Genomic DNA, 72089 nt, shown 5'->3' on the forward strand with positions numbered 1-72089 from the left:
GGGGGAGATTGGTGGGGTTGTGGTGAAGGGTGAGGTGGTTGAACCTCACCTTGACCATTAAGCTCAAAAGTATAAAAAGGTTTCCCCTTCTCAAATTTGGTCAAGGCAGGGTTGGGTAAAGTGAAGGCTTGGTCCCTCCTACCCGATTACCGGTGGACTATCCACCAAGTGTCACCCCCCACAGGTTGCACCTAGTTCAAACTCTCTAAATAGGCTAGGTCCATAAGGTTTGATCCTACAACTTTCCTATGCCCATCCGGGTTCCAACCTAAGTGTTTTTTGGCAATGTGGGTCACTAACCCCCCAAAATAAATAGGTGCCCTAGACCTACTAGCCTCGGCCGCATTGGCTGCCCTTTGGAAGTGATTGGCTATCCTATGAGGTATGTTCAATTTTTTGGCGTTAGGAATTACATAGGATGCCAAAAGTTCCAATTCATCTCTCCTAACATTTTCCGGTTCATGCCTCCCAAAAATAGTGAGGCCGGCAAATCTTTGCCAAAATTTTGGGACGGGATGTTGAATCCACGTCCCTTTGGCATGTTGGAGGTTAACCAAATCCTCCCCAGTTAGCCTCTTATAGACCACGTCGGTGTGGTCTTGAGAGGGTTCAATCGGTTTATCCGATTTCAAATCAAACAACTTTCCGAATTCTTTGAGAGTTAGTCTCACATTGTTGTTTAATAATCGGAATTGTACATGAGTAATTAGTGCATTCATTTTAATAACATTAAAACTTGAAATAAATCCTAATGTTAAATAGTAATACGTATCATGGCACATTTGAAAAAAAACCACTCATGCCTATACCTTTGAACAATTTTTCCATATATTTATCTAAGCCTAACCTAGCTAGTGTGGGATGATGAATAAAACGGGTAGAGATTACCTGGCGATCGATGAGGTTCAACTTCCAAGCTCGTTGCTCTTCCGAGGTGATGACAACCTCCTCCCATCCCGGAATTTGAAGGTCCGGGTTGACCGTTGGTTGTGGTGCCCTCGAACTCTCACCCCTTTGTGTCCTTGACCGTTTTGAGGCCATTATATGTGGAAAAATTTGATGTTTGGAGCTTTCTCTCTCTAAGGGTTTGAAGGATGTATGAGAGAAAGTGGGAGAAAATAGGTGGGAAATGTGGAGGAAGATGTGAGGATAAAGAATATGTAAGAATTTTGAGGTTTTGAAGGATGAATTTGAGGAGATCTTGGATTAAAAGTGTATTTGAAGGTGTGAAAATGGAGGTTTTAGAGAGAGAACGTGTGAAGAAGAAGGAGGAAGTGAGAAAGAAAAATAAAAGAGAAAGGGAGAAAGGGGTTACCCCAGATAAAAAAGGCGCGCCCAATCGGGCGAACCTCGCCCAATCGGGCGAAGGTGTTTAATGACAATTTGCAAAGTGCGCGCCCGATCGGGCGCAAACTCGAACCTGGAAATCGCCCTTTTCTCGCCCAATCGGGCGAGCTTCGCCTGATATATCTTTTTGCTGCACTAGATTTCTCCAAAATTTCGCCCGATCGGGCGAAAATTCCCTCGATTTCTTCCCTCATTTACGCGCCCGATCGGGACTCCTTGCCCGATGGGGCAAAATTAAGCTCCGATAAAATCGATATTGGGCGCTCGATCGGGCTTCTTTGCCCGGTCGGGCGAAATTAACTCGATCTCTGACCCTTAGATGCGCGCCCGATCGGGCGAGGCTTGCCCGATCGGGCCCGTACCCAGGCCTGGAGCTTCTCTTTCTTCGCCTAACTTTTCTTCTCTTGAAACCTCTTTGCTGTGGGATCTTAATCTGTACAAAAAACACTCATGAAAGGTAAAATTCACTCTCCTCGCCTCTCTAAAATAAAAGTAAAAAAAAGAGAAAAAGGAAACTAGTTTAGAAAGCGAGAAATATGGGTTGCCTCCTGCAAAGCGCTGGTTTATCAAGGTCCCGCACGACCTTCTTACCAAGTACAATAACTAGGACCCTTGGCCTAACGCTTGATCGCGTGGTTTCTCACCCGGTCTAGCGATGTTTAGGCTGCGATGCGGCTTCCTGACATACCCTGTGGGACGCTAGATCACCTTATCTGGTGGATCCTCCTTAACTTGGACTGGGGGATCTTCAATGGTACGCATCAATTCAAAGATCCTTATTTGATCGAGGATTGCTTCAAATTTTCATTGCATTCAACACTAGTAACTCGATCTGGCGGGATACCTACCGTAGGCTCGATTTGCACAACTTGCTCGATCGGTTCCACCTTTTCATCTTCGAAACCAAGACCAACAGTGTAAAGCGCTCTTTCTATTGCATCGACTTCCTTCTGTCATTTGTCTATCTCATCTGAAATGGATGAAACACAAGATACCGCCTCCAAGGGATCTTTTTCAAGAGCTTGGGGCTTGTTAGAATAATTTTCAACCACATTAACACTAAAACATTTTTCCTCAGTCATGGAGCTTTTAGGGGTATTATTAAGATTAAAAATAACTTTATCATCCCCTACTGATAGTGTTAACTTACCACTTCTTACATCTATGACTGCTCCTGCAGTATAAGGAATGGTCTACCCAAAATAATTGGGGTTTGCACATCCTCAACCATATCAAGAACAACAAAATCAACAGGTATATAAAATTTACCTACTCTGATGGGGACATCCTCTAAAACACCTAAGGGGTATTTGAAAGAACGGTCGGCCATTTGTAGAGTTATATTGGTAGCTTTTAATTTACCCATATTCAACTTAGAACACACAGATAATGGCATGACGCTAACACTTGCATCCAAATCACATAATGCATTATCAATCAAGAGATTGCCAATATGACAAGGGATAGAAAAACTACCCGGACCTTTTAATTTAGGTGGAGACTTATTTTGAAGTACGACACTACATTCTGCAGTGAAAGCTACTGTCTCTACCTCACTAATAGACCTTTTCCTTGTCAATATTTCTTTCATAAATTTTTCATACGAGGGGATTTGTGTGATTAATTCAGTGAAGGGAACTGTTACCTTCAAATCTTTTACCACCTCCAGGAACTTACCAAACTGCTTATCCAAGTTTGTCTTCAATTGACGATTGGGGAATGGAAGTTTGATAATTGGCTTAGGGGCATTGTTTCCCTTATCTGGAGTAGCCACCTTCTCTGGACTCGTGCCCTGCAATGTAGAATTAGATATGTTAGTACTATCCTTTAGCCCTGCAGGGCTATCAACTACATTGTTTGGTTTAACGGAATCAAGATTAGCATTATTTAATAAAACAGGTTCATTAACTCTGGGCATAGAGGGCCCTTCATAGTTTGAACCACTCCTTAGAGTAATTGCAAATGCTTGATCCGTAGGCCTGGTCGGTTGTGCCGGCAGAGCTCCCTGTTGGCGGGCTTGTAGAGTAGCAGAGAGTTGCACAATTTGATTATCTACAATTTTATTATGCGCTAGAATTTGATCAATTGTCGCATCTCTACTCTCCATGTGCTTTTGCATATTAACCAACATTGCTCTAATTTCCACCAGAGAAGGGTCAGAAGATGAGGAGGGTTGTTGTGGTTGGTTCTTCTAGCCAGCATTGGGATGATAATATTTCTGCTGCTGTTGCTGTGGTGCCTGTGGTTCTTGTGGTGGTGGATTTTGAACATTAGTGCTCCGGTAGGAAAGATACGGATGATTCCGATACCCAGGATTGTAGGTGTTGGAGTATGGGTTATTCTGCCTATAAGCTTGAAAGGCTTTAACTTACTCCACGGAACTCCTGCAATCTTGCTCCCAATGACCTACAATATCACAATTTTCATAGAAAGCCTCATTAGAATTATTATTAATCGCAGAAACATTAGCTACATTAGCAGTGCTCAGATTATCTAATTTTTGGCAAATAGAGGTCAGTTGAGCTTGCAAAAAGGATACAGAGTCGACACTATGCTTCCCCTTGTTAGCAAATCCTCTAGGGTTCCCGTATTGGGAATTGTGTATCGCCATGTCTTCAATAACCTGACCTGCATCTTCAACATCAAGATTCATAAATATCCCACTAGCTACAGAATCTAAAATTATTCGAGAAGAATTTCCAAGGCCATTATAAAAGGCTTGGATTAACTGCCATTGCGCTAAATAAATTATGGTGAGGGCAATCTCTTTGTAAATCCTTGAACCTCTCCCAAGCCTCATATAAAGATTCATCAGCTTCTTGGGCAAAGTTTTGGATCGCACTCCGTAGTATGGTTGTTCTCTCTGTAGGATAATACTTGTTATAGAAATTCAAAACAAGAGTTTCCCAGTCAGTTATACCAAGTGTAGTTCTATTTAAGCCATTAAACCACAATTTAGTTTTTCCAGTTAAAGAGAAGGGAAAGAAAATCTCCCTGATTTGGACTTGAGTGACCCCGGCTTGCCTGATGGTGTTACAATATTGACAATAGTCGGCAATGTGAAGATTCGGGTCTTCACCCTTAGCTCCACTGAATTTCTTCCTCTCTATCATCGTTATAAATTGAGGTTTAATTTCAAATTGAACGCCATCAAGAGCCGGAGTGGGGGTGAGATGTGGAAAATCCGTAAGCTTTGGTTGTGAATAATCACTAAGCTTCTTTGGAGCCGTCATCTCTGACTCTAGATCTGATAGTTGGAGGGTCTTGGTGATTATTGTTATTATCACCAGAATCCGCCAGGATTTGCTTGTAGAGATTTTTCTGTCTATGGAAGGAACGTTCGATCTCAGGATCGAATGGGATGTAACCTGATCTGGAACACCTGGGCATAAACAAAAACTAGAAGAAATATGAGATTTGCCTCAGAGAACTAATGTTCTCTGAGACAAAAAGAAAATAATCTAGACTACAAAAACAATCAGAAATAAAAATAAAACCGTTTCCCCGGCAACGGCGCCAAATTTTGACAGGGTAAAGTCGTATCCCCAAATCAAAAGTAAATACCTAAGTCCTCTAACTAAAGTAGATAAGAAAGTAGGGTCGATCTCCACAGGGAAACAAGTCTCTATATTCCTAATTAACTAAAATAATCTAGATTATGAAGTAACCAATATTTATATTTGAATAAGAAACTAAACTACAAAGAATGAGAATAGGGAGAAAACAATATATAAAAGGATCTAGGGTATAGGTTCACCAATAAATAATACTCCAGGGTAAAACATAATAATCAATCATTGGCATTGCATAAATAACATGATTAACAGGCTCTCGCAATTTATTAATCAACATAGATCTACCAGGCTCTCGCAATTTACTAGATCTAAGCTCTTATTGAAAATAACCTTTAATATCAAATTAACATCTGCTCGATTCATCAATTCAATTTTGCTATACTTTTACAAGCCGCAATTGTAAGGCGTTAAAACAATTCAATAAGAAATTATCGTTCAATATCAAGAATCAATAATAGTCAATCATCAATGCATCAATTAACCAGATTGTAAAGGGCTTTCACTACGTATTACAATCACACAATTAATTTACCGGTATTAAATCTCATCTCTCGAATCTCGACTTAACCATTTATAAATTAAACTGCCTATTGAAACTAGACCTAAACATCAATTCTCATCTCTCGAATCTCGAATCAATGTTGTCAAACTCATGCATAAAAGATCAGGCTTAATCTAGTCACAGAGCATTAAATCAATCAATAGGGAATTAGTCTAGCATTAATAATTAACAACAATAAATTACCCCTTCATATTATTTATGGATCCCCATAAACCCTAGAATTAAAACTACTCACACATATTATAAACTAAACTAATCAAAGCAATAAAACAAGTCATGATGAAAGGAGTAAAATAAACAACTAAGATTAAGAGAAGAGAAATCGTTACCAAACTAATCTGTATTAATGGAAATAATTAAGAACAAGAGTTGAGAGAGAGTTAAGAGAGAGAAAAATCCTAAGTAGAGAGAGAAAGTCTAAGAAAAGAATATAATCAAAATTCCGTACAAAACTCGTATATAAACGTTTCCTAAAACAAAAAATTAAAACTAACTAATCAGGTTCTATAGAAACACGCGCCCGATCGTGCGAAGGGCCGCCCGATCGGGCCCGCCTTTTTCTTCGCGTTCCTTCTCCGCAGCATCGCCCGATCGTGCTAGACACTCGCACGATCGAGCGCGCTATAAGCACGCACAACACCAGCAACGCCGCGCCGCGCCCGATCGTGCAACCTCTTGCCCGATCGGGCCCTTGCTCCACTTTGAGGCTCGGACTTTGATTGGGCTTGATTTCTCGGCCCAATCCGAATTTCCTCTTCGGGTCTTGAATACTCGGTCCAAATACCTCGGGATCTCATATCAAGCCCTTAATCATCGGCTCTCACCGATCCTGGGCTTCAGAAGCGGTCGTGTCCTTCTAGCTTCCGTAGTTGATCCATAAGACCCGGGAAAATGCTCTAAGAATGCAATTTCCTGTAAAATACAACTAAAACTACGAAAACACTCGAAAACACAAATTAGTAATAAAAGTGGCTCGAAAGAGCCAAAAACACTACTAATTATGACCAAGGGACGGGGGTATATTACTATATAAAATGGACATATCACTGCCTAGAGGTAGAAGCTCGGTTACTCTCAAACTCCTTTTGAAGTTTATTGAGCGCGGTCTGTAAGGAAGCAGCAGTAATAGGAGGTTCATCAGCTTCTTGAAATGAGGCGGTCAATAGATTGCAGGAATGAATTATAGGGACTATGTCCTCTATATGATCGTCCTCGCCTGACCAGGGCCACATTAGGTGTTTGAACATCTATTTCCATAACTATCAAGTATCCCCACAGATGGTGCCAATTGTTTCGGGTATTTTTTGGATTTCCTCGGATACTGGTCGCGCTCTCCAAGCAATGAGACTTGGACACCTGCAAAATAAATGAATATTCCTTTACCCCGGAATATTCGCCTTCGACGATCAAGTTAGAGATCTGAACGGAAAAGGCTAGAGAGAGAAAGTAGAGAGAAGTTGGAGCTATTTAATGCTCTTTTTTGTAATTTTGTAATCCACCACTCCCATTATAAATGATTGGGGTATTTATAGGGGTGGGAGTCTGTGCCCCTCTAGGGTTTGTACCCTAAATATCCGTGACATGATTGGCTGCGCAATTAGGAGGAGCCACGTGTAATACGGGGGCGCCGTTTTGCTGTTTTCATGATTATCTCTCGAGATTTGGGCCATGATGTAAGAAGGCCCTATTTAATGCTGATTTCAGGTGCTCTTTTAAGCCTTAGACACGCGTCATCTTCCCATAGTGACACGCGCCGCCCTTTAACTGGGCTATGTGTCGCTATGGGATTGGACTTGATTTACGCTTGATGGATGTAGTCACAGCTTACTTATATGGCCCACTGGATAATGACATTTACATGAAACTCCCAGAAGGATTAAAACTGCTAGAAGCAGCAAATTTAGGTTCTCGAGAACAATACTCAATAAAATTGAATAGATCTCTATATGGATTGAAACAATCAGGGCGCATGTGGTATAATCGACTAAGTAAGTACTTGTTGAAAGAAGGGTATAAGAATGACCCTATATGCCCATGTATTTTTATAAAGAGATTTGTTTCAGGATATGTTATAATTGCAGTATATGTTGATGATTTGAATATTATTGGAACTCCTGAAGAGATTTCAATAACAGTGGAGTGCTTAAAGAAAGAATTTGAAATGAAAGATCTTGGAAAAACTAAGTTTTACCTAGGGTTACAAATTGAACACCTTAAGAATGGAATCCTTGTGCACCAGCCAACATATACATAGAAAAGGGTTTTAAAAGATTTTCTGTGGATACATCATATCCATTGAGTAGCCCTATGGTTGTTAGAGCACTTGATGTAGAAAAAGATCCATTTCGTCCTCGGGAGAATGACGAAGAAACTCTTGGTCCTAAAGTACCATATTTAAGTGCAATAGGGGCATTAATGTATCTTGCTAGTCATACACGACTTGACATATCATTTTCAGTAAATTTCTTAGCAAGATTTGGCTCATGCCCCACCCGAAGGCATTGGAATGGGGTTAAGCATGTACTTTGTTACCTTCAAGGTACGAAAGATATGGGTTTTTTTTTCTCTAATCTATCCAAAGAAGGTTTTATTAGTTTTGCAGATGCAGGGTACATGTCTGATCCTCATAATGCTAGATCACAAACTGGATATGTGTTTATGTGTGGAGGTACTTCTATTTCTTGGCGTTCTATAAAACAAACAATTGCAGCTACTTCTTCTAACCATGTAGAAATTTTGGCAATCCATGAGGCTAGTCGTGAATGTGTATGGTTAAGGTCTGTAATTTAACATATACAGACAAATTAAGGCATAAACTCCGAGAAAGACGTTCCAACAACCTTATATCAGGATAATGCAACATGCATTGCCCAGCTTAAGGAAGGGTATATCAAAGGTGATAGAACAAAGCACATTTTACCAAAATTCTTCTACACTCATGATCTCCAGAAAAATGGCGATATAAAAGTCCTTAAGATCCACTCGAGTGAAAACTTGGCAGATTTGTTTACTAAGGCGCTCCCAACAGCCACATTCAAAAAGTTAGCTTACGGCATTGGATTGCGTCGTCTTAAAGATCTCAAGTGATGTAGTCATGAGGGAGAGTTAATGCGGCTGCACTCTTTTTCCCTTAACCATGGTTTTTTCCCACTGGGTTTTCCTGGTAAGGTTTTTAACGAGGCAACATCTTATGCGCATTATAGTGTATTATTTTGTACGGGTTTTTCTAGTATATTTTAGTTATTGTTTTATTTAATATATAGTCATCCAATAAGGAGTGTTATGAAATACTTAAATATGGATGACTATTATCCAATGTATAATCTAAAACATTCTAGAGTTGGGTATTTGATCTTATCCGATGATGGAATCATAGATAATATACATGTATATATACCCCATACTAGATGGAATAATAGAGAACGCAACGTAATAATTTCCCCTCATCTCTCTATATTTTCTCTTCCATATTTAACAAAATACACATTATTACGAATCTAATAAGACCCCAATTGATACATTTTTTCCGTATAGTTTAGCGTATATTTAAGGTCAAAGTTTGATCAAATTTGACATTAAAGGTATGTTCTCATATATTGAAATTTAGTTCAGTTCAGTTCAGCTCTTAATTTCCTTCTCTTATAAAATATTCATTTCAATTCAGTTAAGTTAAGTTAAGTTCAGCTCAGTTCAGTTCAGTTCAGCTGAGTTCAGTCAATGAGAACAGGCCCTAAGGGCCTGTTCATATTTACTGAACTAAGCTGAACTGAACTGAATTGATTGGAGCTGAGCTGAACTGAACTAAAATGAACTGAACTGATTGGAGCTGAACTGAACTGAAAAATTAAAATGCATAAAAATATATGAAAATGTTTATGAAAATTAATGATAATATAGATAGTGGATTGTGAAAAATATAAAAGTGTTTTCAAAATAACTCTGTATTTTAAATTATTATATTTTAAATTATTAAATTTTTGTGTATTATATTTTAAATATATATATAAAAATAAAAAGTATTCTTCAATATTTTGTGGTTCTGAAAAATAGGTGGAAGGTTCTACAACCTAATTCGATGCCGCAAATGGACTTTTGCTATCAGTTGCAAATAATCGTTGCTTGTTGTACTCTACACAATTTTGTTCGTTTACATGAACTAGGGATTCCATTCACGCACCAAGTTGAAGTCATGGGACCAACAGAAGATCATACTATGTACGATGATAACAGAAAAGCAGCTATGGATATTGTACGAAACCAAATAACTGATCAGATATGGGAGTCAATTCAGAGGAATGCCGAGGTAATGGAGCAACTTAATGAAGAAGAAGAAGACGAACAACTAACCGATTATGAAAGCTAGTAATTGTTGTGTAGTACTCTCATTTTGTCAATGAGTTCAACTATAAAAAAACATTTGACCATTTTGAACGACGAATATAATTTAAAATAATAATAATAATTATTATTATTATTTTTATTATTATTATTGTTGTTGTTGTTGTTGTTGTTGTTGTTGTTGTTATTATTATTGTTAATATTATTATTGTTATTATTATTATTGTTATTATTATTATTGTTATTATTATTATTATTATTATTATTATTATTATTGTCGTTGTTGTAATATGCTAAAACATCTAAAACAAAAAAATTAACAACTGAGCTGAACTGAACTGAATTGAACTAATTAGAGCTGAACTGAACTGAACTAATTGGAGCTAAACTGAACTGAACTGAACTAAAAATAAGTAAATATGAACAGGCCCTAAGTAAGTTTATATTAGCAAAATTAAGGGCCTGTTCTAATTGACTGAATTCAGCTGAACTGAACTAAACTGAACTGAACTAAACTAAACTGAACTGAACTGAACTGAACTGAACTAAACTGAACTGAACTAAACTGAACTGAACTGAACTTATTAATTAGTGATTTTTAACTACGGATTAGTGATCTTTTATTATTTATTGATTATTTATTACTATACATATGTATATATACAAATGTACATATTAAAATATTTACGAAAAATATACTATATAATTATAAAATTTATGGAAAATATATTAAAAACTTGAAACCTCTAAACATTTTAAACACATATACTATTTAATTTAAAAATAAAATAGTATTATGACAAAAGAACACAAAACACTTACATGTATCTAACCCATTTAAACAAATTCAAAAAAAAAAATTTAAAAAAAAGAAAAAAAAAAACGAAAAGCTAACAGAGGCAACGACCCAACAGTCCAACACCCTAACCCACTCTCTTTAATGTTTTAATTAATACATGTATCTAACTAGTATCTAACCCAAAATTATTATTATTATTGTTATTATTATTGTTATTATTATTTATTATTATTATTATTATTATTTATTGACGACTACTACTATTATTATTTATTACTTATTGATTATTATTATTGTTGTTGTTGTTGTTGTTGTTGTCGTCGTTGTCGTTGTAATAAGAGTTTAAAAGAATGAAATTTGGCTTTATATCATTAGCAATATCATTAGACATAAATTAAGAGTTGAACTGAATTTCAACGGAAGAGAACATGCCGAAGGTGAACAAAAAAAAACCTTAATATAAAAATGAATTTTGATCATCGATATTAGTTGACATTTTATACGTGTCATATCATCCTCATATGTTTTGATTTCAATTATTTCTTTTTTTTTTCCCCTTTTGAAGCATTTTCACTTTTACGCTGCACCTCTCCCTCTTCCATCGAACCGTACTCTGAGTTCTCCATTGAAGCGGCTTCCGAGCTTTTTCTCCGCCATTGAAGCGCCTTCGGAGGTAAGGTATTGTCTTTAATTGTCGAATATCAATTTTGCAATCTGGGGTTTAGTTTCACACTTTCGTTAATTTAAATGTCGGTATTGTTAATTTAGGGTTCTTCTAAGTTGGATTGTTGAGCTTTTGGTTATGATTACTGAAGTTATCAACTATTAGAACGAGCGATTATGTTGCTAGAATTTTTGCTATGTGCAGTTTACGTTGATTATCTTAAGCTAGATGAAGTTTATGTGATTTTTCGAGCTTATTTTGATAGTTGAATCAATTTTGGTTGCTAATGCGTTGCAATTTTCGAGCCTAATTGAGTCCGTGACGTTGATTATCTTAAGCTAAATGAATTTTATGTGATTTTTCCCGTCAATTTTGGTTGCTAATGCGTTGCAATTTTTGAGCCCAATTGAGTCCATGAACCTAGCCTAAAATTTTTAAGGCTGTTGGAGCTTGAGCGTGCTTGGGTTTTGAGCTCATCGTGCTTTAAGAGCCTTCTTATATTCTATTGAGCTCGAGCCAAACCCGAGTATGTTGGCCCTAGTTGGGTCTGGGTGTTTCTATTGCCCGTGCTGCACGACTGTGGCTTCTGGGATCACTATTGCGCGTCTATTTTAGTAGCGTTCTTTCTGTTGATCCGTGATCTCTGTTACAATTTAGTTAGGTTTATGTTAGTTTTAGTTTCAAATGCACTTATCAGAGATGTTCAGTGCGTTATTTTATATTAGGTTGATTTAATTTTCGCTTGTTAAAACAGCTTCAGCCCCCATCTGATTGCTCCTATGGGCACTGCACAAAACTATGGCCCTCCTATGTCTACACAGGTAGATTGTTGTCGTATTTGAGGTTTATTATTATGGTTGGAATTGCTTGGATTTTGCTCATATGCAATTGCTATTGCAGTATCGTCCCGCAGTCCCGGGGCAGCAAGGGCAGCCATATTTACCGGGGTCTTCGCAACAGTTTCTAGCACCTGGACAGAATATGCCTTCTGGTCCAAATCAACCCATGCAGTTTTCTCAACCCATGCAGTACTCTCAACCAATGCAGCAGTTACCACATAGACCTGGAATGCCTGGTGGTCCTATGTCGTCACAAGGTATGAATATGCCATATGGTCAACCAAACAGGCCTATGAATTTGGGTGCGCAGCAGAATCAGCATTCTGCACCGCCTTTTGGCAATCATGCCTCTGGTGTAGGTGGCATGGGAGCTCCTTTTTCGTCGTCATATACAGTAAGATAGTTTTTTTTTGAACAGTCTTATGTTATGCTATATATGTCATATTATTTACTGTTTAAAAGCACTGGCTAAAATAGTTGATCACCTCTTCACAGTTTCAACCAGTATCCCATTTGTCAGCACCTGCAGCACCAGCACCAGTTGGCAGTCAACCATGGTTATCATCTGGAAGTCAAAGCTCTGTGCCTTTTGTACCGGTTCCACAAACCGCAGACCAGTCTTCAGTTTCTGCTCCTGCTGTTCCTGTGAGTTTATACAATTAGAAGTGAAGTCTTGCTTTCTTACTGATGCTTTTCCAAATATTAAAACTTATCCAAAGTTTTTTTTTTTTTTTTTTTTATTTATTTTATTTCTAAAATTTTGTTATAGAAGGGTTCAAAATAATAAGAGCAAATTAAGAAAAGGAGAGAAGGGATCACTTTCTTTCACTGTAATATATTAAAGTCTGATATTCAAAATGAGTCGTTTTAAGATGGGGTAAAGGCCATGAAATATGGGATTTGAGGCTTAGATGTTTTGGGGTAGTCAAGGAACCTAGTCAAGAATTTGAGGCTTACATGGTTTGAGGTATTTCAAGCTTGAATGAGCATTGAAAAACCTTGTTAAAAGAATTTGGCTTGTTCAAGCTTTGTTCACGAATTTGTTTGATTGCATTTCGAGTTTAAGCTTGATCTTGAACAAGCTTAAATCAAGATTGATTAAATAATCGAACCCTTTTTATCATTAAAAATGATTTCTTTCAAGATTTAATATATCTACTTAATTTAATACAAGATGCTTTCTTTCTTTTTCTATAAAAGATAATGGTTGAGTTTTCATGCCTACATACTATGAAATAATTTGTTATATTTACAATATATACGATTAAAGGTTTATAAATATACTAAAGTAGTTTTACGATACTCCATCTATTTTGTAATAATCACAACACTTTTCTTTTACATTAGTTTCTTAAAATTTTTAGCACTTCCTAATTTAGTTAGGGTCCACTACTATTTTATTATTTCTCTCTCCCACTAACGCCACTTGCATAAATGTTTTATTATTTCTCTCTCCTATTAACTCCACATATACTACTTTTCAAATTATTTTACCCATTTTTATCTTCAAATTTTCAATTACTCAATTAATTTACACAAATCCTTTATCTCCCAAATTAATTTCACTCTTATCAATTCTAATTTTTAATAGAAAAGTATTCAATTTTAAGATGGAATTGATTAAATTGTGTTTATCTCCCAAAATATTCTGATACATGCAATTTACCAACTTTTCCATATCTACAAAATAATTTTATTTTTTTTAACATAATCAAAATTCAAATATACAATTTGTTTTGCAAGTATTGTGACCATAATAATTGGAAAACCCTCAAAAAATGGAAGGCCTCATTTTAAGAAGTTGCACAGGGCCCCTTACGCGTTGCGTCATTGTAGGCCTGGCACTGCGAGTAGTTTGTTATGTTTCAGCTCATTTACACCTTTACTTTTTTCCACCTTCTAAACCACCTTCCTAAAGCACCACCTCCCATCACTCTTCTTCATCTTCCAAATTGTTGCATCCATTCCCTCTTTATCCGTCATACTCCTTCCGATCCTATTTGTTCTTCTCGTTTTCGATTAGGAAGTTTCAAAAAGCTCTTCTCGTTTTATGAGTGCCAAAATTTAATACCAATTTCTCTTTTTCATGAAATTTTAGAAACAAGTTTTAATCATCATTCTTTTTCCCCAATTGCCACACGGCCCACACTAATTACCTTGACCCTCCACTCCCACCCCCCTTTAGTTTCTCCCTCATTAAGATTCACTTGTTTTGATTTGCTCCCCGATTTCAATTGGAACAAATTGGATCAGAAGGAGTATATGCCCATTAATCACCGTACCTCACAAAGACCGAGGATATCCTCAAGTCATCAGTCATCACTTCCTTGATAAATCCAATCTTTTAAAAAAGCATCCCCATTCTCGTAACTGTACATGCAAAACTTTTTTTTTTTTATTAAAAAAAGAGGATTAGCTTCGTTTTGTTTTGGATTGATGAGGCTGAAATTGTTGAATTGGGTTCCCAATTAACTGCAGCGTTTGATTATGTTGTTTGTTGATGATGTTTGAGGTTGTTGGAGCTTTACATTTTGAATTAGTTAATTATATGGGGGAAATGGGATGAGGATCACCTCCATCTCTGGCTTAATCTATTAATATTAAATCTTAACACCATCCATCTCCTAAATCTAACGAATATTATATGTTCTTGTATACCAGAGTATGTGCGCGTGAATGCTACCCGAGCCCTTTCCCAATTACTTTAAAGCAGATCATTATCTTAGGACTGTTTACGATAGAAAATGAGACAATGTTACAACATAAGAAGATAGCTCTAATGATCCTGCTCTTACTTTTTGTTGTCATTGTATATTTTGCTATAAGTTTGCATATGATTAACCTTTTTAATAATCATTGATGTAAGGCTGTCAACCCTTCGGATACAAGTCAACAGTCTTCTTCCGATTGGCAAGAGCACAACACTTCTGATGGAAGAAGGTATGTATTTGTTCTGCCTTATCATCATCAATTTTATTGTCTATTTTTGGTGTATCTATTTGTATGATTCTGCTGAGTACAAAATACATCTATATAGATTGTGTTAGTCAGCATTGGTTGATATGCAAGGCTGTTGCCTGTGTTTTCTTCTTTCCTTTTATATTCAGGGTTTAAAAGAAAGACTAAATCTTTGTGTATGGTTTCCTCATTAATGATTTCCATTTCGTTGATTGCAATTTATCCTAATCTCTTGAGCAGGTATTATTATAACAAGAAAACTAAGCAGTCTAGCTGGGAGAAGCCATTAGAGTTGATGACTCCAACAGAGGTTAGTCATTTTCATCCTAGCAGATTTGTGTTTTAGTTGCTTTGTCTTAAGTTAATCAGCGGGAATTATGCATTCTTTTTGCTTATTATTGTCTGAGCATGTTCCTGTTCATGATTGTTGGCAAACTATATCTTCAATGAAAGAAATACTTAAGATGGACAAAAAAATTTTATTCCAATTTTCCTTTTGTTTGCATGTTGCACTGGTTTGTAGATATCATGGCAAGTCAGGAGACTACTCTAAATGCTCATCTTGACGGCGGATTCACTTTTGCAAGGCAGGCAATGATTTGCTATCTACACTTATTTTCTTAGATAGGAATAGCTTTTCTTTTCTGCTCATTTTCACATTGAATTTTTTTTCTTCTTCTTATGTTGTTTGAAAATTGATTCTTTTTCTGCCCACAATTGACCTTCCCATTATAAATAAAAGTTTATTATCCCTTCAAACAACAGCTGAGCTTCTTATAAAATTTTATATTTTACCAAGTGGCTACATCACCTTTTAATTAAAATCAAGTATCTTGATTATTTTGTTGTGCAAAGCTGTTTTGGGTTATGTTAGTTCCTAAAAGCTGATTGATTATGTATGTGTATGGCCTTTTGTTTCCTTAAAAAGGTTTTAATTTGGACATTTGGCAAGCTCCTTATAGTTGTAGTGTGTACTTGTGTTTGCACATCATCTGTCTTGACCCATGGTGGTTTTGCTGAACCACCGCATCACTATATCAATGATGACACTGTTTTTCATATATGAGAAGCAACAAGCTCTTTCCACTTGCTTTAATTTTTTATTAAATCATAAAGTGTCACTGTCAATAATTTCTTCAATTTGGTTCTTGTTTCTAGTATTGTTTCAGATTTTACTCCCTTTTTTTATCTCTTTGTGTTTGTGTGTGTGTGCGCAACTGCGCATATGAATTAGAGTATGTTGGTATTTTCGTTCAGATTTTGACTTTCTGAAGCGGTTCTAATGTTGTATTTTTTCTTCTAATGTTGTATTTTTTTCTTGAATCTAATAACTTTCATTTTTCCTCAGAGAGCTGATGCGTCAACTGTGTGGAAGGAGTTCACTACACCAGAAGGGAAGAAGTATGGTCAATATTCAATTTGATATTATTTATGAGTTGTTAGTTGGTTTAATTAACCTGCTGCTGCATTGTAAATTTGTTGCTGTGTTGGCTCACAATTTGTATGCACTGCTTACTAGGTATTACTATAACAAGGTTACAAAGGAATCAAAATGGACTATACCAGAAGATTTGAAGGTATATTAAATGTCTTGGGAGAATTGATATAGTACTTGCTGACCTCTGGTTTATATTCTTATTATTTAGGTTTTGGGTTTTGCAGTTGGCTCGTGAGCAAGCTGAAAAAGAATTTAGTCAGGGAGATGCTGGGCTGATATCTCAACCCGCGGCAACTGTAAGTCTGACTTCTGAGGAAGCATCTCCAGCTGCCCCAGTTTTGGCCAGCTCCAATGGCTTATTATCTGCTTCTGGTGTAAGTTCGAATCCATTAAGTTTTCCACCAGCTGTCAACCCATTACCTGTAGTTAATGTTGCGTCATCAGAACCCTCCGTGGAGCATTCCATTGCTCCGACCAGCTTGGCAGTAACAAATCCTCCTGCAGTGACTCCTCTATCTGCTTCTATTTCTGGAGATGCTGTTCTTCCTGCTGCCTTAAATGCATCATCTGTAACAGTGTATGCACTTATACTCATGACCTTGTTTTAGTCTTGCTTTTCTTGGTCTCATTTATGCCATTTATTTCTATTTATGGGGTCAGATCTAAATCTGTTTTTTGGTGTGATAGTAGTATGAATGAGAAAGTCAATAAAAAATTTGTATTGTTTGTTTCTGTGTTTATATTATTAAGATATTTAAAAAATGGGTTGCTATATTATCCATCTTAGAAGAGAGAGAGAGCTGCTGAAATCTTAACACAGAAGGAATGCGCAGATACTAATCTAGCTTTCTTTCTTGGAAAAATTCACATGATTAATCCCAACTATTGGTGGTCTTCCCATATCAATCCCTCTGTGGGGAATGGGGACTGGGGTTGCCTTTCAAAAATGACCCAGATGACTTGAAACCAGTTAAGCAGGTAATTTTTTTTTATCAACAAATAACTCTCTCCTCTCCTTGCCCGGCTCCTCTACCACTGCTACCATCTAGCAACCACCAACCACCTGCATCCACCAATAAGGCTTTAGGATCTATCTTTCTGATCCAACTACTAAACATTTTTCGGCGCCCATAAAATCATAGCTGGCTTGTGTTCAAGGCAATGAAACATGTTTTGCATTATTACTAGAGAGTCCCTTTTCTCATGAACTGACAGAAAACTCCAAATGCCTTGCGAAACAATTTGGGGCAACAATTGGACTAAAAAAAAAATACTGCCAAAAGGAAAATTCAATTTGCTATCAAGGATACTGCAATTCCAATCAAATGCTTAGGATGATATAAATCCCAAACTTTAATAGAAGTTGAAGATTTTTAAATCTCCTTAACCACTATATTGCACTGTCATTCTGTCCTACTTAAATCACCCCTGATTATTCTCTCTTCTCTTCATTCAAAATCAATGAATAAGCAACAATCAACAACTATCATCAACCATCTAAGTTGAGCACCTCTGTAAGCAACCATCGTGGCACCACCACCCTCTACTTTGCTACTTGCGACCAAAGCCAGCCCCCGGCTACCCCCACTTGGCTGGTTTGTTCTCTTTACTTTTTTTTTTGAAAAGACTAAGGCTGATTTTTTAAAAGAAAATAATAAAAAGCTTATATACCAACCACGATATGCCACCTAGCCCAAGTGACCCGCTAAAACGGTTAACACAGCTCACCGGATCAATTCTGGAAGGCACCTAGTTAGATTATTCTAAAATAATCCATAGTTGGGATTAATATGGGAAGATCACCGATAGTTGGGATTAATCATGTGAGTTTTTCCTTCTTTATTTTGTGAGCCTACTACTTAATTAATCACCTTGGGTCCATGTCCGACCATCATCTGGCCCAATGTTCTATAGTTAATATCTCCAATCTTGCCGAACCGAGGCTTAATCATTACTCAAGATAATGTTACCAAGAGAATAACTTCTGATCTGTCTATCCGAAGAAAGAGTCATGTCCATTCTATGTAACTTCAATCTGGAGAGCGAACTCTATGCTTAAAAGATAGCCTTTTATGTTTAAGTCGATTTCCACAATGCTAAAAAGATAGCCTTTTATGTTTTAAGTCGATTTCCACTGAAAAGACTAATTTTAAGCGTATGATGTACATGCTAGACCTGCAGCAGACTTGGTATTATTGAATGAGGCCTCATCGCTATCTTCACCCATTTTCCGCAGAAGGGAGCCTAGTGACACTGATGTAGATTTTGCGTATAGGTTTAAGAGTGATGATGGATAATTTTATAAAATCTAAAAAAAAGCACCCTATTATATTGGATAGTTTGGGGGTTAAAGCTCCATTGTGTAACACTGCTTTAATCCTTTTAAGCCAAAAATTTTAGTTGTAAATGAGATAGGATGAGCTTAGCCAAGTTGTTAAATGTTGGTTAATTGTTTTGGCTTATGAGGTTTTGTCGTGTTTTTTGAAATCCCAAGTGGAGAAGGTGTCCGAGATAGAAAGTTGTATACATACTTCAGTGTCCTTTGGGCTTTACCTAAAAATGAAGAAGGCTCTTAGTTTTATTGGGGATTCTAGGGATTTCCAAATGGAAGAAGACAACAAAAAGAAGAGAGAGAGAGAGAGGATGTGACAAGAAAAATTACCAACTATTGGCAGACAAAGGAGAGAAGAAGAAAAGTATAGTAGTATACTGCTAAAGATTTTGCTTGTACCACTAGACTATCCAGTGGTACTATACTAGTGGTGTCTTCATTTCATCGTAATCAACGAGGAAAAAAAAATTTTGTGAAATACTTACCACATGGAGAGTGGTGCTTCCTTGATGATCTTGTGGCTATGGTCAGGGACTCAGGGTTTTCATCCAGCTTGTCATACTTTGTCAAGGGGGCCAAGGGATTTCTTTAGCCCAATTTGATGATTTCATCTTGGAGAATTAGTGCACTGAGATTGGGAGAACATGCCTTTTTGGAGTCGAAATCACCTTTTTCTAATCAAAACCGTAGAAGGGGGTATCTAAAATTTTGCTCGGACTCTTGTACCCTTGTCTGACAAATGTATGCATTTCCATGATTTTGGTAAAATAAGGGGTTTAAGTGCCTTACCAAAGTCTGAGATTTGAGATGAAATTAATAGTCTGAGTGACATAGGGGTGTCCTAGTAGCCTACTAGTGAGGTGTAAGGCATACACTTTGGTCTTTTTTTATAACAATTTTAGGGGGATTGATGAATAAAGAAGAAGAGTTTGACATTTAGCTTTTCAAAATATTTGTAATGTCTAAAAAATATTCACTCTTTAATATCAGTTCGAACAAATGGTCAAATGAAGGGCTAGATCCAATCCAATCATCTCCTAATGTTACTAAACTTCTAATTATAACTCTCTTTACAGGAGTGCTTCAGACAGAGTATCATCTCAGGAAATTTCAACCTCGACAGATGGAGGTTCTGTGCATGATCTTCAGGTATGGGTAGGCCTGATATATGTTGTAATAGATGATGATATTTATCTGACTTGCATTGTGCTGTAGTAAATTCTTTATGCATTCATGCTGACCAAAATGATGTCGACAAATGTTTTTCTTAGTGTGATGCGTTATTGAATTTTTGCATAAATACCAGGAAGCACGGAAAGGGATGGCAGCTGCAGGCAAAGTTGATTTGAGTGAGAAACCAACAAATGATGAGCCATTGGTTTTTGCCAACAAGCAGGTATTCAGCATTCAGATGATATGGTCAAGCATGTTGTGTTGGTTTTTCTTTGTATTATTTTGAGTTTCACTCTTTATTTATGTTTGATTACGTGTTTACATTGACTTGTCCTCTCTCTTCTTAGGAAGCAAAAAATGCATTTAAGTCGCTTCTTGAGTCTGCAAATGTTCAGTCTGACTGGTCCTGGGATCAGGTATGGTACTTGGATCTTTCTTGAATAGAATGAAGTGGCTTAAAGTCTATCAAATTACCCTGCCAGTGGTTTATTTTTATTTAAATCTATTTTCAGGCTATGAGGGTGATAGTCAATGACAAGAGGTATGGTGCTTTGAAGACATTAGGAGAGCGGAAGCAAGCTTTTAACGAGGTAGTATTACATTGATGATGCTTTTCTAGTCCCTCCATATAATTTATTGTTATCTTTAGGCTATTGTTCTGCTAATTCATTGACTTTTGTACTTTAAAGACTATAAATAATATTAAAGTTACAAGTTTCTTTACAACTTCCTTTGTTCTAGTATCTGGGACAGCGGAAGAAACAGGAGGCTGAGGAGCGACGCTTGAGGCAAAAGAAAGCAAAGGAAGAGTTTACAAAAATGTTGGAAGTATGCTGTTTTCTTTCAATGCTTTTGCCTCTAATTCTATCATGTTTATTTATTTTATAATTTTGTTTGTTGTGGTGGGGGAATGGGCTGTGATTTTGATTATACCTTTTCATTTTTCTTTAAAGGAGTCAGAGGTACTGACATCATCTATGAAATGGAGGTATGTGTTTTATGGCATTACAACTTACAAGCTCGTTCTTCTTTGTCTTGGTTGATTGCTTCTTCTCTGTTCAATTTTTCTGATTAATATTGATGTTTTCAGTAAAGCTATTACCATGTTTGAAGACGATGAACGTTTCAAAGCTGTTGAAAAGCCCAAAGATCGGCAGGAACTTTTTGAAAATTATTTGGTGGAACTCCAAAAAAAAGTAAGTGTTGGCTTTTAATAGCATCTTGCGCAGGATAAAAGTGATTAAAAATTAACTATCACTAATTGTAATGGAGAATGCATAATATGTACCCCTAATACACTCAACATCTTGAAGTAGATAGTTAATGTTATGCATTGTGCAGCCTGCAAAAGTGTTTATTTGTTTTCCTTAATTTTGTTTCTGGTTGTAGCAGTCAGTTTCTATGTGAGTGATGTGGCACTTTATTAAGCTATAGGTGGAGGGAGTTGAGAACGTGTATATAGCTCCCCCCATCGACAATGTACTTCCTCTGTTTCCTTCAACTTCGTAACAATTTGACTAGCACATTTTGCCAATTCACAACTTTAACCATTAATATTTTCAATATGTTAGTAAAAATTATTAAGCTATCTTTCAATTCTTGTTTATCAGTAAAAATGTGGTCAGAGTTAGTATCTGAATAGTGCAAAATTACAAATGTATAATTATAAAGAATCAATGGAAGTATAATACAGTTAACTAAATATATGAGGGAGGAGATTCTTGTTAGCACTCAGGCTAGTAGAGCTAAGCGAGTGGACAAAGCTGAGAGTTCGCTGCCGTGACTTTTTAAATTTCTGCAAATTACAGTAGTAAAGAGGCCCTGTTAGGTATCAAAAGGCTTGGATTATTTAAATCAAGTCTTTCAAACAGCAAATTTGTTGTGGGTTTTTGATCCACTAAAAGACTGGTGTTTTGAACCATATTTTGCACTTTCTCTCATTGTGATTTAGATATTCAAGAACTGAGCACGTTAATGAGTCAATATCCTGAAAATCTTTCACTTTTATTCTACTCTATGATTTCAGCTATTCATTTTTTGTTTTAGTATGAATTATCAAGTATACCACCCCCTTGATTAGTTTATGCTTCTTGCGCTGATTTTTTTTCAGGAAAAGGAGAAGGCTGATGAAGAGTATAGGCGGAATAGAGAAGACTACTGGAAGTATCTGGAATCTTGTGACTTTATTGAGGTACATAATTATAGTTCTTGATTTGATAGTTTTGTTTTACAGAGCATATCAACTTGGTTTATGAGGTTATTTTGGATGGCAGGCAAACAGTCTATGGAGAAAAGTTCAGGACCGTTTGGAGGATGACGAGAGATGTTCACGCCTTGAAAAGATTGACCGCTTAGAAATATTCCAGGTTTATAGCATATCTTATTATCTGCTTATTTTTAATGGAACTTGTTTAATTGTGGTCTTTGGCAGGATTACATTCGTTACTTGGAGAAGGAAGAAGAGGAGCAGAAGAAGCTTCAGAAGGTTTGCCTACTTTCTTTTCTCACCCTTGTTTGTGAATTTAAATGTATATGCATCTTTGTTGTTTATCATCCCTCACATTCTTTTGGAGATCTTTTACTTCTTCTGCAGGTCCTTCAATATGTCTTGAATGGCATTGCACTCATATTATTAGTATGAAAATTTGAGTTATTCTATCTTGTTATTTATTTATTACAAATTTTCAGGAACAACTGAGGAGAACAGAACGAAAAAATCGTGATGAATTTCGCAAGATGTTGGAGGATGATGTTGCGGCTGGTGTTCTCACTGCAAAATCAATCTGGCGCGATTATTGTGCTAAAGTTAGTCTATTTCTTTTTTGATTTTAAATGAAGAAGGAATGGTAATTTGTTCAGTATATATGGTTATTGGAATTTATGTTCTTGAATTTCAGGTCAAAGAATCTCCTGCTTATCTTGCTGTGGCACGTAACATATCAGGGTCAACTCCAAAAGATTTGTTTGAGGACGTGGTTGATGAGCTGGAGAACCAGGTACAAATCTAGCACCCATACTTATCCTCTGTTAATGCACTTTTTGTTACACAAGTCTTAAAATAATGCATTAATTGCCTTTGGCAATGGCATTCAGCAGCCAACGAATTATTTTTGACAAGGAGATACTATAAATGTTTAAAGTTTGAATCACAGCAGGAGAACAAGGAGTCCTCATGGGACATTAGTAATTGTTTTCTGAAATTGGTCCAGTTGAATAGAATTGTTTTGAAAAGCGCTAGCGTCCTTATTCCAAAAGTTGCTATCAAAGTTGCCTTTTCCATAATCTATCACTGGAAGCAGCATTCCGTTGAAAATAAAGGCATTATGCTTAAGTCAAATAATCCGCAGCGTGTCTATCTCTGCATATCGCCTCTTTATCTTTGCCTTACCAAAATCCACAAAATTAATGTTGCAACCACCTATATGTCTTATGGGCAAACCTTTGAAACAAATTACCAGGAGACAGTTATGAATCATCTGTTCCTCCCAGTTTGACACCTATTATACTTGCTCTAGATGACATGTCAGGGAGACAGGCTCAAGTGGAATTTTCTACCACCACTTGCATAAGCCAATTAAAGACTTCATGAACTTGTTAGATTTTCTGTGCTAGAATCGTCTGGCTATTCATTTATTTTTTGTAAATCTATTAAAATAAAAAAATTCTCGTGTTATAAATTAGTTTTCCACCTTCATTTGTTGTTTGTGAGCATGTTATCATGTGAACTGGTTATTTGTTGTAATTTAGTGATTGATGCCTTCCACCCTTTTTTAGACCCCTGTCCTAACTGATATTTAAATTTCTGAAAAGTCTTCTTTCTTTTGCTCTCCTGACAGTATCATGACGACAAAAGTAGAATAAAAGATGCTATGAAGTTGAGCAAGGTAAGATGACATGAATTATTTTGCTTGCATTTGTATTTTAATTGTCTAGTAGTTGTATGCTCTGGAGGCAGGTGGTTGAAAATAGAAAATTATAAATATTAATTTTTTATCGCAGATTACTATGACTTCGACATGGACCTTTGAGGAATTTAAGTCATCTATTTCTCCAGAGCTTGGGTCTCCACTGATTTCAGATATCAATTTGAAGGTATATTTATGTACATATTTCTTGTGTTTTTTTTTAGATTTGTAGAATGGTCAATAGGGTTGTTGAAGATATCCACCTTGATCAACTTATTGCTTGCTCGATTTATGTCCTCTTAGCTTTTGCAATTGTTAGTGCTACTTATGTACGCTAAGGGCTCTTTGGTTCAAGGTTAGGGAAAGGAATCAAGTAAAGGTAATAAATCAAAACCCGTATAATACCTCTTTTGCCTGGTTTGAAGAATAGGGGTTTCAATTCCTGTTATTTCACTGGATAAATATATTTCCACCTCTAAAAACTAATTGCCCCCTCCTCCCACCATCATCACCGCCAATTTGCCACCATCTCAACTGCCTATATATTTTTGATAATTACTGGGTCTTTTGCCTTATAATACCTTTTCACCTTTTAATATTATTGAAATTCGACTTCTGTCCTATTATTTTCCACAGCCAATAGCCATCACCAGCTTACATGTGTAATATGGTGATATTTGTATATTGCGTTTTAATCTGCCCGGAGGTTTAAAATCTGAAACATTGGTAGCCAAATTTGGCCATGATAGTGTCAAATTATGACATACGCATGCGATTGCTATTCTCGTGCTGATAAATCGTTTGCCATTTCTAGGGGCCAGTACCCTCTCTCACTTTCTCATTTTTTTCATATCGATGGCTGTTTGCCCTTGATGGCCTAAATGAATTAATTGATGTTGGTAAGAGCACTATGTGGTGGTAGTTGGAGGATAGTGGTGAGGTCGTGAAGGGTGTTGTGTGGTTATTGGAGGTTCTATCATGGTTCTCAAAGTTTAGAGTAGTTAACGGGTGATCATCATTGTAACGTGCTCAAGTTTTTCCTTGTAGAAGTCTCTTTATGATATTATATGTGTGATCATCATTGTAACGTGCTTTATAACTTACATCCAATCTCTAGGTGCATATCTATCACAATCTACCTCTAGGAGTCTTTGAGAAATAATGCTTTGTTTTTGGTAATAATATGATTATCTACTCTTTTACAGCTGGTTTTTGAAGAGCAGCTTGAGAGGATAAAGGAAAAGGAAGAGAAAGAAGCTAAGAAGCGCCAGCGTCTTCTAGATGACTTTACTGATTTATTGCGTTCTCTTAAGGTACCTCTGAATTCATATAACTTGTGATTGGCTGCTTGATGTGACCTTGTACTCATTGGCGTGTTGTCATCATAGGAAGTAACTGTATCTTCTACTTGGGAAGATTCTAGACAACTCTTTGAAGAAAGTGAAGAGTACAGGTATACCTAAGTCACTGATGCTGGTAGGCTTTGTTTCATTTGAGGTTCTTAACATTATTTTTAACTTGCTTTTAAACCATGATATTATCTAGGGAAATTGGGAATGAAACATTGGTGAAGGAGACCTTTGAGGACTATATTGCTTACCTGCAAGAGAAGGCAAGAGAGAAAGAACGAAAGCGTGAGGAAGAAAAGGTATAATATCAACTAAATTAGGATCACTATTAGTCTATTTGTGTGTGTGCAATCTGTGAACAAATATTATATATTGGTGAAATTTCATTCAATTACATAACCTGCTATATATTCAATGAGAACTCACTGGCCTAGCAACCTATCTTAGTGAACTATTTGCTTGTTATAAGTACCCAATTTACATCTCCTTAACCACTACTATATAGGAAAAGGTATTGGGACTGGGAAGCACCTTATCTTGCTGCTGTTCACGATTCTTAAAAATGTGTAGATAATGGAGTGGTTTAGGTTGATATTGGTCTTGACTGTTGGTTCCTCTATGATAATTCAGCAGAGCTTGGCATTATGATGTATAGCCGATTAGCCATGCCAAATTGCCAATTAGCTGTTTGTAGCTGTATATCACCTTATATGAGGTTCTGAGTAATGAATAACCTATTTTATCACCTTGAAAGAGGAAGATAATTCGACTTCGGATCCACATTGTAATACAAATCTGACAAGATACCTCATTGGTTTTTTCAGTGTATTAAAGTTGGATGTACAAGACTACAAGGTGCTGCCTTTTTTTGGTTATTATATTTAATAAAGATCCAGAATATTTTAAGCCAATATAGTGAGGGCCTGAAATTGGGTACTCCATTTTTTTTTTTTCCTGAGTAAAGCCAGGGGGTGTTAGGTTCATCAAAGAGAAGGGAAAGGCATCGATTTTAAAGAAAGGGAAAGGAGAATGGAAAGTAAACTACCTTTGATATGTAGTATTGTTTGGTTACTCAAAATATAGTCCCTAGGCGATCGAACAACTTGTTTTATTTACTATGTATTTATTTTAATCATCTTTCAAAAATAATTATAGTTTTTATTAGCATATTGTAGTTTCATGTGTTATTTTATCATGGTGCTGAATGGATGGATACAGGTGAAAAAGGAGAAAGAAAGAGAGGAAAAGGAGAAAAGGAAAGAGAAGGAGAAGAAGGATAAAGATAAAGATCGTGACAGAGAAAAGCGAAAAGAGCGTTCTAAGAAAGAGGAGTCAGATGATGAAGCTGTGGATGCAACTGATAGCTATAGCAATAAGGATGAGAATAGGAAAGAGAAGGATAAAGACAGAGAGAGGAAGCATAGAAAACGGCACCATGATACTACTGATGATGTAAGTTCTGACAGAGAAGACGACAGGGAGAAACGTCACCGAAAGCGGCACCATGATACCACTGATGATGTCAGTTCTGACAGAGATGATAAAGAGGAGCACAAAAAATCCCGCCGACATGGCAGTGATCGAAAAAAATCTCGAAAGGTGTGGCAGTATAAAAATTACAATCAATCCAATAAAATTAAAATTTTCTGAAAATGGTGGTTATTTAATTTGAAAATGGTGGTTATTGATATAATGCTTCTGTGTAATTTTTTTACAGCATGAACACTCACCTGATTCAGATGGTGAAAGTAGACAGAAAAAGCACAAGAGGGATCATCGGGAAGGTTCTCGGAAAAATGGTGCCCATGATGATCTCGAAGACGGTGAACTTGGTGAAGATGGGGAAATCTCGTAGTCTTTATAGAGTAATCTATGGCTTCATCCCGCACTTTTGTGTTGGTAGAAAAGTTTTGATCTTTTCTCGTAGTTGTTCTATGATAACCTTGTTCAACAATAATTGTTTATTTTCTACTTCTGAGCCACACTATTTTGTGTTGCTGTATAAGTTGCATCGCGTTTCTTGAGACTGCTTACTATGCATGCATATGTTTAGAATTTAGATTATTAAGTGAAAGGGTAGTATGTAATTCAGTATTCAATTTTTGACAAAAGCTTCATAAACATTGATTTTTTTTTTTTAAGTCAAAGATAGAAGGAAACTACAAGAATAAAGAAACGGATTCACTTTTGCTACATCCTCGGTCCTCCCTTGCATGTTGCACATACAATTGATATTGTGCCGTTTAGAGCTGGCAAAAGTTGACATGATATGAATCGGGCACTGACTTATAATATACTTTCTCTGTTCTATTAATATTGCAATAGGGAGGAAATTACGCATCCTAAAGCACATTTTATATGCTAAATATCTATAATCGTGTAAGAGTAAAAATTATAGAAAGTTGATATTGTGAAAGTATTAATGAGATGAATTTAATAAGATCTCACATGACTATATTTTACTTAACGTATAAATATGTATAAGGTCAAACAAGAGTGATGAATAGTGCAAAAAGTCCAATATTAATAGAACGGAGGAAGTATCTCTTTCTTACAAACCCCACTTGGGCCTTGCTTTATTCAACAAAATAATTTTAGTTCATTAAAAGTACTTTTAATTTAGCAAATATAATTTTAATCAGTAAAAATTAGTAACTTTGAAAAACAAATATAATAGAAAATCAATATGAAGTATAAATAAGTTTTATTAAGTAAAATTAATTTCATTTCAATAAAAATTAGGAAAGTTGTGGCTAGCCACATTGTTTATATAAGAGTAATCTTCATTCAAACGTATGAGTAACTTCATTTTTTCGTAAAAGCAACCCCATGTCTATAAAGTAACCCAAATTCATTATACGAGTAAAATCAAGTAATTTAGAAATAAGTAACCCAATTTGCTTATTCGAGTAATCCCTATTCTTTTGTTTTAAAAAATAAGGAATAATTCCACATGTTTAAGAGAATAACCCCTTTTTCTCATTTAAGTAATTTATTTGCACATCATCGAACCCCTATTACTTAATTAATTCCCTTATAGTATGTGATTATGTAAAGTGACCACCCCACATGCTTCATTTATAGTCCTTACCTTCAAATTTTATGCAATACCTAATAGGCTAGTATTACGATTATTATGAAACAGAGGGAGTAGAAATATATTAGCATTTGAATGAAAATTATTTTGATTATTATGAAACTGAGGGAATAGTAACTATATTCTTAAACAATCCCACATTTTCGAAATCTGGAAACAATTTCACCTTTAACCCTCTTATTCTTAAATCAAGCTAAATATAGTTGCAAGTTATTTTAGTAATCACATTTTCACTTACTATTATCAACAAATTGGAGCTACCGAAAAAACAATAAAAAAAAATTATATGCGTATATAACATATGAAGTATATTGAAGAAAAAGAAAAAGAAACGCCAATATAAAAATAAGGAAATTTTGAATCCCTATTAATTTTTGGTACCATTTAAAATTTTATTTTATTTTGGTACTCATTAAAGTTACAAAATATAGATTTTGGTACTTCCGTCCAACTTCCGTTAAACTTTCTGTTAGTGGGGCCCATAATCTAATTAATAATTTATATTTTTTAAAAAAGAAAAAAAACATCCCCCCTCCCCGTCAACCAATTTTCCTCATCCCTGTGACGGTTGCCGGTGCCCGAACATTCCCCCAGCCCCAGCGCCAGCGACCTCACCCCTCCTTTTCCCCTGTCGATCTCCCTCCTCTTTCCCACTCTTGGCTACCCCCGACACCACCATTTCCCCCTTTTCCCCAAATCAATTTTTTTTAGGGTTTTAGGGTTCAATTTTTTTTTCTCTCTCCTCAAATCATACAACAACAACGGTGGTAGCTTCAAGGGCGCTAGTGGCGGTGGTGTTCGAGGTGAATGCGGTGGTCGGGCAGCTTCGACGTTTGCGGTGATGGTTTTGGTGTAGATTGTGGGCTACCGGTGCCGTTGTGGTTAATTGCTGGTGCGTGGGCTACTTGATGGTGGTCGATTATGGGTTTCCTGGGTGTTGTTTGTTGGTGGTGGTCGATTGTGGGTCGCCTGGGTGTTGTTTGTTGGTGGTTGTCGATTGTGGGTTGCCTGGGTGTTGTTTGTTGGTGGTGATGAGTGTGGTCGATTGCAGAGAAAATTGGAGTTGATTGCTGGTGGTGATGGAAGTGACGGTGGAGGAAAAAGGGAGGTGTTGTGCAGGTTGTGATAGGTGGTTGTTGATGCGGCTGCTGTTGTGGGTTGTATTGGACAATTGGTGGTTGGAGTCGGTGGTGCGTTTGGTGGTGAAGGGGTGGTTTTCGGGGTTCTTGGCAGGGGGGTGGCAATGTAGTGGCTAAGGAGGAGGAAGGGGTGGCCGGGAGGTGAGGACTATGGCTAGGGCCCACTAACGGAAAACTTAACAGAACATTGATGAAGGTACCAAAACCTATAATTTTAAGGTTTGATGGGTACCAAAGTAAAAAAAAAATAATAAAAAAAAAATAAAAATTTTTAAACGGGTACGAAAAATCTTTAGGTATCAAAATTCAAAATAACATTCAACTTACTCAAAAGTTGCGCACACACACACATATATATATATATATATATATATATAAAGGAAAATAATATACATAGCCCTTAGGGCTACATATAAGCATTAAATTTACACTAGAAAATCGTAAAAAGTTAGATAATCATAAAAAGATAAACAATAATTATATTTATTTATGCGTGTTTTTGTCATGATTTCCTAATGTTATACAATTTTCAATAATATATCTATACTATTATTTTATAATAGGAAAATTTAAAGGAAATTTAGAGTGTTCACGTGTCTTTTGTGTGTGTGTGTACGCGCTAGTTAAAAAATAATAATTAAAGTAAAAAAAATAATTAAAAAATACCAAAAAAAATTTAAAAATTAATGTTCATCTTTCTATTTGTTCGGTTTATTCCACAAACAATGCTTCATTCACTTATCAGTATATACATGAAGAGTTGTGTTGAGGGTAAAAAATACCCCGTACACGTGGACCAGTCCCGTAGCGACACGTGACCCGGTTAGAGGGCGACACGTGTCACTATGGGAAGATGCCACGCGTCTAGCTTAAAAGCACTCAAAGGGCTAATTCCAATCCTGTAGCGACACGTGGCCCAATGAGAGGGTGACACGTGTCGTTACATGAAGATGCCACGTGTTTAGGGCATACATGACCCCTCAAAACAGCACGCAAAAGAGGCCTAATTAGATCAGGGCCCAAATCCCGAGAGATATCATTGAAAGCCGCAAAGCGGCGCCCCAAAGCGACACGTGGCATTCTCCGATTGCGCAGCCAATCACATCACGCAATTTTAGGTTACAAACCCTAAAAAGGGGCACAAGCTTCACCCCTATAAATACTCCAGTCATTTATGATGGGAGGGGTGGATAAAGACATTACAAGAAAAAGAGCATTAATAGCTCCAACTTCTCTTTACTTTCTCTCTCTAGCCTTTTCCGTTTCCGATCACTGACTTGATCGTCGGAGATGAATATTCTGACAAACAAAATATTCGTTGTTTTGCAGGTGTGTCAGTCTCGTTGCCAGAAGGGCGTGACCAGTATCCGTGGAAATCCAAAAAACACCCGAAACATTTGGGGTCGTCTGTGGAGATACTCGTACGTTATGGCAATAGACGGTCAGACACCTAATCCGGGCGAGGACGGACAAGTAGAGGATATAATCCCTATAATCCGTACCAGCGATCCGCTGATTGCCACATTTAAAGAAGCTGATGACCCTCCCGTTACCGCAACCTCTTTAAAGGCCGCACTCATCAAGCTCCGGAAGGAGTTTGAGAGCAAATGAGCCTCTACCTCTAGGCAACCGCCCAGGAGAGAGGGGCAGAGGGCTCCAAAGAAAGCACAAAGCAAAGCGGCTAATGCAACGGACGCTGGGAACACCCCATTTCGTAAGCCGACTGGAAGGTCCCCAAGGGTTCCGTGGACAAATTTCTCTGATCTGTTGGCAAAAACACAGTCGACTGGGGGGAGTAGGCAGCCTCGAAGAGAAGAGCCAGAACCGTCTAGACGATGGAAGGACGTAAGGGATTCCCTTCGGCATAAGCAGCGGGAACGTGTCGCTTACTCGGACACGGCCTCAACCCCAACTATGTCGGATGATTTTTCAAATCATACTCTCTCCCAGCATACCAACACGGCCATCTCCAGCAGAAGTCAGGTTGTCCGCACCCAACTTCTATTCCAGTTGTCCACACTCCAATTCCTATTCCAGTCCAATCACTTCAATATCAACCTCCCTAGGGGTTCAATGGCTTGATGCAGCCGAATCCCCAAGTCTTCGGACAATATGGGCCATACGGACAGGCGTACGGTTAGGCTCCCTACCTGGTTGGACCTTCCGTGCAGCCACAGCCAATTGATTGGCAGATGCGCCTGTTGACTCTAGGAGATAAGCCGCCTCCGTTTTCGCAAGATATTTTAACTGCCCCTCAGCCGCCGAAGGTGAAGAGTGTACTTGTGGGAGCTTATGATGGTACGGGCAACCTAAAAGAACACATCACCTCGTACAGAAACCTGATGTATTTGCAAAGTGTAGATGATGCTACCTGGTGCAAATGCTTTCCGGCCACTTTGAAGGGTGTGGCATAGGATTGGTTCAATAACCTCCCGGCCGGATGTATCAATTGCTTCACTACTCTTAGTTTGCTGTTAGTGGGAAATTTTTCATACAACATACCGCCTCGAAAGACTAGCCTTAATGTGGCAACAATTGTTCAAGGGAAGAATGAGGGCCTGTGGTCGTACGTCCAGCGATTTAACCAAGAAAAAGCCCAAATTCATAATTTGCCGGATGAAATGGCTTACTCTGAATTTCTCCGAGGATTAAGGCATAATGGTTTTAAATTTGACATGGTAAGGAAAAAGATTCGGACATACGCAGGTGTTTTGCGAGAAGCCGAAGCTTATATTGAAGTGGCGGACTTTTGTTCGCTCACAAAATCAGAAGCGCCGACCAAGGGGGCTGAGAAGAAACAGCCTTCTCCGCAAGACTCGGCCGACCAAAAGAAAGAAGGAAAAAAGAGAAAAGAAGTTTGGGTGGCCGATGGCCAGCCGCAGAAGTCCAAGAAGGTCAAGACGTACGAGCCCCAATATGAGTTCAATAAGGATTGTTATTCCATCTTGATGGAAATCAAGGATAAGTTTGAGTTTGAAAAGCCGCAGCCGTTGAGAGGCCCGGCTCAGTACAGGAACAAGAACAAGTACTGTCATTATCACAAGGACGTGGGACATGACACAAACGATTGCATCAATTTGAAGAGATTGCTAGACAAGCTAGCCGAGAAGGGCATGCTGAATTCTTATGTGATGAAGACCAAATTTACTTACACACGGACAAACAACACGTCCGAAAAGAGACAGAAAAATGATAAGAACAAAGACAAGGAAGATGATGGGAATAGCACTGACTCAGGCTTTGTGGCCGTGATATCATGAGGTTTCGCCTCAGGCGGCCCAACCATGAAAGGGATCAAGCAGGACGCCTGGAACTTGGGAAAGGTGATGCAAGCGGATGCAGTAAAGGTCGAACCCTTTCCCGAAGTAACCATTAGCGAGGCTGACCGGGGGGAGGTCAAAGCCCTGCACAATGATCCCATGGTATTCATCATGAAGATAACCAATTTGAAGGTTGGACGAATATTAATTGATACGGGTTGCTCGGCTGACATCATCAGCTTGGCCGCCTTGAAGAATCTAAGCTTCCCAGAGAATGCTCTTCGGGACATCACTCACCCATTGGTAGGATTTGGGGGGAATATTATCCACCCAGTTGGGCGGATAGACCTACCCGTCCGCTTTGGGCAAAAAGGGGAAGGAAGAGATATGGTTGTCCGCTTCCTGGTTGTAAAAGAGCCGACTGGATATAATGTCATACTCGGCCGTCCAACACTGAACGCAGTCATTGTACCTCATCTAATGCTGCTAAAGTTCGAGAAGACGGACGAAAAATTGGGACAATCCAAGGAAGTTAGAAAATGGCTAAGGAATGTAATCAATTGGCCGTTAAGCCTACAGCACGCGGACCAAAAGTATCCGAGCAGAAGGAAGAAGGAACCTTACTCCCAGCTAGGGATGGCAGTGGATCTGAACCCGACCCGAATCCGTGGATCCAGATCTGTCTTTCATGGATCTGGGTCCTCAAATTTTGGACCCGACGGATCCGGGTCGGATCCGGGTCTAGCTGGAAAAAACGGATCTGGGTCCGGATCTAACTACCAGACCCGGGCCCGGATCCGTAGATCCGTTTTATAAATTTATTTTTTTTAAAAAATAAAATTCCTAATACATGACTCACAAAGTCACAAATTTCGGCCCATATTTAGCAACTGAAATCAACCCAAAAAAAAAAAAAAAAAAACCCTAATTTTCTCTCTCTAGTTTCATTCTCCAATCTCCACCAGCCACCACTCAGCCTACTCTCCACGAGACCACGACTCCATCAGATCGGCGGCGATCTCCGATCAGTTCTGTTAGATCGGCGGCGATCTCCCTTCATTCCTGTAAGTCCCGTATTCCCTCCTCTTTTTAGTTTCTTTGTTGTTTACTTGTTTGCTTTATATGAGCAAATAAACTAAAGTAGTAGTTCAGATTTGTTTGTGATGAATTTGTACAAGTTTGCATTTCAGTTGATGAAATTCGTGGGTTTATTTGTGCTGTTGATGAAATTAGTGGGTTTGTTTGTGTTGTTCATGAAATTCGTGGCCTCGTGGGTTTATTTGCATTTCAGTTGATGAAATTCTAAAGTAGTACTTTATATGCTGAAATTTCGTGGGTTTATTTGTGTTGCTGTGCATGTTTTTGCTGCCAATTTGTGTGTTTTATTTATGCTGCAATTTTGTGTAATTTATGCAATTTTGTGTGTTTATTTGTTTGATTAATTTGTAATCTACTACTGTGAGGTCGATTAGGAACTGCATAGTTACTTATTAGCAATTAGTTTCATGATTAAACCTTTATTACTTCCTAAAATATAAGTTAATAATGATGGAAGATGGAACATAGTACTGTAGTATTTAGAATTCATTTGGTTGCACATTACAATTCTAAGCTACATAATTAGCACGTATTATCAACTTTCGCTTTTTAGTACATTACAATTCTAAGTTAATTATATTTCTGATTTTTTTAATAGAATTATATTTCTGAACTTTTTTAATAGAATTATATTTCTGATTTTTTTAATAGAATTATATTACTGATTTTATCCTTTATAATAATTTCAGTTTATGGAAGCACAATCAAATTTTAAAGATAGTAATGATGAACCATTTACGGTCCCTTCGGATAAAGAGGAAGAAGAGGAAGGAGAATTTGAGGGTTTTGTTGAGGTCGAAAATGATACTACGAAAGAAAGTGAGTCTAGTAGTATTAAGAAAAGTAAGAAACTAACTTCTGAAGCATGGGACTATTTTGATCTGACTACAATCAATGGTATACAAAAGGCAATTTCCAAGTTTTGTAAAAGTATGCTCTCTTACTCTGGATCTCACCTTCTTAGGGCATCTTTAAGGGTGAACTATTTAATTGTTCACAATGAATAAACAAATAAAGTGGTGGCTTAATGGCAAACTTTTAATGGTTCATGTTGAGTGGTCATGGGTTCGATTGCAGGAGCAAGCATTTCCATGAATTAATTCGCTGTGGGCCCCACCAATATTTTGGACTGATATTATAGCAAAACGACGTCGTTTTGCTGTTTCATGGTGCAAAACGTCGTTTTGCTGTTGAAGCTCAGAAAAAAAATAGAAATCAGCGGCTGGGAGCGCGCCACTTGACCCAGCCGCTGCTTGACACGTGTGCACTGTTTTAAATATATCCGTTGTAATTTTGCAACGGATATATTTTACAAAATACAAATCAAAAAAAAAAAAAAATTACCAACGACTCTATTTTTTCCCCTCTATAAATAGACACCCATATTGATATATTTTTTTCAACTTTCAAAATTCATTTTTTTCTACTATATATTTTCTCTTCAAAAATCCCCTCTATAATTACCAATATTATTATTATTATTTATACCAATATTAATATTATTATTGTTATTATTATTTTTAATTAATATCATTAATATTATTATTATTATTATTATTGTTTTTATTATTATCGTTATTATTATTATTATTATTATTATTTTTATTATTATCGTTATTATTATTATTATTATTATTATTATTATTATTATTATCGTTGTTATTATTATTATTATTATCATCGTTATTATTATTATTATTATTATTATTATTATTATTATTATTATTATTGTTATTATTATCGTTATTATTATTATTTCTATTATTATTATTGTTATTATTATTATTATTATTATTGTTATTAAATCATCGGTGGGACGTCCACATTCAACTCCACTGACGGATGAGTCTGTAGGGAGCGGAAGTAGTGGGAAGAGGACACGGGATGAGGGTGACAATTCCTCACCTACCACACCAACCAGCGTGGGTGTCGGTGATGAGAGAGTAGCTCGTGCTGAAGGTATTAAAAAGGCTAAGTCGAGGTTGAAGGGTAAAGCTCCATCAAGTCAAGCATTTAAGGAATTAGAAACATTCAACACTCGATTGCAGCTTTTTGGGGAGTCGATGAATGTGTCAAACGAAGCAGAAATGAAGAGACTTGAAATACAAGAGCGCAAGGAGGCAAGGAAACAACGGAAAATTGAGCTAGAGCAATATAGGATCAACTGGGAGCAACTATCTCGTCTAGAACAGAAAGTAAACCGAGAGCAATGGGAAGACGAAATGATAGTAATACTTCGGAACAATATTCAACGTTTCAATAATGATGCTTAGTGTCCTTTATTTTTATTGTAGTTAAGTGTGTTCAATTCCTTTGTTGTTCTTCATTTTCAGTAGTGATAAGTTTTCAATTCCAGTTCAACCTCTTGTACTCATTTCCTTATGTTTGTACTTTATCAATTAATCAATAAAATGTATCTTTTTCACTTTCCCATTTTCATAGCCCATGTGATCTTATTCTGTTTATTCGATTATATCAATTTGTCTCTTTATATATAATTGTGTCAGTATCTTAATTTCCCCTTTGTTAGCCCATGTGAAACCCTTCTTCTCCATTCAATTTCTGTGTGGTTCTAATCCAGTGTTTGTCATAGCCCATGTGAAACCCTTCTTCTCCATTCAATTTCTGTGTGGTTGTAATTCATTGTTTGTCATAGCCCATGTGATCTTTGTCTCTTTATATTCAGCTATTTCTGAAGAAGAATTACAAATTAGTTCACTATAAATAAACACCATTCTTTCATTTTGTATACACACACACATAAATCGTTTGCAGTTACTATTAGCAAACCTCACTTTATCTTACATTTCTTACGTACAAAATGAATTCAAATAGTTTAAACGAAAGCTCAACCGATACCCCTTCATCTTCATCTAACTCGGATGATGAGGGAAGGGAGCTTAGAGTTCAACAACGTAATGAAGTGTGTCTTATGATACAACACGTAATGCATGAGTACATTCCACCAATTATTCAGGCTGCCACTCAGCAACGCCGACGAAAATCTATTGAGCCCCAAAAGGATAGGGGACGCGAAGGTCATGCACGGTTATACAACAACTATTTCGCGGAAGTCCCAGTTTATCCAAGTTCCTTGTTCCGGCGCCGGTTTCGAATGCGTAAACATGTGTTTGAGCGCCTTCTCAACGCAGTGACCCAACATGACCCTTGGTTTCAACAAAGGCGAGATGCGGCAGGTCGTCTTGGTTTGTCTCCACTTCAAAAGTGCACTGCGGCCGTTAGACAACTAGCTTACGGGTGTGCTTCAGACGCTTGTGATGAGTATGTCCGTATAAGTGAGGCTACTTCACGATTGGCACTCCAAAAGTTTACAGAAGGTGTCATCAACCTGTTCGGTGATCAGTACCTACGCCGTCCAAACATCGCAGATATGGAAAGATTGCTACGTATTGGGGAAGAACGTGGATTTCCTGGCATGATAGGTAGCATTGATTGTATGCACTGGGAGTGGAAGAACTGTCCACACGCATGGAAGGGGCAGTATCAAGGAAGAGAAGGAGTTGCAACTCTCATACTGGAGGCAGTTGCGGACAGAGATCTATGGATATGGCATTCGTTTTTTGGGATGCCAGGTAGCTGCAACGATATTAATGTGCTTCATCGATCCCCTGTGTTCGAAGACGTCTTAGAGGGTCGAACACCTCCTGTCAACTTCGTAGTCAATGGTCATCATTATACGAATGGGTATTATCTTACTGATGGAATCTACCCTAGATGGGCTTCTTTTGTGAAATCCATTACGAGTCCACAAACTCATAGGATCGTTTATTCGCAAAACACCAGGAAGCTGCAAGAAAAGACGTTGAACGTGCATTTGGGGTCCTTCAAGCTCGTTTTGCCATTATTAAAAAGTCGTCTTTGGCGTGGGATACCGACATACTCCACAATATCATGCTCGCCTGCATCATAATACATAATATGATCGTTGAAGATGAACGAGAGACGTATCAAAATAACGTTAATACCAATGAGTTTATGAATGCTGGAGGGAACGCTAATGAGGACACTACCGAGTACCGTACTGATCGTATTGTGGATATCGACTTATACTTGTCTCGTAGAACAGAGATTGAGGATCAACAGACTCATTTGCAGCTAAAAAACGACTTGGTCGAACATATATGGAATAAATTTGGTAACAACGAAAACTTAGGCAACTAGGTTTACAACAAATGGTTATCCCTAAGGACATCTTACAAAACGATGTGTAGTTGTGTTTTTTTTTAAATAAAATGTACTAGATTATAGTTGTAGAACTGTAATCACGATTTGTACCTCCTTTTTTTTATGTTAATTAAAATTAGCTGCGTTGTTGTTTAAAAAATATTAATCACAAGAATTAATTTTTTAAAAAGCTGATAAAAAAACGCGATAATTTCTTAATTAGTAATCACGATTAAAATATTAAATACGTCAATTAATTACATTGACATCGGTTAATAAATTATAATTATGAAACAAAAAGATTATATTTACAAAAATAAAATAAGGTGGGGTAGGGAGTATCGATGATGAACCATTGTTTAGTGTTTATTGTTAAGAGTGAATATTGTAAATGGTTTGTTGGGTTGATGTGGATGAGAGAGAAATGGTGATAGTGACCCATGAACCATTTTTTTTTGTTCACCAATAATGGTGCTCTTAAGCATGCTAAAAAAGTATGCTCGGAAAAGCATTTGAAGCTTGCCGCTGGTCAAAGACAATATGTGTGTTACATTGTATTTTTAGTTGTATAACTCTAATTTATGCATTGAACTTGGTTCAAATGCGTTTTTATTAAATTTGTTTGAAAAAAGTAGGCAAAACGAGCAAGACCTGTTTTGGACCCGGATTCGGACCCGGATCCGTTGGATCCGTCGGATCAGGATCTAGGTCCTCATTTTATGGACCTGAAGGATCCGGGGTGGATCTAGATCCAAGGTTGAAAAACGGATCTGGATCCGGGTCCATCCGGACCCGGTCTAGATCCGACCCATTGCCATCCCTACTTCCAGCATATCAGGTCGGCCAGAAGCGTAAGGCGGCCAAGATAGAGCAAGCATAGCTGCTAAAGACTGTTGGTCGGCCAGAAGAGCTAAGACCCCAGCCGGCTGGCAGTCACCAAGACATAGTACTTGACCCCGATCAACCAGATCGGACGTTTAGTGTGGGCACTATAACTTTGGGTATGCTTGGGGATGAGTTAGTTCAACTGCTGAGAGAATTCAAGGATGTATTTGCATTTGACGTTGGTGAGATGCTAGGAATAAGCCCTGACCTGGCCGTGCATAAGCTGGCTGTGAACCCAGCTGTTAAACATGTCCGCCGGAAGAAAAGAAATCATGGAGAAGAGAGGAATCAGGCGGCCGCAGCTGAGGTAAAAAAGCTGCTGGACGCCGGTTTCATTCGGCAATGTTATTACCCAGACTGGGTAGCTAATGTAGTTCTTGTGAAGAAGCCGAATGGAACTTGGAGTATGTGTGTGGATTACACCGATCTGAACAAGGCATGCCCTAAGGATAGCTTCCTTGCCCAAAATCGACCGCCTGGTTGATTCAATGGCCGGGCATGCCCTGATGAGTTTTATGGACGCATACTCCGGATTCCATCAAATTCCTTTATGGGAAGAAGATCAAGAGAAAACAACGTTCGTAACTGAGCAGGGGTTGTATTGTTACAAGGTTATGCCATTCGGCCTCAAGAATGCCCCAGCTACCTTCCAACGACTTGTAAATACAGTCTTCACAAATCAGCTCAGCCGGAATATGGAGGCGTACATTGATGACATGATTGTCAAGTCAAAAGAGTCGGCCGACCACCTGAAGGATCTGAGAGAAACTTTTACCGAACTCAGGCGGCATAAGATGATGCTAAATCCAAAAAATGTGTCTTTGGTGTTGAGTCCAGTAAATTTCTCGGATTTTGATTGATCAACGTGGAATTGAGGTCAACCCTGAAAAGATTCAAGCTGTCCTGGACATGAAGTCACCAAGGACGATTAAGGAAGTACAAAGACTGACCGGCTATTTAGCAGCACTTGATAGATTTCTGTCAAGATCAGGGGATAAGTGCCGTTATTTCTTTCAAACCATCAAGAAGGAAGCCATGTTTGAGTGGACAGAAGAGGCAGAGGAATCATTCGTACAACTAAAAAGCCACCTTCATACATTGCCTCGACTCGTCAGTCCACTCAAGAATGAGAAGCTATTTATCTACCTCGCCATCTCTGAACACTCTTTAAGTGCCGTCCTGCTTGCTGAACAGGACGGCCGCCAGATCCAACTATTTTATCAGCCATGTACTTCACAACGTCGAGCTGAGGTACCCCCCTATTGAAAAATTTGGCTTAGCATTGTACATGGCATAAAAAAAAGCTGCGGCCGTACTTTTTGGCACATTCAATTGTGGTCTACACAGACCAACCTCTGAAGAAGCCATTTACAACTTTAGAGGCATGTGGCCGTATGCTCAAGTGGGCCTTGGAAATGAGAGGCTTTGACATTACGTTTGAGCCAAGAAAAACAATCAAGGGACAAGCCTTTCCTGATTTTTTAGTTGAAATGACTCGTCCTAATCTTCAGTCGGCCGGAGTCAGATCTGGAAGGTGTTCGTGGATGGTAGTGCAACAGCTACCGGGTGTGGTGCAGGTGAGGGAGATAAGTTTGAGTATGCTTTGAGATTTCAGTTTCAAGCCTCTAATAATGAGGCCTGATATGTCTAATTTATACAATGTTTTACCCCCGTCCCATGGTCATAATTAGTAGTGTTTTTGGCTTTTTAGGGCCACTTTTATTACTAATTTGTGTTTTTAGTGTTTTCGTAGTTTTAGTTGAGTTTTACAGGATATTGCACTTTTGGAGCATTTTCCCGGGTTTTCATGGATCAACTACGGAAGCTAGAAGGACACGACCACTCTTGAACCCCAGGATCGATGAGAGCCAGTGATTAAGGGCTCGGTATGTGATACCGGGGCTATTGGATTAATTAATCAAGACCCGATGAGGAAATTCAGATTGGGCCGAAGAATCAAGCCCAATCGAAATCCAAGTCTTGAAGAAGAAGCCGGGCCCGATCGGGCGGGTGCGCGCAAAAGCAACCTCAAGGAAGAAGCGCACCCAATCAGGTGAGCGTAGGCCCGACCGGGCGTAGCATACCAAGCAAGGGCAGAGTAAAAAAGGCGGGCCCGATCGGGCGGCCCTTCGCCCGATCGGGCGCGTGTTTTTCTTAGAAGCTGATTAGTTTTGTTTTTGTTTTTGTTTTAGGGGGTTTAAGTACGAATTATGTACGTAATTTTTGATTACCTTCTCTTTTAGATTTTCTCTCTCTACTTAGGATATTTTCTCTCTCTTAAATTCTCTCTCAACTTTGTTCTTAATTACTTTCATTAATCCAGATTTCTTTTGGTAACAATTTCTTCTCTTTTAATTTCAGTTATTTTATTTACTTCTTTGATTATGTCTTGCTTTATTTATTTGATTAGTTTAGTTATGATGATGCTTGAGTAGTTTTATTTCTAGGGTTTATGGGGATCTAATAAATAGTATGAAGGGGTAAATTTGTGATTGTTGATTATCAATGCTTAGATAATTTCCTATTGATTGATTTAATGCTATGCAATTAGGTTTGGCCAGATTTAATTGTATGAGTTTAGCAATATTAATTCGATATTTGACAGATGAGAATTGGTATTTAGGCTTAGTTTCAATAGGCGGACTAATTTATAAATGGTTAAGTCGATATTCGACAGATGAGATTTAATACCGGTAAATTAACTCTGTGATTATAATACGTAGCGAAAGCCCTTTATAATCTGATTAATCAATACTTGATGATTGCTTATTATGATTTGCCCTGGATTATTGTTTATTAGTGAACCTATACCCTAGGTCTTTTAATATTTAATTCTCCCTACTTTATCTTCTCCGATCTTATTCTTCGTAGTATAGACTTTATTTACAACAATATTGGTTACCTCGATAATTTAGATTATAATAATTAATTAGGAGTAGAAAGACTTGTTTCCATGTGGATTCGACCCTACTTCCCTATCTACTTTAGTTAGAGGACTTAGGTAATTACTTTTGATTAGGGGATACGACTTTAACCTGTCAAGGCCAAGTATGAAGCCCTCCTGGCCGACCTTAGAATGTGTAAGGCGGCAGGAGCAACATAAGTGGATGTAAGCTCGGACTCCCTACTTGTAGTCGGCCAGGTGAACGGAGACTTTGAGGCAAGGGAGCCGGCTATGATGAAATACCTAAAGATTGTCAAGGAGGAGGCTAAGGGCCTTGATCATTTTACTCTGCAACAAGTTCCTCATTCGTCTAATCATCAGGAGGACGCCCTCTCTAAATTAGCATCCTCAGCATCATGTGATACCCCCAGATCAGTATTTTGGGAGGTAAAGGAAAGAAGGAGTATTGATGCCGAGCCGGTACATATCATTAATAGAAGCTCCACTTGGATGGACGGGATCATTTCTTATTTAAAGGATGGATTACTTCCAGCCGATCCTAAAGAGAGCTGGCTGATGAAGAAGAGAGCAGATTGGTTGGAAATGAAGCAGGGGGAGTACCTGAAGTGTATTACTCCTGAGAAAGGGCATGATGTCTTGGACGACCTTCACCAGGGAGGGGCAGTGCGGCTCTCATATTGGAGGACGAGCCTTGGCGGAAAAGGCTGCCCATCTGGGCTACTACTGCCCGAGCTTAAAGTCGAACGCCATGAAAATGGTGAAAAAATGTGACAAGTGCCAGAGATTTGCAACCTTGATCCATCGCCCTGCTAGCAGTCTGTCGGCCATAAGTAGTCCGCTCCCCTTTGCAAAATGGGGGATGGATATCTTAGGGTCGTACACGCTATGCTGGTCAAAGGCGTTATGTGTTTGTAGCAGTAGACTACTTCACAAAGTGGGTGGAGGCCGAGGCTGTACGGGGCATCAAGTGGACGGATGTTTCAGCCTTCATATGGAAGAGTATCATTACATGTTTTGGCGTCCCTCAGTCTATGGTGTTCGGCAATGGGCCCCAAATCGAAATGCCTCAACTTAAGGAGTGGTTGGAAGACCAGGGCATAGCTCATTGCTTTGCCTTAGTTGGCCGACCACAAGCAAACGGCCAGGTAGAGGCATACAACAAGTTGATCTCCAATGGTATCAAGCGTAAGCTTGAAAAGGCAGGCGGTCTATGGGCTGATGAGTTGGTCAATGTATTGTGGTCTATACGAACAACGACCAAGAGCTCCACAGGGGAAACCCTATTCTTTTTGGTATACGGCGCTGAGGCTATTCTCCCAATTGAGATGTATGAGCCCACTCTTAGGGTGATGCTATATGATGAAAAGGCCAATTGGGAAGCCATGAAGACTGCCCTAGACTTCCTTCCAGAAGCTAGGGGTAATGCGGCGCTTAGGCATGAAATTTATCGCCTAAGGATGACAAGGGCATACAATCGCCGAGTGTCAAAGCGTCCGCTAAAAATGGGAGATCTGGTCCTATGGAAAATGGAGGCTGTGGGTCGAGCAAATGAAGATGGAAAGCTGACCCCAAACTGGGAAGGGCCGTATCAAATCAGTGAAGAAGTCCGAGATGGTACTTACCGTCTTGAAGCCATGAACGGTCGTCAGATTCCGTGTACATGGAACACTGACAACTTGAAGAAATATTATGTTTAAGTTTTTCTTTAGTACTTAGCCAAAAGCTGTATATACAGCTAGGTCTGTTGACCGAGCAATGTAAGTCGTACGACCACAACAATGTAATTTTGACTAATTAATGAAAAGTTAAACATTGTTATATTATTTTCCATTCTACTTATGCTTATTTGCACTTTCATAGTCTATGCAAAAACGCCGTGTGAAACTTGTAACTAGGTTGCTTGCAACACAGCAACCCGGTCGTAAAAAAAAAAAAAAAAAAAAAAAAAAAAAAAAAAAAAATGAGTGACTTGACCTTAAGTCACATGTATACGTCCGTTCCTCACTTAGACGGACGGAAGAGGTAAGGTATCCTATGAAACCCTTCAAATGGGGCAAGGGCATACCTAGGCATTCTAGCCCAGCCAAACTTAGAAATTTTAAGTTGAGATAATACTTGAAATTTTTTTAGCATGTCCGAGCGATAGTTTCAACGGACAACTCGCATAAAGCCAATCAAACGGCCAAATAATATGTTGATTCAGCGTATCACCTAGTCCAAGGGCAATCATTACTATGATTTGATTAACTTACTAGTAGTCATACCTCCCAAGGTATAAACTCTACCAAGTCAATCAAACCATTCAAAATATGGACTAGGCGAACGCCGAATAAAGGGGCATATCCCCCCCATTGTACGAAAACGCAAAAAACGTGCAAAAAAGTACGCGTACGAAAATGCAAAAACATGCTAAAAGTATGTAAAATTTGCTAAGTATGAAATAAATAGAAAGAAGAACATGAATTAATAAAAGACCGCTCAAAGGGTGGCAAAATATCTTACAGAAAACCGCTCAAACAGGCGGCAAATAAAGAAAATAAAAATTGACCAAAAAAGGCAGAACAAAGAGCTGATATCAAGGGGCGGCTGGGGCAGAAGCTGGATCCTGGCCTTGGACGGACTCTTGATAAGCGGCAAGGAACGTGTCCTCAGCAGGTGCCTCCTTGCTCTCCACTTCACCGTCATTGTCGGCCACCACTTCTACATTTTCCTCATCCTCTGAGGTAGTTGGTGTGGCGTCCAGCTCAGGAGAAGGCTGCCCGGCCTTCTTAGCCTCTTCCCTGAGGCAGACAAAGTTGAGGCGTTTGGTGAAGCGCTCTTGACAAAAGGCCGCCTCGCCCTCGTACACCATGAGCTCGAACGCCTCAAAGAAGTGGCTCTTCAGCCTATCCTCAGCATTCTGTTCAATGCAGACGACCTCATATGCGCTAGGGGCCTAAGGTGTTTTCAGTTGTAGGGTTAAGTCCTCAATGGACTTCTTTAAAGTTTCGACCTCGGCCCTAAGAACGTCCACCTCGTCCAAGGCCTCCTTCAAGTGTTTTTGGGCTAAGGCCACCTCACTCTTAAGCTTTCCGGAGGCCTCGAACCCTTCTTTCCAGCGTTGGCCGTCCAGGAGGGCTTGATCCCTCTCCTTTCGCATGGCGTCCCTAGCCACGGACTCTTGCTCCAAGGCCTGGCCTAGCTTCACCATATCTTCAGCTTGCCGCGTTGCCTTGTCGAACAGCGCTTTTATTTGGGTTTCAAAGTATCGGCGCTGGACGGTCGTTTCCCCAGTAATGGCATCCTGGGTTTTCTAAATCTGATCCCAGGCATGCTTCAGCTTTTCATTCTCCTTACCCTTCCATTCAAGGAAGGCATTCAATCGCAGGAAAAGCTTCGTACAGGGAAAACATGTTAGTAAGATGAGAGTGAAAAATTAACTAAGTGTGAAAGTTGAAAGAAAAATTACCGCAGCACTGCAATTGATCATTGGGCCAAGGAAGCCCTTATGAATCCCCCGTAGCTTGTCTCGTTGTTCGGCAGGGACGACCCTGACCATGGCCTCTCTCATGGCCTTCCTGTCCGCGCCAGTAAGGGATTGGTCGGGCAGCTTCATATGTGATGAAGCTCCTCTGCAATCTGCACGCGGGCGCAAAGAGTTTAGCTTGAGTTCAATCGGGCATGAAAAAAAATATGCTAAGTTACTCGAACTGATCGTAAGAGAAGCTCGGAGGGTTAAGGGGATTGAAGGTGAATGACGGAGGCGGCGCAGGCTCGTCACCCTCCTCACCCTACGGCCAGGCTGGTCGCCAGCCGACTGAAAGGCTTCAAGCCAATCAGATTCTCGGACTCTTTGTATGGGCGGAGTCACTTCTGGCCCGATTGGTTTTGCCGGGGACGACTTACCCCTACTGTCCGATTTCTCGGACTTATCATGAACCGGCGTTGCGTCCGGATCCATGGACTTGGAGGCCCCGCTATCACCCAGCCGGGGTTCTCCTTTGGACTGCTTGGAGACAATCCGCGACGAAGTCTTCGCCGCAGTGGTGGAAGTGGTCTTAGAAGCGACCGTCTTCCTTTTCTTGGACGCCTTCCCGTCCTTGTTTGTCTTGAAAGCAGGGGACGACTGCTTTTGCTTTGACCTAGGGGTCGGAATCGACAACTGAAAAAAGGCAAAAGCTGGCGAAAAATGAGCAGGACACTACATTAGTGTCCGTGTCTAGCTAGAAAGGAGATCCATTCCATCATGCCAAAACGGACGCAATGATACGTCCGTGAGAGTCTAGAAGGGAGAACCTTCCCCGTATCCTAACACGGATGAAAAGAAGAGATGGAGGTAGAAAGGATGTTCTTACCCCCTTAGATTGCTCGTACAACTTTTGACGAGCCTTTTAGCGGGCCAAGTCGATTTCAGCCATGCTCACCTCCCCCTTCTGTTCCGAGTCCAGCATCTTATACGCCTCAGCTGTAAAAGAAAGAGAAGAAAGTGTTGGAAAATTTTTCAATTTCAAATAACGTATGTACATGTAAAAACTATATATGATCAAGCGTCCACCTTGGGGCAAGTTCTCTTATAGGCCGTAGGCCAACATGAACGTAGGGTCCCGAAGCCAACTGGATAAAGGGACCCAGTTACTCGGAACACGCTCAGTTTTGTCGTCCCTCTTCACCCTCTTGACCTTGAAGTATTTAAGCTGATGCTCTTGGCTGAGATGGACGGGTGGCTTATTAAGCTTAAAGTCCCCGCGTCCAAGTTGAATTGGTTCAGCGTTAAACCGGTTCATCTGCAAATTAAATTCAACATCTTTGGTTTTGATGCGGTAGAATCGGTGCTTCCAATCACGTTATTTGGAGACGCGGTCAACCACCATCATGTAGTCCCTGTTGGAACTCAGAATGAGCCAGCCGTCCATGTCTGCGTCCAGCTTGGTTAGTGAGTGCATGTCACAGAAGATTGCAAAGTCCGGCTTGAAGCCCTTGCAGATGCACGTCACTAAATACCCAAAAATGTTCAACCAGCTGTTCGGCATCAGCTGGAAGAGAGCAATGTCATATTCTTCCAAAATGGTGCGGACGAAGGGGTGGAGAGGGAAGCGCAGTCCGACGTCTAGGGCCGCCCTATAAACGCTGAAGGACCTCTGACGCGGCCTCTCTTCCTCCCAAGTAGCCACAACATGTGACTTCCTTGGGGGCTGAATCTCAAATCCCTCCTCAAGGTGGAGGAATGCCTTGTATTCCTCAAATTTGTCATTTTGGTAGCCCAAGGCTGTGCTACCTACCGTATAGGCGTACAAATCCTTAAAGTTGTTAATGTTGGCGACGTCTTCCTCGGCCGCCGCCTCGCCCTCGACCGCTTTCTCGACCTCTTCCTCCTCCTCTTGTTGAGGAGCACTCCCAAACTCAGAAGACAACACTCTATCCATGTCGGCTGCCTCTGCTGAGCTGCGGCCCCTGGATCTACAGCCGCCCCTGGATGAGGGAACGTCTTCAAGAATTAAGGGGCTTTTCCCCTTGTCTTTGGCAGTGGCCGCCTGACTCCCTGTAGGAGGGGCACTGCGAGGAGGCAGGTCGGACGGTTCATTAATTAAGATCCCAGTCCTTGGCCTGTCCGACCCGCCATATCGAAGATAGAGTTTAGAAGGGGTTGGGACGGACGGATCAGCGTCCGCCCGGGAAGAAGAAGGAGGTCCTTCACGAAGTAGCAACTCGGCCGCATCCATGACCGAGTTGGCATATTGAGGGAAAATTAATCCCGGATTTCGCCCGGAAGTTCCCACTGTGGCTGAAGCGCCCTGAGTTCTGTGGCGCTCCTCAAGGGAAGAAGTTACTTCCACGGCCGAGTAGTGAGTGCCAGTGGTAGCAGTCGTAGGAGTGGTGGAAGGAGTTTTAAGTCCGTGTTGTTAGGGTTATAACTTATAAGGAGGCCTAGGGTGTACCAGACTACCGTCTAGATTTCTGGCCGCATGACGATCATGCGTCTGCATTGTTCTTGCCATGTTTGACTGCAGGGATAGAGAAGAATAGGTGGAAGTGAGTTGGTACGCACTAGAAATGGACCCACTCCATGAAGGAGACAACTCGTCTCTGTCCACTCTAGACTCCTCAGTCTCAGGCGAACGACCGACCTCATGAGGAGAAACGGACGAAGCCGGGTGTTGAGCCAGATTTAAAAATGAAGAGTAAAGAAATAAAAATCAAGTAAAGGAAACGAAAACAAGCGGCCTACCTCTGTACGTGTAGAAAACTTGAAAAGCCTTGAAGGTTGACCGAAAAACTCAAAAAATATGTCCGGAAAATTCAAAGGCACGGCGGAGCTCTCGAAGATTCAAAGAAAATGACACTTTCTCTCTCTAAAAGCTCCGACTTCTCTCTAGAATTCTCAAGAACGTAAAGTGCCAAAATGAGGTCAAACCCCTCATATTTATAGGAAAAATTTATGGGGGTAGGATGGTAAATTCACCTTTCCCGCCTAAAAAAGTTGAACGGTTATAATTTGAAAATTTAACCTAAAATTTGAAGGGGCGAAAGACAACGCCGTTAGAATAGGCGGAAAAGAAGACGGCCTAATAACGGCACGTCCAAAAATAAACGGATAAGAGGACGGAGCTAAAGCTCCCTCCGCAATGGCTAGACGGCCGATTTTCCAAAAAACGAGACGGCCTACTGTTGTCCGCGCCCTCCGCAAAGATGGGCGTTCGCTTGAAATTTTTAGGCGGACAAAAGCCGTATGTCAAAACCCTAATGTACTCCGTACGCACCAAGGCTAGTTAAGGTCAGAGGAGGCGGCCTGTAAGCGTACGAGCCACCCCCTCTGAGGGGCAAATGTTGAGGGTAAAAAATACCCCGTACACGTGGACCAATCCCGAGCGGCACGTGGCCCAGTTAGAGGGCGACATGTGTCACTATGGGAAGATGTCACGCGTCTAGCTTAAGAGCACTCAAAGGGCTAATTCCAATCCTGTAGCGACACGTGGCCCAATGATAGGGTGACACGTGTCGTTACAGGAACATGCCACGTGTTTAGGGCATACATGACCCCTCAGAACAACACGCAAAAGAGGCCTAATTAGACCAGGGCCCAAATCCCGAGAGATATCATTGAAAGCCGCAAAGCGACACGTGGCATTCTCCGATTGCGCAGCCAATCACGTCACGCAATTTTAGGGTACAAGCCCTAAAAGGGGCACAAGCTTCACCCCTATAAATACTCCAGTCATTTATGATGGGAGGGGTGGATAAAGACATTACAAGAAAAAGAGCATTAATAGCTCCAACTTCTCTCTACTTTCTCTCTCTAGTCTTTTCCGTTTCCGATCACTGACTTGATCGTCGGAGACGAATATTCTGACAAACGGAATATTCGTTGTTTTGCAGGTGTGTCAGTCTCGTTGCCAGAAGAGCGTGACCAGTATCCGTGGAAATCCAAAAAACACTCGAAACAAGTTGCATCAGGTGTTTTTTTTTTTTTTTTCTTCTTCTTCTTGAAGGGTTGCATCAATTTTTTATTTAATTTTTTCGTGAAGGGTTGCATTAGTTTTTATTTTATATTTATTAATCAAACTCCCATTTTATTAACTATTCAAATCAAAATGCATTTTACTTTCTTCCCTAATTAAATTCAGTTACGAATGTAATCACTATTCCTTTCATTTTATTCATCCCCAAATTTTAATAACTAAAGCACTAATTTATTAACATTAATTATTTTCTTTTTTATAAACAAAATTAGCAAAAAAAAAAAAAAAAAAAGTACAATGCAATTCATGATTTTGTATATATATTTTTATCTTATTTTCAATTTGCTTATTCATTCTAGCTAGGTTTATGTCAACTTGTGAAATTTTGGTTGTAAGGTTTTTTTTTTTTTTTTTTTTTTTTTTTTTTTTTTTTTTTTTTTTGAGTAACTTATCAAAATCACAATCATGTGTGAAAAGCAATATTAAATTGTATTTGTGATCATTTTGCTGTTTTCTTATTTTAAAAAAACTTTTTAGTTTGCATCTTTATGTTCCTCTCAATCTAAGTACTACGTATATATACTCTTAATCGAGTTTTTATGCACTTATTTTTGGGCATTCTACTAGTAGATTTCATTGAATAAAGTATATCTTTATTTTTTTTCCTCATTTTGCATCTCAGTCAAATTATAGGTTAGTCACTAATTAAATTTTAATCCAAGATCTTCAATAATTTTAATTTCTTATTTTCCTTCATGTAATTGGCATATAAAATTTTTGAATTGACATATATTTTTGAAAGATTCAAATGGAGCTAGTGGGCATGGCTTTCAATGTTTGGCAAAAGTAGCGGTAGCGGGTAGCTTTTAGCGGTTGAGTAGCGGGTAGTTGTTAAGGTAGCGAGTAGCGGTCAATTAGTAGTAGGTAGAGGTTAGCTGTCAAATTAACGGTTGATAGTATGAGTGTTTGGTAAAAGTAGTGGTTGCAGTACAAAAATATATCAAAATTCATATAAATATTGTTTAAAAAGTAATAAAAATATGTCAAACGCTACCCGCTAGTTCTAAACGCTACTATTTTTAACGTTTGAAAAAAGATACCTAAACGCTACCTCTATCGCTAATCACTACTAGAATCGCTACTTTGCCAAACACTCTTAAATTTTTTTCTACTAGTGATTTGACTGGTCAAAACGCTAACCGCTACCTCAAACGCTACTACTAAACAGGGCCTTTTAATCCAATTTTTTGCTAGGAAAATTTAAAAAAAGAAATTATTTTTCATACATATGTAGGTTATGAAATTTTTCCCCCTGTTTTCACTTTTAAAGGCATATATAACTTGATCAATCCTTCCATTAAAAAAATTACAAATAAATACTCCCTCCGTTACGAAATACTCGCAACAAAGTAGGGAATTGCGGACTCCTAGACAAATTATTGAAAAGCATGATTAATGAAAAATAAGGGCATACACTTAAGTGTTAATCCAACCTAAAAAAAACAAATTAAATAAAAAATCACAATCAACCAACTTGAATTCACGAACCACCACCACCACCTAGCAGCACCAATCCACCACCTAGCACCATGAAACTACACAACACCACCATCTATCACCACAAAACCACCATCTAGCATCACGAAACCACCCAACACAACCACCTAGCACCACAAAACCACCCAACACCACCACCTAGCAGCGCAAACCCACTAACCACCCAGCAGCATTGAACCCACTACAACCCACCACCACCCACAACCCCGAAACCCACGAACCACCAACCACCACCCACAACCCCACCAACCACAATCCATGAAATGACGATCCCACCACCACCACCCACTAACCACCGAAAACCTAGAACCACTAGTAGAAAAATGCTCATTTGCGTCGCCTTATTTGCGTCACTCATTGAAACAAATGACGCAAATAAGATATTTTGACAACCTTATAAGTAATTTGCGTCGGGCATTTGTTATAAAGCGACGCAAATGTCAAACATATTTCAACTTATTTATATTTACGTCGCTTTTATAAGTAGGAGCGACGCATATAACAATGTTATTTGCGTCACTCGTTTATTGACAAGTGACGCAAATAACCTTTGTGAGTCAATTGCGTCATTTCTTTCTTTACTGAGTGACGCAAATGACCATTACGACTTATATTAATTCTCGCTGACTTCTGCTGTTCGAACTTCAATACTCCAAACCCTAGAAAATTCAACCCCAAAATTCCCAGAAATTCAACATCAAAACCCCAAAAAATTGATCGGTAAAACCCCTGAATTCCCCATTGCTGCTTTGCTGCTGTTCAACCCCCTAAACGTCAGCGAATTAAGAGTAATACCTCGAGAAATTCGTCTTCATAACCTACCAATTTGACCACTAATCAAAAATCCCAGCAAATGTGAGGCAAAACCCCTTATATTCGAGCAAATCCGAGCAAAAATCCCCTACTTTCTTGCAAAAAATCTACCCAAAATCCCCACAAAATTCAATTGCAAAAAATCGAGCAAATTACCTTAATTAAATTTGAGCAAAATAACAATTGAAAGTTAGGGTTTGTACTCAATAATATGGAATTTTGGCTCTATTGTTGCTGAAGTTGCATATGCAAAATCGATTTCAAGCAAGGTAAGACCTCTTCATCTCTTTTCTTTTTTATCATGCACTTCAATCTACATAGATATTTGGAATCAATTGTAAATTAACTTAGTTTAATCTACCTATTTTGTTGTTGTTTTTTGCACGAATTCTAGTTTTACAAGCATGCTTATAAATAACAGCTTTTTGGGGTTCATATTCGAATTTAGGGTTCATATTCGAATTTAGGGTTCATCAAATATAGGATTTATACTCGATTCTAAGGAATTTTGGTTCTGTTTTGGTGAATTTATGTAGTTGATTTCACTATTTTGGTTCTGTTTTGGTGAATTTATGTAGTTGATTTGGTGAATTTTGATTTTACTATTTTATTGATTTTTCTCCAATCTGACTGTATTTTCTTTTATGTTTTGCTGCTCATTTTACAGTTTTTTAAATCTGACTGTTTTTTTTTTATTTTTTTTTTAATTTTTATGTTTTGCTGCTCATTCTGATTGATTTTTCCCCTGCTAATACTAAGAGAAGCTCTTTCCCATTTTTTTTTAGCTAAAAAATGTTCCATGATATACTTGGCCGTGAAAAGATAAACTATGACATAGTGTTTGTATTGAAATAATTTTACCAGGCCGTTTTGTTAAAAATAAACGACCACTCCTAGCCTTGCCTTACACCCCTCAAGAATATGAGCATCTGAGTTTGCTTTAACACACCCAAGGCACGGTTTCTTCCAGCTTGTAGCAGCATCATTTTGTCTCAGAACAGAGGGGGGCAGCAGAACCTTTTTAGCATAGCCATTGTAATCATGAACTATCCTTGCAAACCCCGCAGCCAGCAGCACACTATTCGGATTCTCACCTTGAAACATGATTAAATTCCTCCCTCTCCAAGCAGCCCACATCAGTGCGGCCATAGAACAAACTACTTCTGCATCATATTTCTTACAAAGCCATAACCATAGCTCTGCGAAATTATCATTTGGCGCATCTTCCAGGTTGGTTTTGTACTCACTGTAATGCCAAATTTCCTTTGCAACAACACACTCAAATAGAGTGTGATAAATTGTTTCATTCACACCACATAATTGGCAAGTAGCGTCAGTTGTAATGTGACGATACCTTAGTCGATCTTTCACAGCCATATTCCCCTTCACGGCACTCCAAAGAAAATGCCTTAATTTTGGTGGCCCTCTTGGTTTTTGTATTAAGAAAATCCTGATCGAATCGTATAAATGCCATTATTGGTTTTTGTATTAAGAGGTTTTGCAAATAATTGGCATCAATCCTTTATTCCTCTGCTAGTATACTTAATTAGAGTAACAACTATTAGTATTTTCTTGGAAAGCTAGGTAATGTAGTTGTTTAAATAATTGTAGAATATTATTTTGTTGCTTTGATCCTTCATTCTCAACTCTGATTGTTTATTGATTAATTGTATTTGATATTTAAACTGTTTGCAAGAGAAAAAGGAAGTGGACTTCTATTATGGACTTGTTCGATCATGTTAGGGAAAATGAAGATTTTGTCCCTAAATTGAATTACGCTGGCTTCAAATTCCATATTATTTATTGGATTATTTTGTTATAGTTCTTAGGCTTGAAATGAACGCATTTGATTTACCAACATTTGGGTTGGTTTGGTGCTTGTGTTATACTTATTAATTAATGATGAAGAGGTCAATATTGTTTTGTTGTAAACTTAGCGCATGTTGGACTCTTGTTTTGGATTATAGGCTTGAAATGAAATTTGGTTAATTGGTGTTGGGATGATGAGTATAATGTCTATGATATTGAGATGTAAATTATTGGACAGGTTGTTAATATAATGCCGTCATTTCCAATTTTATGGGTAGGCCAAATTACAAAGGAGAATCTGCCGAAATTTACATTTGCATTATTCAATAATATTGCATTTTAATTTCAATTATATTAGCGTTAGCATATTACTTTATACCACTAGTGAGGAAAACAGGTACTACAAACATATACAAGGCAATTATTATAATTAAAAAAAAAAAAAAATTCACCTTATTTGCGTCACTCATTAAACAAACAAGTGACGCAAATACAACAATTTTGTATTGTCTAGTCAGTTATTTGCGTCACTCCTATATAAACAAGTGACGCAAATAACAAACAAGAAGTTTATCAGAAGAGTCATTTGCGTCGCTCCTTTATAAAGGAGTGACGCAAATAACAAAAAAGAATTTTATCAGAAGAGTCATTTGCGTCGCTCTTTTATAAAGGAGTGACGCAAATAAGAGTCATTTGCGTCGCTCCTTTATAAAGGAGCGACGCAAATAACAAAAAAGAAGTTTATCAGAAGAGTCATTTGCGACGCAAATGACTCTTATTTGCGTCGCGCCTAGGAGCGACGCAAATGACTTTTAAATCATTTGCGTCGCGAGCAGTTGCGTCGCTCATAGAAGCGACGCAAATACACTATAAATGAGCGACGCAAATGAGCCTTTTTCTACTAGTGAACCCAAAACCCACGAACCCACAATCCATGAAACAACGAAATTAAAAATTCCGCCTAACTCCACAAACTAATGCCTTCTCTATCGTCAATTAAAGCTTTAATTAGTCAAATTTAATCATGAAAACTCTAGATGATTAAATTTGACCATAAAACCTTCAAATATGTGCTTCACTGACAATGACAAAATTAAACAACACGAAAAGAAAGAGAGAGAAAACCGAGGCGGCCTCAGCAAACGACAACAGTGATTGGCGGTGGTGGTTGCCAAATTTCTAGGTTGATGAACATGTAATGGAGATTGGCGGCAGTGGTGGTTGTCAATGGAGGTGAGAATGAATTTAGATGGAAGGGGAATAATTTTGGTGGAAATATTGGAAGGGGGATGATTTTGGTGGAAATAATTAAATCAAACAATGTTAGGGTTTAAGTTAATAAGTTAAAATCAGAAGGTTTAATTTTTTTATTTTCCTTACTTTATAAAAAGTACAAGATTACTCTTATGAATAGTGTTATGCTAATTATGTCCTTTAAAATATGTATTTACATATATACCCTCATTAATGTGTATAAATTCTTGTAATGAATAGTGTTTGGACATTATACCATCTAGACTATTTATTCATTGTCAATAATAATGATTACTTGTTAATATATATATATATTAAGAATAATGCATGGAATTTATACCCTTAAAATTTGGTTTATGTAATTTTCTCATTAAAAAGTTGTCAAGAACTAAATTTGTGATGTAAGGTTAAATCGGAAGAGATTTTGGATGTGGCTAGCTATTGTGCGCGCATCGCGCGTGTTAGCTGCCCTAGTTTAGTAAAAATAAATCAGAAGCTTAATTAGGGTATTTTTTTTAAAGGGTAATTTTATAAAATCCCACATAAAAACTTACCCTAAAAGGAAAAAAATCAGAAGTTTGTTGCGAGTAATACGTAATGTGCATTTTCAGTAATTGTTGCGAGTAATATGTAACGCGGGGAGTATAATTCGTGCGATAGCATCGCACGGGCTGAATGCTAGTTTAATACTATATATATAGCTTTTACGGCTACATATAGTATTACTCCCTTCGTGTTTTAATAAGTATTACACTTACCAAATACGGTCGTGTTTTAATAAGTGTTACACTTTCTTTTTTGGCAAAAAGCTACATTAGAAATATTATATTTCTCTCCTCTTATGGTCCCCATCCAAACTCACTACTACTTTTTTTTTATTATATTTTTCCTCTTACATTCATTACTTTTTAATAAACTATTAATCTCACTATCTTTCTTTTACAATTTTTTAATACTTCAACTATCCCACTTGCCTCTTATTTTATTTAAATCAATTAAGTTGAAGTGAATTGAGTTTTATTCCTGTTCACATTTACTGAATTGAGTTGAAGTGAATTGAATTGAACTGAACTGAACTAATCTAAACTAAACTGAGCTGAGCTGAGCTGAAATGAATATTTTATGAGAGAGGGGAATTCGGAGCTGAACCAGATTGAATTGAAATTAAGTAAATGTAAACAAGCCTAAAATTATTTACTTGTCAAACTGTAACACTTAAAAAAGCGGAGGGAGTAGCTAAAACAACACTTTCTTGTGTTAAAAATGAGAAACAGAAAAAAAAAATTTAAAAAAAAAAAAAAAAAAACACTGTCGTATGACCAGTACTTTTTGTTTTCTCAGCGTGTGAATTCCAAGCAACGTTGAAATGGGGGAAGAACCAGAACAACCGAAACAAATGCCAGATTCTGGAGCTCCTGCTTCATTAACACCTGCTCAATTTCTTTCATGGAAACGCCAGAAGGTTATATTCGTTTTTAGTTTCTTAAATTTCCCACATTTTCTTAATGTTACTTTCAAACCCTAAATTTTATCTTTTTTTGCTGCATAATTTTGTTGACAAATTTCATAATCACGTCCTTTAATTCGTATTTAGTTCACAATAATTCCTTTTTTGTGGTTATAATTAAACTTTTTTTTGACTAGGTTATAATTAAACTTGGTGTTGCTGTTGTTGGTAATTTTTTGCTAGAAAATTGAATTTTATAAGGTGATCTTTAATTTGGTTAAAATTGAGTTATGAATGCAGTAAATTGTTTGTTTCCGCAGCATGCTACTTTCTAGAATCGACAAGATTATTGTGCAATTGATGATTATCTGGGTTTGTAAATGTGAAGTTTATAGATTATTAGTTGTTAGGGTTATTATTCTAGTTACAATGAATAACTGGAAGCTGGACTCGCTAGGAAAGTAGGAAGGAATTTTCAGCTGAATTTATATCATGATGAGACCTTGGAACTTTCAATTAGGCTAGATCATCGTTTGTTGAGTGTGCTCCTTGAATTCCCTTCTCAGTGCTGTCGTGTGAAGCGTTAGCAGAGGAAGGGATTTTAGCTAATGAATATCCTTTATCTTTAATCAACCGCCTACATTTCTAATTTACAGAATTTGCCCATATCCCTTGGAACGATAGCATTTTTACAATGTATCAATAGTAACATTATATAGTTGGTTGGAGACTATGATGCGCGGGTACGCTATCCTTAAGCCGTTTCCCGTACTGGGTACGGTACGGATAAGTCTCCTGGCGTCCCCTTGAAAATGGGTACGGGAAGTCTTTTTGGGTTTAACTGGGAGCAAATCCGGGGACATTTGGGCTAGTTTATGACATCCTCCAGTCCTCCACCCAAAATCAAGCCCATCCCATAAAAAAAACCTCTGTTTTACCTTCAATTTGATTCTAGTTCTTCTGAACCTGGGAATTGAAGAAGTTCACGATTTGTACAACCTGTTTTTTGGAATTGAAGAATTTTATTTGCCGTGTCCCAGTTACCTTATTGGAAGGGCTCGTAGGATGGAGATCATCATTCATCTAGCGTATGAACTTATGTGGCTAATAAAAGAAGAATAATCTGTATATACACCATTAACTTTCCTAGGGCTAGAAGCTGAATGAATGGATACAAATTTGCCTTTATGAATTCTTATTCCTATGATATGTGAGAGTTATATTACTTGTCCTGTATACGCTAAGTAATGATTCTTGTATTTTGTTCATTAGAGATGGCTTACATACCAACCTACAAGGCATCTGTAAGCAGAATTTTTTTTCTCTCTATTTAACCTTTCAGCCTTTGTGCCGCCCACTGCCCTTGAATAATCTGAGACCAATTTCATCAGGCAATGTCTCTGATAAACAAAGCAACATTTTCTTCATTAAATGGTGTTACAAACTCTAGTTTTCTATCCTGTCAGCAATGGTTCGATAACATAGTTTCGATTGCAATCGCGGGAATGGATTTGATGCATTGATTGTGGACTGTGTCATAGTTTTTGCATGCATTTGATTTCAGTGTCTTCTTAGTATTTTAGAGTAGTTGTGTACTGTAAGAATAATTAGAGTACAATAGTAGAGGATTAGAGCCATTAGTGGGGAGATGTAGGGATTCGTTTACTAAATCTATGAAAGAAGCAACTTTTACGATGTGGCTCAATCGAAACAATGCAGCTTTGTTATGGCATGATGTTAACTATTGAGTGCCTGAGTTGCATAGCTGTAAGGTGAAATAAAGTTAGCAAAATATTATAAATAAAGTTTACAAATTTAGGCAAACCAAGCCTCAAGCTTTGTACTTTTTTTATACTGGAATGTTTTTCTGTTCTGAGGTTTGAAGACTTCCAAAGAGATGTTTTTAACAACCCATGATGCCTCTACTGAAATATCTAGTCCCAAAATTATTTATTTGATACAAAAAACATATACCAATATGATTCATGTGGTATTTTTTGGTGAGCATAAGCAAAACCTCTGCAGATGGCTGCCTGACTTTAGAGATCGCTCCTATTATTAGAATTTATCATTTACCAGAAACCAATATGGGAGGGATGTGTAAGGAACTTTGCCAAAAAGAAAAAGGTATAATGAAGTAAAGGAGAAGAGTAGCTCATGCATTTTGCCTGGTGTCTTGTTGTATATATTTTTTGTATTCTTTTCAGCGTAATGGTTTAGAGATGCTCTTTTGATATGTAGGGTGTAAGATGGACAAAATGTTTTTTACGGAACAGGCCTTTGTATTTGTGGTTTTAGATTTTTAAGTTCATGTTTGTTCAATTGTATGCATAATTTATAATTATTGTATTGATATTTCACAATTTGTGTGTTGTGGATTGCTTTTATTATTTATGACCAATATAAGCTAGTTCGCTTACCTATATCACTATATGTTGCAGGATGCTAATGCATCAGCTCAGAGAGCTGAAGCTGCTAGGAAGCGTGAAGAAGATATAAGAGCTGGGGTTGTGCAAATGAATGGCCGAGAGCTTTTCGTGAATGAACCTTGGGTGTTTGATAATAGTCTTTACTGAATGTTTCTGTTATATTACCTTTCATAAGTAATATTACATTATGTGAAATGGTTTATATATCTTCCTACTTGTAATTTACTTTCAGGACATAATATATAACTTTTTATGGCATTCCTACATTTCCTGGTGTTGGAAAAAAAAAAACTACTGTATTATTTAAACATACTGCTAAATGAAAAACTTTGTTGAGAGAATAAGGGTAGGGGTGAGACTTTTCAAACCGAACCGTGAAACCGTCTGTTACCGAACCGAACCATCACGGACCGAACCGTTTATAACCCGCTAATTTTAAACCGAAAACCGAACTGAACCGTATAATGTCAAACCGAAACCGAACCAACCAATTAATGTTAACCCGTTACGAACCGTAAACCAATAACAAACCAAACCGTTTATAAACCGAAACCGTTTGAACCGATTAATGTTAACCCGCTAACTGTTTAAACCGAACCGTTTATAAACCGAAACCGTTTAAACCGTAGGAAAAAAACCGTTTAAATCGAACCATTTACAACCCGCTAACCGTTTAAACCGAACTGTTATAACCCATTAAACCGTTTAAACCGAACTATTTTCAAACCGCAACCCGTTTAAACCGATCCGATTACAAACTATTTAAACCGAACCGTTTACAACCCGTTCCATTCAAATTGAACTATTTACAGCCTTTAACAATTTGTTAGAATTCCACGAAATATATTTGATGTTTAATGTAATTTAACAGTACAATTTTTTTTACATATAATTATTGATTTAAATTTGTAAATTTTTTTGCTATTATAAAATTAAAATTATATTCTTGTATAACTAAATTAGGAGTTATAAATTAAATAAAAAAATGAAAAAATTTGGCCACCCACCCACCACCGTAACCCACCCTAACACCACCCCCGCCGTCACCCCAGACCCACCCTAACACTACCCCCCACCCACCACCGTTACCGTAACCCACCCCCACCCCACCAACGTCAACCCAGACCCACCCTAACACCACCCCCGCACCCACCATAATTACCGTAACCCACCCCACCACCCACCGTAAATAAAAAAACCCAGACCCAAACCTTACCCCACCCCATCCACCACCGTCACCGTAAATAATAAAAATCCAGACCCATACCCCACCCCACCTACCACCATCACCGTAACGTACCCCACCCCACCCCCTTAACAAACCCCACCCCACCCTACCCACCACCGCACTGTAAAAAAAAAAAAAAAAAAAAAAAAAAAAATCAGACCCAACCCCAACCACACCCACCACCGTCACCGTAACACACCCCACCCCACCCCATACAAAAAAATCGAAAAAAAAACCCAAACCCACCGTAACCCCACCCCACCCACCCCCACGAAACCCAACATCCTCGAAACCCCCCAACTCACTCTAATTGCTCACCCACCATAAAACTCCCTCCCTTCCTCGAAAAATCCTCCCTCCCCACCCACCCGAACCCAGTCTAACCGCCGCCGCACCCACCCTAACTCGGCCCCCTCCGTTGCCCACAACTTGAAAAAAAATTAAAAAGAAAAACAGAAAATAAAAAAAGGAAGAACGAAAACACCTTATATATTAATCCTGAATTTGGCCTCGAATTTGGTTTTAAAAGGCCAAATTCGATCATGAAACAACTAGATCTAGAGTTTCGTGGTCGAATTTGACCATAAAAACCGTCGTGCGTGGTGCCGGTGGACGGAGACGGAGAAACGAGATGGAAGAAAGGAGAACATAGACGGAAGAAGGGAGAAGAAGGAAGAAGAAGAAAGGAAGAAGGAAGAGGAGATGAGAGAGAAAATGAGAGAGCAGTGAGCATATTAACAGCCATGGCTTCAAAAAATTGATAATATTACAGAAGAGGATTAAGAAAACGAGAGAGAAATCAAAAAGAGTACTAAAGAGACGATGGTAAGAGTGATCTGATTGGTGGAAAAGAAAACACACGGATCGTGAATTGGAATGTGTGCGATGATAGGCCGTTAGATGACATGCAAATCAATGGCTGATATTTAATATAAGACGGTGACACGGATCATGGGATAATGGATTTGGATAGTATGTTTTTTTTTATTCATAGCTACGTACTAATAAAAACACTACTGTACTCTTAACTTTATGTAACTTATAAATTGTAAGAAACACAAATGTTTGGAAATTGGAATTGATTCAATATGACATATTTAATGTATATTAGTTATATGTATATCAGTATATGTAATAAATAATAATGTATGGTACGATTGGTATCATACTATCATTGGTATGTATAGATAATCGATAAATGTATCTGATTATTAAAACTTAAAACAGTTGATGATCGATCTAATTGTATACTTCTACTTCCCCACCCGTTTTCTTTAACTTGCAAGTTGCAACATATATATGTTGCAGCCTTGTAGGCACGTAATCTTAAAAGGTGATTAGAGAGGGTAAGACAACAAAGTAATTGAGCAATATAACTTTAACACCAAAATTATGGAATAGTTACAAACAATTGTCAATTATTATTTTATTAGACTAATGGGAAATTGAATAATCGTGATTTTAATTAAACATCCAAATATAGTTCCGTAACATTAAATTATTAGTTTATTACAATATCAATTATCGATTTATTGTATTCAAAGTACCAATTCATCAAATCATGGTTATGACGCGATCTTTAAAACAATTAAAACAAGAAGCTGATAGCCTGATAATATTTGATAATGAAACAATAATACATTAATACCTTATAAATTTGTAATAGACTAATATTTAATAAACAACAACAAGACTATAACCAAATTTGAAACATAACACATTAACATGATATAGAATGAATGAGAATTTCTGTAATTCTATATAATCTGATATCTGAATCGATTTATCGTATTCAAAGTAGCAACTCATCAAAACATGGTCATGACACGATATCTAAAACAATCCAACAAGAAGCTGATAACCTAATAATATATATTTAATAATGAAACAATAATACATTAATACATTATAAATTTGTAATTGACTAATATGATAATATCGAATAAACAACAACAAGAGTATAACCAAACTTGAAACATAACATATTAACATGATATAGAATAATTGAATAAATGAAGATTTGTGTAATTGTATATAATCCGATGTCTGAAAATAAAGTGACGAAATCCCAACTTTATATAAAACGAAAATAGCTAACCGGTCAAAAATCTCTTAAAACCCAATTTCTACTCGATCCATTATTTTTTTCACCAACCTATGCCGACCCGCTAATGAAATGGAAATACTAGTCCCAACTTGATATAAAACAAAACGTGCTAACTGGTCAAAACCACTTTTTAGAACTCGATTTCAACCCGATCCAATTTAACCGATTATCAAACTAACCCGAACGATTTTAGCACCAAACCGAGTATAAACCGAACCGATATGAATCGAACTAGCATTAACCCGGGTAAACCCGCCCCTGAACCGACCCATTTCAAAATAATCCGTTCATGACCCGAACCGATATGAACCCGGACCGACGTTGACCCGGTAAAATCGCCCCTGAACCGATCCGTTTCAAACCGGTCAGATCATGACCCGAACCGTTTATAAACCGAACGGGCATTGACCCGGGTAAACCCGCCCCTGAACCGACCTGTTTCAAACCGACCCGATTATTAACCGAACCGTTTAAAAACCGAACTGGCATTGACCCGAGTAAATCCGCCCCTGAAGCGACCCGTTTCTAACCGATCTGATTATGACCCGAATTGTTTATAAACCGAACCGTTTATGACCCGAACCGAATTTAAATCGTACAAAAATAAACCGAAACCGAACCAACCTGTGACTAATCAAAACCGAACTGAACCGACCCGCCGTCTAAATGAAACCGTTTTAACCCGAACCGTTTCAAACCGAAACCGTTTCAAACTGAGGTCAAACCGAACTGCCAGACCGAAGTCCCACCCCTAAATAAGGGTCTTTTCTCTTACGTTGAAATTCAATTCAATTCAGTTCAGTTCAGCTCAATTTAATTCAGTTCAGCTCAGCTCAGTTCATTTCCGCTCCTAATTTCCTTCTCTTATAAAATATTCAGTTCAGCTCAGCTCAATTCAGTTCAGTTCAGTTTAGTTCAGTTCAGCTCAGCTGAGTACAGTTCAGTTGAGTTCAGTCAATGAGAACAGGCCCTAAGCGTGCTACAGTATGGTGATAATTTTTTATTTCTGAACAAGGAAAAAGATTTTACTAAACCATTATGAAGTTGTCTTAGCAAAACTTTTGGGAGGAGTGAGGGGGATAAAAAATCTACCACCTCTGACAAACTACTATGAGTATCTCCGTTTTTTTATTATTTTATATCACATAAATAATACTTTTATTGTGAATTATAAGAAAATAAGGTAGTATTTTAATTACATGTCTTTGAAGTCAAAAAGGTCAAACCTTTACCATTGGTTAAGTTTTGTTTGGTAGCCTTAACTAATTTTATAGGATGAGGTGGCATGATACACAAGTATAGTAAGTGCGCAGATGAACACAGTCAATTTTAGTACACAAATTTTTGATTACGGTGAACTTTTATTGACTTATTGTAAGACAGGTTAAAGTAACAAAGTATTTAAATTTATCCTTATATTAAAAAAGTTATTTGTTTTCTAATATGATTTTTAATCCTTGAAAAACACTTACAATGCAATAGATTAATTATATTAGGGTCTGTTGTGATCGACTGAACTGAACTGAACTTATTGGAGCTGAACTAAATTGAACTGAACTGAATATTTTATGAGAGAAGGAAATTATGAACTGAACTGAACTTATTGAAACTGAACTGAAAATAATATGAACACAACAGGCCCTTAGTCTTAACAACATGTATCCATTAGAAGTTATACATTAAATTACATCAAAAATCATTACAAATGCGGTCATATACAATACTTATTGATTTTAGAATGATCTCATTTTTGGTAATGTTTAAGCGAGTTTAAATTTTGTTCAAGCATGATCTATACCCTTATCTGCATGATAACTAACGTTAACAAACATTATAAAAGAAACATATTAACTAAAATTCTAAAAAAAGAACGGATGATATGAAGGTCCTGTTCTCATTAGATTATTTTCAGTTCACTTCTATTCAACTCTAATAAATTCAGTTCAGTTCAACTTAGCTCAACTCAGTCAATAGCCCAAATTATCTTGTTATACAAGTATAAATAATGGCCGTAAAGTTTACCTAACTACTACTGTAGAACATCCAAAGTCCTTTATAATCCCATGAAACCATTTTTTCTTTGAAAGATAAATGTCCCTTATGGCCTTATCAATAAGTTTAGCTAGTAAAATCTCTACACTTCTCCATCACCTTTTTTGCATTGGCAAATTAAACAATTGACACCAAAAAGCTTGCAAATTGAATATTATGGCCTTGACTTGTTGAAACCTGTTAGGAAATTAGGGTGTAATTGTGTTTGATTAATGCGGAACAAATCCAATGAGAATTAAGAATTGAGAAAAACAATAAAGAAGATAAACAAAGAACACAAGGATTTACGTGGTTCGGTCAAAATAGACCTACATCCACGGGTGGGGGATTCGAGAGATTCTTCACTATAATGGAGAAAGAAACAAGAGAATAATACAAGAAGTCCTAAGTCTAATGGCTCAAAAAAAGGTATGATCTAATTGATCGACTAAAGGGTCCTTTTATAACACAAGGAAACCCTAATAAAACCCTAAGATTGTTCCCCAAGTATACTCAAATAGCCGTCATAGAAAAGATATAATTTTAGGAAATATTCCATAAATTATCCTAGAATAACCTAACTACCGAGCTATAGCTCGGCAGCTAGCTCATGCCTGCAGCAAGTCCTCATAGGGCCGAGCTATAGCTCACTCGCATAGAGCTATAGCTCGCAGCCTCGTTGCAAATTTTCAGCTTCGTCAGGTTTTTGTAAAACGGTCATAACTTTCTCATTTCTTATCGGAATTGGGCATATAACCTATCGCTGGAAAGCTCTTGAACCAAGCTATCACCTCCAACTTGAATCATCTCAAAATCAGTTGTAGTTTGAGAGATAAGCGTTCAAAGTCAGCCCTACTAGATTGCGAGTCACAATTTAACAATCTCCACCTTGACTTGAAATCGACCAAAAACAAGGTAACTCCACCTTGAACCAAAAACCAATAAGTAATGCTCATAATAAAATATAAAACCTCCACCTTAAACAAAACTCCATAAGCCTACTCACATTAGGCTATCACCAAACGGACATCTTCCATAACTTGTGAACGGTGCGTCTTCGAACACAAAATTCCGTACACAAAACCATCACATGGCCTAGATTGAGAGTATAATGTCCCGACGCCAAGCATGCTTATCAAAATTGACCAAACTCTCTTCAAACACTTCTTCATCTCAAAAAATCGAACTAAAACAAAAACTTAAGCAATTCTAGAAAAATATATATTACATCAAGAATTTCTAAATTGCAATTGTACTTAGTAAATCACAAAAGTACCAAAATTGAGAAAAGAAATAGCATAACTAGAACAAAATCTAATGCATAACCAAGATTGCTACTTTATTGCAAACGAAAATAAAAAACAATCTATCATAGACTCCATACCAAAAATCCACACGGTTTCTCGTTTTACCAAGAGATCTCAAAGGGGAACTTATCATGAAGAGATCGTAGAAACCGCAACCCCAAAGCTCGTAACCCTAAAGTGTATAATCATCATCATCGTCGGTATTGGCAATATTTGCGGATTTGTCCTCATTGGACTTCTCCTCATTCTTCTTCTTTAATTTCCAACACTCGGATTTGATATGACCCTTCACATGACAATAGTTACAAACTTTTCCTTTATCAAAATTCTTATTACCACCATGAGCAACTAAAGCATGATTTTGAACCGGATTATTAGATTTATTAACCAATTTATTGTCAATTAAATCACTTTGAGTTAAGGCATCCTTAACATCCTCCAAACTCAAATCATCTCTACCATACAATAAAGTATCTCGAAAATGCTTATACGTAGGCGGTAAAGAACACAACAACCTAATAGTCATATCCTCATCATCGATCTCAACATCGATGTTTTGCAAATCCATAATAATAGAGAAGAATTCATCTAAATAAGACTTAAGCGGTTTACCTTCTTCTAGACGAAGATCATGAAGTCTAGATTTGAGTAGTAGACGGTTGGTCACGCTCTTTGTAATATAAGTGACTCCAACTTCAACCACAAACCCGCAGAAGTCGTCTCCTTGGCAACTTCTCTCAAAACATCATCAGAGAGACATAATTGAATTGCCGAAAGAGCCTTCAAATCAATCTCCTCCCACGTATCCACCATCATGCCCGAAGGCTTGTTGGATACACCTTCAAGAGCCTTGTCACAGCCACTTTGAACCAAGATGGCTTTCATCTTCAATTTCCATAGGCCAAAGTTCACTTGCCTATCGAATTTCTCAATATCAAATTTCATTGGCATATATAATTTAATCAAACTAACCTATAAACACCTAACCTTAAGACCTTAAAACCTTGGCTCTAGATACCACTTGTTAGGAAATTAGGATGTAATTGTGTTTGATTAATGCGGAACAAATCCAATGGGAATTAAGAATTGAGAAAAGCAATAAAGAAGATAAACAAAGAATACAAGGATTTACGTGGTTCGGTCAAAATAGACCTACATCCACGGGTTGGGGATTCGAGAGCCTCTTCACTATAATGGAGAAAGAAACAAGAGAATAATACAAGGAGTCCTAAATCTAATGGCTCAAAAAAAGGTATGATCTAATTGATCGACTAAAGGGTCCTTTAATAACACAAGGAAACCCTAATAAAACCCTAAGATTGTTCCCCAAGTATACTCAAATAGTCGTCATAGAAAAGATATAATTTTAGGAAATATTCCATAAATTATCCTAGAATAACCTAACTACCGAGCTATAGCTCGGCAGCTAGCTCATGCCTGCAGCAAGTCCTCATAGGGACGAGCTATAGCTCACTCGCATAGAGCTATAGCTCGCAGCCTCGTTGCAAATTTCCAGCTTCGTCAGGTTTTCGTAAAACGGTCATAACTTTCTCATTTCTTATCGGAATTGGGCATATGACCTATCGTTGGAAAGCTCTTGAACCAAGCTATCACCTCCAACTTGAATCATCTCAAAATCTGTTTTATTTTGAGAGATATAAGCGTTCAAAGTCAGCCCTGCTAGATTTGGAGTCACAATTTAACAAAACCTTCTTGGAAAAGAAAAGCTTGTTTGCCGTCCAAGACTAAATTATAACAATTTTAGCTTTTTTTTTTTTAAAGCCCCTTGGCCAATTAAAAGCCTTATCAAGAGAGCTTTTTGCAAGCTTCATACAATCTAGGTTGCATGAAAACAGTTACGGTATATATATGAAGTGCAAAAGCGGTGAAATCATAATGACAAATTTACAAGAACGCGAAATTTGAGTATGTGACACACACACACATATACATATATAAAGGGAAAATGATATACATAACTCTTAGAGCTACATATAATCATTAAATTTACACTTGAAAATCATAAAACATTAAGAAATCATAAAAATAAAAACACTAATTACACTGATTTACGCATGTTTTTGTCATGAATTCCTAATTTTATACAATTTTCAAAAGTGTATTTAATGCTTATATTATAGCCCTTAGGATTACATATAGCATTACCCATAAAATAAAAAAATACTTCAAAGAGACAATATTACAGACATACTTATTTAATTAACTAGGTTAGTTCCCGGCCTGTGCCATGTACGGTAATTATTAATAACCATTATTAAACTATTATTATAATTAGTTTTTATAAACAAAATAATTCTCCAAATATAGTTGACAAATTTAAAGCAAAATATAGAATTACGAAAGATATGTTAAATATGTTTCAAATAAGTAAAATTATGTTAGAAATTTTTTTTATAGCTATAAAATATTCGTGTTAAAGAATATGGATCTTTTTATTTTAAGTAAATAAATCTAATATATATATATATAAAGGGGAGTTTTTTCCCGAGTTTTTAAGAGAGCCACGTAGGATCTAATTTTCTCAGCGCGCCATATAGGATTATAAATCTTAGAAGTAGCCAATTAAATAAGAGATTATTAATTTCTTTTAGAATTAAATAATTTAAATGCCATGTAAGCAAAATTGGCGAATGAGATGTTTTAGTTTAAATTAATTAAATATTATATATTATCTTTTAATATTAGGAATTTTATCTAAATATATAACAAATTTTAGGCTCATAAATAATAAAAAAAAAATTATTTAAAAAAAATCAAACAAACCGTGCATCGCACGGGCTTCATCTAGTTATATAACATTAGAGAATTATTTTTGTAAATAAGATTTGTTTCTTTAATTGAATATTATTTAAAAAAAAAAACCAGAAAATGACACGTGTCATTACTGGTGTGTCTTTTAGTATATAGTTATTGATTGATTGATTGATGATTGATAGATAGAAACACATAGTAAGAAAAAGAATGCAATAACTTAGGTTGTCATAGTGTCAAATATGATGTTAATTTTTTTGCGGGAAAATGATTTTTCCAAAGTTAGAAAACTATCTATGCCTCTTAGTTTTGTTTTGTTTAAGTTTCGAAAAAGTTTATAAGTTTCAGAAATGTAAATAGGGTTATAAACACAAATGTTCACCTTAAACAGTAGAATTTCTAAGCATCATAGTATACAAGTAAACTACCTATAATGTTACGAGACTTACGACTTGACATCTAATTAAGTTGCTCAAGCAAACTTTAATAAATCATCCACGTAAATATTAATGAATTAGATTAGATTGAGCCCCTTGTATCTAGAATAATATTTTGAAATTAGTTAAATATTCTATGGAAATGAATACATACAATCATCTTGTAATTTCAAAGATCTATTAGGCTCTGTTCTCTTCACCTTTAAATAATAATATTCAATAAAAATAATTTTTGCTCTGTAAAAATAGGTTCAGTTAAATAATTTCAGATTACCGAAAATAATTTTCAATAGGTAAAATTCAATAACTTTAAATAAGTTAAAAATATAATGGAGTAGCAGTAAAAATAATTTCAAGTAAAAAATAATTTTAGATAAATTGAAATTAATTAAGTTCAGCAAACAGTAGTTTCAGTTTAGTAGTAAAAACATTTTTTTTATTAATTACTGTGTACTCCTATTATGTATTTATAATTATAATTATTATTATAGTTGTATATATTATTATTAATTATATTAATTATACTTCTTAATTATATTTCAAAAATAATTAAATCATACTAGATTAAATCATATGCGGTCTTATCTTTTCATTTGCGTTGAATTATCGTTGAATATAATTATTTTCCGTATTTTAAAATACACAAACTTTTATATGCAACTGACTAGATCGTGTGGTCAGCCACATTTTTTTGGTTTTATTTATTTATTTATTTATTTTTTTTTTTTTTGAAAGAATGGTCGGGATTACGCACTCGATTAGGGGTTACTCACTTAGCCAGGGGCTCGGTCAGTCAGGGGTTACTCGGTTGGTCAGGAGTTACTCGGTCGGTCAGGGGTTACTCGGTTGGTCAGCGGTTACTCAGTCAGGGGTTACTCAGTCGGTCAGGTTTTACTTAATCAAGGGTTATTTGGCTGGTTGGGGGTTACTCGTGTCTCGTGTGTTAACTGGCCACACGATACGGTGTGGCCAACTACGCACAAAAGTTGCTGATTAAAATATTGTAAAAATATAATATTTGAAAAGTAAATATTAATGCAAATCTAAAGAGATCCGTTTTGTAATTTTATATCTTACATATTGGTGTACAAATCAAGTCAAATTTAAAAATCGGATAAGATTTAATCCGATGAGAAAATTAATTCAAAAAAGATCCAATCACGTGAACTGAACATAACATGAATATGAGCTTTGTTTACAATAAGGGGTCCTTTGGTTGGGGGTATTCAGGAAAGGTAATGGGAATCAATCACCCCGATTCCCTTTATTTGTTGTTTGTTAAGCACTTTCTTTCATTCCCTTTACCCCCTTCATTCCCCCAAATCCCTCTAACTCCATTCCCCACCCCCTAGGTATTTCCATTCCATTCCCTACCCACCTTCACACCACCACATCACCACCTTCACACCTACCAACACCACCGGAAACCAGCCCACCTTACCACCGCCGACACTACCCCGACCACCGCCCCCCTCCCCCGACCACCGCTGCCCTCCCCCGACCCTCGCCGCCCTCCCCTACCCCGCAAAATATCCCACAGCCCCCGCAAAACCCCTCCCTATCCACGTAAAACCACCGCCCAGCCCTCCCACCACCATCGCCGACCCTTCCTTGAGCCTCGCCGCCTGTCCCCTTCCCCGCAAAAGCATTCCTCCACCACTTCCTAAACCCCTCGTCAATCTAGGGTTTTTTCGATTAGGGTTTTTTTCGGGGTCGTGGAAGGTTTTGCGAGGGGCGGGGATGGCCGGAGAAGGGAGGCGAAGAGTGAGGGAGGTGCGGCGACTGGTTTGGTGGTGGTTTGGTGGTTGGAACGTTAGAGAATGAATGTTAGTGGTGGTTGTGTGGTGGTGGGATAGGTGGGTCTCATTCCCTTTGTTTTTAAAACAAACAACACCCCAAATTTTAGGTAGTTTCATTCCATTCCTTCTCTTTCCCTTTGTTCATTCCATTCCGATTATCCCGTGCGAACCAAACGACCCCTAAAGTTATTAGGTTTGTAGTATGTAGTTATTTACTTGTATGGAATGAACCTTGATTATTAAGAAACAACTAGGAAACATGAAATATCTAAAACTACAAGTTATCTTTGAATAAGACGAGGTTTTTCGTTAATGAATGAACTTTTATATATATATATATATATATATATATATATATATATATATATATATATATATATATATATATATATATATATATATATATATATATATATATATATACTACCTCCGGTCCAAATTACTCGCAACTTTAGGGTAGGGGTGAACGTAGTTTGGTTTGGTGCGGTTTGAGTCCAAACCAAACCAAACTGCAAAATACGGTTTGGTAAATTTTTCAAACCAAACCAAACCATATTAGTATTGAAACCAAACCAAACCAAACCGTAATAATACGGTTTGGTGCGGTTTGGTTTGCGGTTTATGATGAGATGATATTTTTTTTTTTCCAAAAATTGTCAAATAATACTTCACTAATTTATAATGATGTTTAAATAAGTAGCACAAATGGATTAAATTGTACTACAAAGTTACAATAAAAATATCAAGTACTAACACATAATAAAAATAATACATAACGATAAAAGATATTCATATGAGTACTACATTATAGTCATTAATTATAGAGTATTGACAGTATAGTTTTTATCTATTTTTCATGGTTTTTTATTTATTCTTTAATTTTTTTTATATAATTATAAAAAAAATTTATTGAAAAATTATATAAATATTAAAATACGATTTATTGGTTTACGGTTTGGTTTGGTTTATAATTTTTGCAAAACCAAACCAAACCATAAACCATATTTACAAAAAAATCGAGACCAAACCGTAATTTTATAAACCGTAAACCAAACCAAACCGCTAAAATACGGTTTGGTATGGTTTGGTTACGGTCCAGACCAAACTGTGTACAACCCTACTTTGGGGGTATTATTTGTGAGATATAAAATACTCCAAAATTGCGAGTAATTTAGACCGGAGGTAGTATATTAAAACCCAAGGCAAGAATTGTAATCATGTCACGTGTCATCATTCTTGTCACGTGTCATGAATTGATAAATGATGAGGCCAAGGTTTATCTGATTCATGTCATATTAAAACTAATAATTTATTTTTTCCTCACAAAAAATCTATATATATATTAAAACCCAAGGGAAGAATTGTAATCATGCCACGTGTCATCATTCTTGCCACGTGTCATGAATTGATAAATGATGAGGGGTCATGTGATTCATGTCATATTAAAACTGATCATTAATTTTTTCCTCACAAAAAATTAATGCACATAAATTCTAATTTTTTAGCCCTCATTCTTTCGTTTGCTCATTCATACTTTGAAGAAATTTATAATGGTAGTAAAACAGACTAATATGAAGTACTACCTCCGTTTCTTTTTAGTTGACACGTATTCCTTTTTAGGATTTTTTTTAGTTGACACGTTTCCTTTTAGGGTAACTTTTTTACCTTGTATTTACAAGCTACCCCACTTGCTTTTTCAATCTCTCTCCTCTCCTTAATATATGTGCCTAAATCAAACGCGTCAACTAAATAGAAACGGAGGAAGTATAAAAGTTAGGTTACTGCATATTTCATAATGAATTTTGATAGAGTTCA

The 72089-nt window shown here is 37.5% G+C and overlaps 3 protein-coding genes across 5 annotated transcripts; 2 read left to right on the forward strand and 1 right to left on the reverse strand.

Annotated features, from left to right (window-relative positions):
- The first annotated feature begins 11132 nt into the window (after window positions 1-11132).
- Window positions 11133-27472, forward strand: LOC110682799 (pre-mRNA-processing protein 40A-like). Of its 3 annotated transcripts, none has more exons than XM_021859142.1 (28): window positions 11133-11299; window positions 12040-12106; window positions 12186-12518; window positions 12620-12769; window positions 14991-15064; window positions 15323-15392; window positions 16431-16483; window positions 16602-16659; window positions 16745-17097; window positions 19929-20001; window positions 20159-20248; window positions 20373-20441; window positions 20538-20615; window positions 20767-20853; window positions 20979-21013; window positions 21116-21221; window positions 22136-22216; window positions 22299-22391; window positions 22457-22510; window positions 22714-22830; window positions 22923-23021; window positions 23862-23909; window positions 24025-24117; window positions 25136-25243; window positions 25319-25383; window positions 25476-25578; window positions 26498-26878; window positions 26997-27472. In XM_021859142.1, exons 2-28 carry the CDS (start codon window positions 12065-12067, stop codon window positions 27132-27134), a joined length of 3051 nt encoding a protein of 1016 aa, XP_021714834.1. In that variant the 5' UTR covers window positions 11133-11299; window positions 12040-12064; the 3' UTR covers window positions 27135-27472. The 3 variants fall into 3 exon arrangements, with proteins under 3 accessions (XP_021714834.1, XP_021714835.1, XP_021714836.1); XM_021859143.1 differs by having other exon boundaries at window positions 11133-11294; XM_021859144.1 differs by lacking the exons at window positions 11133-11299; window positions 12040-12106; window positions 12186-12518; ... (1 more) ...; window positions 14991-15064; window positions 15323-15392 and adding an exon at window positions 15596-15673.
- A 5913-nt stretch (window positions 27473-33385) lies between these two features.
- LOC110682801 lies at window positions 33386-38246 on the forward strand. The gene is made up of 3 exons (XM_021859145.1): window positions 33386-33839; window positions 34563-34803; window positions 35728-38246. Exon 3 carries the CDS (start codon window positions 36695-36697, stop codon window positions 37802-37804), a length of 1110 nt encoding a protein of 369 aa, XP_021714837.1. The 5' UTR covers window positions 33386-33839; window positions 34563-34803; window positions 35728-36694; the 3' UTR covers window positions 37805-38246.
- A 14281-nt stretch (window positions 38247-52527) lies between these two features.
- LOC110682852 lies at window positions 52528-53031 on the reverse strand. Its single transcript, XM_021859195.1, has one exon. The coding sequence runs from the start codon at window positions 53029-53031 to the stop codon at window positions 52528-52530; it is 504 nt and encodes a 167-aa protein (XP_021714887.1).
- Between the last annotated feature and the right edge of the window lie 19058 nt (window positions 53032-72089).

Source organism: Chenopodium quinoa, unplaced genomic scaffold, assembly GCF_001683475.1.
Source record: "Chenopodium quinoa cultivar QQ74 unplaced genomic scaffold, ASM168347v1, whole genome shotgun sequence".
Lineage (NCBI taxonomy): Eukaryota > Viridiplantae > Streptophyta > Magnoliopsida > Caryophyllales > Amaranthaceae > Chenopodium > Chenopodium quinoa.

Bases quoted from the DNA above. Each gene is read 5' to 3' on its own strand.
- LOC110682799 (XM_021859142.1), top strand. From the start codon at position 12,065: ATGGGCACTGCACAAAACTATGGCCCTCCTATGTCTACACAG. The intron at 15,393-16,430 runs GTTAGTCATTTT...ATTTTTCCTCAG, and splicing joins AGTTGATGACTCCAACAGAG to AGAGCTGATGCGTCAACTGT. The intron at 17,098-19,928 runs GTATGCACTTAT...CTCTCTTTACAG, and splicing joins AATGCATCATCTGTAACAGT to GAGTGCTTCAGACAGAGTAT.
- LOC110682801 (XM_021859145.1), top strand. From the start codon at position 36,695: ATGAATTCAAATAGTTTAAACGAAAGCTCAACCGATACCCCTTCATCT.
- LOC110682852 (XM_021859195.1), bottom strand. From the start codon at position 53,031: ATGGCTGTGAAAGATCGACTAAGGTATCGTCACATTACAACTGACGCT.